The 72089-nt window shown below is 41.1% G+C and overlaps 1 protein-coding gene and 1 long non-coding RNA gene across 2 annotated transcripts; one reads left to right on the forward strand and one right to left on the reverse strand.

The window, feature by feature from the left end:
• Nucleotides 1–1652: 1652 nt before the first annotated feature.
• On the forward strand, nt 1653–2262 carry LOC106745196. Its single transcript, XM_014620556.1, has 3 exons — nt 1653–1792; nt 1895–2085; nt 2150–2262. Exons 1-3 carry the CDS (start codon nt 1653–1655, stop codon nt 2260–2262), a joined length of 444 nt encoding a protein of 147 aa, XP_014476042.1.
• A 23017-nt stretch (nt 2263–25279) lies between these two features.
• On the reverse strand, nt 25280–40650 carry LOC106745209. The gene is made up of 4 exons (XR_001374510.1): nt 40453–40650; nt 26106–26150; nt 25671–25828; nt 25280–25457 (listed from the first exon to the last, which is right to left on the reverse strand). It is a non-coding gene; the product is annotated as an uncharacterized LOC106745209 (long non-coding RNA).
• Between the last annotated feature and the right edge of the window lie 31439 nt (nt 40651–72089).

Genomic DNA, 72089 nt, shown 5'->3' on the forward strand with positions numbered 1-72089 from the left:
TTAAATTAACACTTATTAACTATTTAACTTTATAACTTAACTATTAACCGACTAATTATGTTACGAAACCCTAATGAAATTACATAACACACGGGACGAGGAAGATTACGACGAGATGGTTGAGAGGGAAAGGTTGACAGAATGCGACAAATCGTATTGAAGAGTTGCAGAAATTAATAATATAATCCGATTATTCACTCTTTACTCGAAAGACTAAAGAGATGAAATTTGCAAGGCCCCGATTTGCAATTCAGGTATTATCCATACAGTTTCGCTAAATTCGCGATGTTCCCGTGCGTATGGCATCCTATTTTATTTATATACATGCAAACTTAATATTTATACAGTGCATCGATCAAAATGTCACTACGTTTGTATGTTAAATCGCCAAACAGCAGCGCGGCATTAATATATACTTTATGAATTTCGGTATACAAGAAAGAGAGAGAGAGAGAGAGAGAGAGAGACGTGACGCGCGCGTTGGTTCGGTGCTTTAAACCGAGCACGGCAGTTTTACAGTCGATTGGAGTATCGACGCGCAACAAGTAACGCAAATGATCAGAGGAGACTCTCCTAAAAGAGATCATGGCTGACAAACTGTGGCTCGGATGCGAAGAGGAGGACAAGTCGATGCAAAATAGAGGCGATTATTTTATATACTGAATAATTTGTCTCTGCATTCTTCTGCTCTTTTTCATTGGATAATCGTGGCGCCAGCTTCTGACCTGTTTATACGCCTCGTCGCTCCCACACGAGTGTATTACACTACAACTTACACGCGTTGGCTGATTAAAGGTTCGCGGTTATTACGTAACTGGGATGAGACTTCGTGTTTATCGACATGGGATGTATGTATGCACGTCACGTTTCGGTTCACAACCAGTACTCTCTCTTTCTCTCTCTTCAATATACAGGGTGTCTCAGACCAACGAGGACAATCTTCGCGAAGGCGTGCAACGGATTGAGATGAACAAAAAATATAATTGCCGTGAAATCGCTGTGAAATCGAGAAGCCGATAGTAATGTCATAAAATTAAGATATGAGCTAAACTAAAAGTCTCTTCCTCCCGTTGCGCACAATCACATAAAATACAATTATATGAGAAATCGCGACGAGATCGAAGAGATGCCAAGGCGTTTCGAAGAGCCCTCGGTATCACCAGACTGACTGGAAAAATTGGCGTTCAGTGAACAACGTCGGGACAAGATAAAGGTATATCAGATATATGCGGACAGGGGTTTCTTCCGTATATAAAATACGAAACGCACCTGCGTGACAGCCCCGGATGGCGGACGAAAGACGACAACGACGACAACGTGACCGACACCCCCTCCCTCCTCAATTCTCTGACACTCTCACACACTCTCATAAGAGGACGGACGCTACGAAGGGAGAATAACAACGTCGAAATCCCGCGATTTGCTCAGGCACATAAGAAACTCTCTCGCATTATGTCACTCCACAAGGCACCTGCTCCGCGAAGAATTCGTCCTGGAGATGACGCACAGGGTGGCCATTAGGAAGTTGCTGAAAGTAAATATTTATAACTTTCTTCTATCTGTCTGACGAAGGTTAATACGGCTATAATCGTGTACTACAAACTCGTCAGTTTTATTTCAGCCGTTGTAGAAAGCAGTTTACGAAGAGAAACATGAGCGATCTTACCGTCGAAGAGAAGGTATATCTCATCGAGTGCTTTTATGGAAGAGGAAAGATTTACGCAAATGCATATCGCGGATTCTGTATCAAATGTGGATCGAAAAGAGTTGCAAGTGAGAACACAGTGAAAAGGTTAGATTTTTACTGTTTTATGTGGCGCGTGGATATTGCGCTTCTGTCATGCGTTGCGTTGATTGTCCAAGATGTTCTCGATTTCTTGATACCTTTGCGCAGAATTATCGATAATTTTGTCACATATGGTGCATTACATGACCGAAAGCACGATTTACCTGGACCCTCGTGTGCCGTAACGACAGAAGAAACTATTGAAGACATCGAGAAATATTTCGAAACGAATCCCAATTCTTCCATTCGGAAAGCTGCTCAAGTTCTCGGGGTTAAAAAGGGAAAATTAATGGAAAATCGTAAAAAATATTATAAAGCTAGACTCATACAAAATAATAACGTATCAATTGTTAAGCCCAACAGCTATGGAGAAGCGAATACAATTTTGCAACACAGTGACCGAAATGTTTGAAAACAGGGATCTTAACGAAAAGCAAATTATTTTTACAGACGATGTCAATGGAGGTCTCAAATGACCACCCTATTCATCTAAATCCTTGCGATTTTTTTGTGGGGATATGTGAAAGACAATTATCAGGCCGATCACCGCCAACATTAGATGATTTGAAAATATTTGTTAGAAAATGTATTCAGGCCATTTCTCCATCTATGTTAGAACATGTTTTCCATAGTTTGTGAAAACATAATGATTATTGTGCAAATTCAGGCGGTCATCATTTCGAAAACATATATCACCAAATCACACTTATAGCCGATTTTTCGCTCTTTTCTATTATGTTTATTTTTATAAATTTATAAAAATATATTTCGTTTTGCATTACGCGGCAATAAAAATGACGGGTGTTCTTTTCAAAATAGTGTTTAGTTCATTTCATTCTGTCCACTTGTTGTTAAATAGCTATTCAGTTTCAGCAACTTCTTAATGGTCATCCTGTATATACGATCGGCCGACCGATATGGAGAATCGGCCGACGCCCCCCTTTTTGGTATGCGTAATCGCACGTTTTATTTATTACTTGCGACAGTAGTCAGGTGGAAATGCTAATCGGTCTGTTTTTTCTGCCGGAAAGGATCCAGACGCGGAAGGGAAGGAGATAGGGGATGCAATTTCGATCCGTGCAAAAAAGTACTAAAGTGCGTTCAGTTTGCTGCTTAGTAACCGCGTGAACGTGTTAATATTTCATATATCGTGGCAAGAAGTTTGTCGGATACGTTGATTGGCCGTTCACGAGGCCGGGAGAACAGCTGGAAATCGCGAAATTTTCTGCGGAAGCGCTTAGTAATAAGCTTCCCCCTCCCTCCTCCTCATCCTTCTACCTTTAGCTGTCTACCATCGTATGAGATATCTTGTTCGTTATTATGATTCATTATCGTTGATCTACTCGTATTGTGTCTCATTTGCTAACATATCTCTTTATATTAAAATAAACACAAGAAATGTACAAAAGAAAATTTAAATAAATTTTAAGAAAAATATTGAGAAGAGATATGAAAGAGAAAAAAATAATATGATTAGATATATTTACAAATATGTAAAAAAGATACGTAAAAATATAAGTAGATAAGTGAAATATGTGAAAAATGCGAGACAGGTAGTTATTATAATTAACAATTTTTATAAAGTCTTCCATAAAAACAATATCATTGAAAAAATTATCTAGATAAATAAAAACAAAATTATTTTTATCTCATGTAAGACGATTTTTTTCGAATTTTTATCTTATCTTTATCTAGATAAATTTGAAATCATCTAGGGTAAACATTGGTTATAACGATTTCGCATAGACAACTCGGATAACTTATGCGGTATTCATTTTCCCTCCTTTTGGATCTTTCCCATATTTTTTAAATTATCGTACGTAGCGGTTTAACTAATATTCAATTATTCTGCAAGTTCTTCGAGTGTTTGATGTTGAATCTTCATCCAATAATGCATCTAACATCAATCCTCGAAACTAACCGAAACACCTGATTTAATAATACCATACAAAATTGAGTAGAAAAAAGAAATGACCAAAACTAAGAAAAAAAAAACGACAAAGGAAATACGAGAAACGATGTGAAGATAATTTGAATTAAAAAAAAATGTAGAAATAAAAATATAAAAAATAAAAGTATAAAAAATAAAAAGAGAGATAAAATCAGAGATAAAAATATAAAAAATAAAAACAGAGATAAAATCAAAAGAAAGAAAGGAGAGGAGACAGGAATAAATTTCACGTGTGCGTTCAACATTAATTAATTCATCATCATCGTTAAAATACTAATTTCGATCGTTTTAATGCAACTAATTGTCGACAACGTCATTTAATAGATTATTGCACGGAGCTGATAATTAAACCGTCGCGCCTTTCATTATTTCACTCGAGTTTGAAAGTCGTGCACGATCCAGATAAATTAAATCTGCGATTCGTATGATGTATGAAACCACGTTTTGTTAATTAATATTGACAGAATAAACTGAATTCACTGCGTATAATATGTATTAGCGAACATTTAACGTGTCGTTTTATCGCTTAAATCTTTATTTGAATGAAATAAATATTTCCATTCCCGGGAAAAAAAGATCATACATAAAATTTGCTCAAATATGACTACATATGATAATATATATGTCCACAACGAAAAAATATTGTTTACAAATTACACGCAAATATAATCGAAGTGAATGCTTTTGGCTATTTGTGCTTTCGATAGCACACGATGTCGATATTTAATTAAATGACATAATATCATTTTTTTCACATAGACATATATATGATCATATATGTAACCACATATACGGGCAAAATTCATATATGGTTTTATATAATTATATACAGTGATTATATTACAGAATGTCCCCAACTAATCTCGGTTCCCGTGGTGTGCAAGTAGGACGGGTGAAACTGAGCAAAAACATATACCATTTTGCAAATAACACGCAAATTTTTGAGTTATTAATTAAAGAAGCCTCTATGAGTGACCATTTTCAATCGTTAACTCGAAATTTTGCGTGTTATTTGCAAAATGGTATAGCACTTTTCTGAAGGGAACCGAGTTTAGTTTAGGACACCCTGTATAATCATGTTTTCCCGGGTCGGAGTGCGTGCGTGTATAAGTATATTGTGCGAGTGCCGGGCCACATGTCGCTAAAAGTCGGTAAAAGACAAGTTATCGGAACTCGGATGGGAAGTCTTACCCCATCCTGCGCATTCTCCAGACACTGAACCATCCGATTATTACTTGTTCCGATCGATGCGTAACGTGTGTGCGCGCACTGAATTTCCGGAGCCGATTATCGTACAGCGGCAGCAGCGGCAGAAGTCATCCGGTTGGCCGCAAGAACGCGGCGAGTAACGAGATAGGTCCTGCACGATTTTTACGTCGCTAATCGGAATTCTCTGGCCGATGTTCGCTTTTTGCTTTTTGCTTCGTTCCGCGAGCAATAAACATCGAGATTTGATTTTTGCGTCCTCCCAACACCGGGGAAATCGTTACGAGAATTTATCGTTGTGCTCGTGTGTGTCGGATGAAAGGCGATGCTCGGCGTGTTATATCGCGAGAAAGGAAGTTCATGCAGCACGCAATGCCGCCCGTGAATCGCGGGCGAGCAGATATCGAATATAATGAGCGTTATAACGCGCCGTGGCCTATTCGTTCACGTACAAACGAGGATAATATCGAACGGAACAAAAACCAATTCTACGGCGCTCTCCGCATGGCGTGAAATTGAAAAGGCCGATATAGAATTTCCACGCAAGCACCCGTTAACTAAACAAATTAAATATATTATAGTATTATTTATATTATTTTGTTATTCGCACGGCATACTTTTGTCGCTCGTTGCAAATACAGAATATTCTGCGCGTCATTAAAAGCCAGTGATACGCAAATGCGAGTAAATGATATTTTATATTTCAAAAAACAATGTACAAGAAAGAACTTCGGATACTATGGAATAATTGGGTATACACGGAACATCACGTTGTAAAATGACGCAGCCGGCCAAACAATAATGGATCCAATAATTGTTCGACATTTGACTTAATGTGGGAGGAAACAGTCCCACACGAATGTCCGTGCGGTTTGTTTACACACAAGGTTTTTCTTTTATCTTTGTAGCTTTTGTGTGAGATATGTTCTTTAATTTAACGCTCAATCTATTCAACACACTACCAATCGTCCTTTGTCACTCGTAGAACAAAAACTTCACTTCGATTTAATTTGTCTCTCAAGTGTTTTTTATATAGAACGGTTGTCCTAATTATACTAATTATATATATAATAAGAAACGATATTATTCTATATTACGCTTTATTTTTTATACATATCATGTATTTTATACGTATTATACTATATTCTTTATCACGCAAAAGTAGTACGGACATTCTGTATATAAAATATAGTAACAGACGGCGCTGTCCTTCTAAAATATACTTTCTATAATCTGGCTGCTATCTTGTCACTAATTTAAGTTGTTCAGCGCATTTAAATTAGGTTTATGTTGCTATAACAAAATTTGTCTAGTAACTATTTAGTAGCGACGTACAGAATATCCAGAATGGAAATTAAATGTTAGGATTATATCTACTAGCTAGATAGTAAATTTGTATATTATATTGCGTATTAATTAGCATGGTAGCTCGCATGCGAGTTAATACGAAGATAAGCATCGTGTGAGGAGGGCTTTAGTTCTACTAGTAGCTGTAACGATTATACAGACAACGGCTGGACAAGAAAGATTATACAGTAACGAGATAGGAAACATCAGTACATTCTGAATGGAAATTGAATGTCAGGACTGCCCACTTAATATACAGTGAATTTGTGTTGACTTTACGTCGCCATTTATTTAATTAATACTAGGAGAACCAAGTCTTAGAAGATTAGTTAAGCAATAGAAAGGAATAAGTAGACAATGAAAACATAATACATAAAAACTATTAACTAACTTTTCTAATATAGCCATTAGGAGAAATGAACGTTAGATTACTATCTAGCAGCCAGCTATGATTTTCTATCTCAAAATCTATCTTCGAAAACATTTCAATAACACTAACATAGCTAAAGACGAAGAGAGTCTCTGATATATATATTAAAAAGAGAAAAAATTCTTAATTTTACAATTTAACGAAGATTAATTCCTTTCTCTCTTGGATGATTTTCAATTAACCTTTTAAAAATAAAACGGTATTCGTGTCACCAAGAGTTTTTCAGTGTATATAATAACGTCGATAAGAATAAAATTAATAGGAAGGGTCTCGCGATTACTTCAACTGATTACAATTCAGCGAAATATTCGGTAACAAATTGTTCTCCCGCGAGCGTGTATCTTTCCTCGACATTATCGAACAACACGCTCCCGACAATTCTCGCTATTGTAATCACGCTGACGCGGTGATTAATTCCCCGGTGACTTTCCGAAAGGCAGAAATCGTTCGCCGGTTCACAGTTATTCCCGTCACGATGATAGATGCGCTTACTGATCCATCGGACCGTGGATAAATTAGATCTGCCTGCGGAGCCCGACAGAAGTCGGTCCATCCTTCGGCGAGACGACGGGGAATTCGGGCCGTTCGCCACCTGTCGATGTCGGAGCACGTGCCACCACCTGGAGACCCGCCTGTAGTAGCTGCAGAAGTGCGGCCGGTGCATCGGCCGCGTCTCACTCAGCCACCTTTCCAGGAACATACGTGCCGAAATGTTGCATGTGGTCGACTGGTACGGATATATATATATATATATATACACACTTGACGAACATGCAGACTAACCAAATTTGACATATTATTTTTTATCGAGACGTACTTGTCATTGATACTTCAAGGGCGCATGAAGAATGAAGGCGCGTGTTGCAAAAATTTATATAGTGATTTATCGACCTTTTATCAATTGAGATAACAATGAAGGATAATTTCTCGCTAGCTTCGAACAATGAACTCTGTCAAAGATTCTTCGCTGACTCCTCGAGTCCCTCTAATGTCTAATGTTCACAATATCACCGTTTTTCGCGTTTTAACATCTAACGATCGATCAGTGTTCCAATTTCCTCGCCATTTTGACAAATCTTACAAATCTGACCGATGTCGTCGGAGAAGTCGCGGAAAAAGGTCGACTTTTAGTAGCGCCTAGTTACCGCTTCATTCGCGGCGACTATATTTGTTCCGAGTCGGCCGGCCGTGACGATATCGCTGAGAACTCTGATTACCATAATTCTATTTTCTCGGAGCGGATGAGTCAGCTAAGAAGTAGGACGAGGTGGCGCGGGACGGGGGAGGAAGTTATCGTCGTAATCGAAGCGATCCGCAGAAGATTGGCCGAGATCACCGTGCTTGCATCCAACGACCCTGACGAGAAGGCGAAGTTTAACGCGTGGATAGTCAAGCGGTTTCGTCGAGCGTGAAGTTGCGACTCGGGCTCGTACATCTTGTACTTTGGTAGCTGCCGAACTCGAGTAACTTTGCACAATCATGCGGAACTTGCCTTACGATGCCTCTAACCAAACAACTCGCGCAGCGTTGCCGAAGAGGAGAAAAATTGATTCGGCGTTCTCCGCACGTCGAGCCCGTTTACAAATCGCAAAACCGTGCTAAACATTTCAGTCGGATAAAGAGTTGCGGAAACATCGGACGGTCCTCTAGAAAAAGGAGATCGAACCGTAGAGATCTCTAAATTTGTACAGGACGTTCCATAGTTGAACGATTAAATTTCGCCAAGAAGCATCGGCGTCGGCGCGTAATTCGACGCTATGCGCCGTTTAATGAGAATGCCCCGACCTCTTGACCGCCTCGCAATAATGAATTCGCGGTTTTCGGTTACAGAAGATACCGACCGGACGTCGAAACTTCGTCGGAGATAAAGACGCAGCAACACGGCGACGAGTTTCCAGGACGGGGCACAGGTCGACGATTTTTCATTTGCTCCTCCAGCTCGCCTTATCGTTCTTATCTACGATGAACTTCCGTCTGCGGACGTCGTTTAACGTTAAGTAAAAGAACCAAAAGCAGAGAAAGGGAGGGAGAGATCCTTTAACTGACTCTGATGTGAAATTTTTTGGAACAAGTCAAACTTAACAATAATGTTTTAATGAACTTAGTAAAGCTGCTTTAGGAATGCATTATTTTAATGTTAAATCTCTTTAGTTGATTTAATGAAGTATTACGGACATATATAAGAACCCGCATAGAAATTTTCCCAAACTTCCCCATTTACAACATAGATTCCGATTGGAATATTCAAAGTTGTCCCAGAATAGGCTATCCGACTGCGGTGTCAATTGGGAATTTCATTCTTATCTCAAACATGAGTTTTTGTTTCTTGCACAGAAAATATCTGGGGATTTAATTGAGATCCTGTCCGATTTCCCGAAATAATGATAGATTCTAGTTAGGTTAGGTTACATCTACAATATGAGATACGAAAAATATTAAACAGAAAAGGACGATATTATCAAACCAAGAATTACATTTTTGTAAGAAGTTAACATATTCTTGCTTATATTTGAAACAATGATTGCGTCTATTAGAATATATAAGTCTTGAATTGATACTTAATTTTTTTCCGTGTACGAAAACATTTTATTTCATATCTTTCATTTATGTTTACACGAAGAATAACTTTTTTTCATGACGAATTATGCCCTAAAGTGTCTATCTTTAAAAAATAAGTATGTATAAAACGACGATATTGGCGAAAAAGAGGGAGATAAATTGAGGAACGAAAGTAACATGGCGCACCGTCGTTCATTTATCGATAATAAATTATCTTTTCAATTTCCATCGGGCTGACAGATGGCGATAATTTCTCAATTCTGCGAAACCGCAGACGCATCGTCGCGTCTATTCGTTCATTCTCCCGCTGCAGGTACTGCGTTTTTGTGCGCCGCGTAGCAGTAAATTAGTCGGGAATCGTCCTGCCACAAAAATTGGGGTCCCCCCCCCCCCCCANTTTATACGAATGCGGTCGACAGACAGCACGTTCGCGGTTATATGGCCGCTGAAGAACGTGGATACGTGACGTCGTCGTGTCGTTCCGAAAACGCCGCTGATTTTTGTCTCTTCCCTTTTCCGGCAATCCTACGTCTCCGGATCTTTAATACCATTCACCGTCGTGAATAATGGGGAATTAATCGTGAGGGCGTTATCGATGAATAAATAAAGCTACTTCTCCTTTATCGTCCTAGGGATATCCTTATGCGAAAAATACACAAGATGGCATTGAGACTATCATATTGAGAGCGAGAACGAGATGAATCTCGTTTACTTCAAAACGTCGTCAATGTGGCCGTTTATCGCTTTACAAAAATGCGTCCATCCAATTGGTGATTATTTTCTTCGTAGTCCCAAAAGATTCACTCATATCCGATCGAAATTTTCACTGAAAACCGAACACTTCTACGTGCTGATATGTGATCCGATTAAATATTGCGATTTGTGAACGTCCGAGCTCATGCGACTTGCGAGTAAACATGTGCAATATCGGTGTCGGAGAGCAACAGAGTTTTGCGGAGTAGGATAGGTAATGAAAATACACTTCTAACGAGCATTCCGTTAATTTCTACGCGTCTAGAAATGACTTACGAACGTACTACGGAGTCGCATGGCGTTGTTCCCAACTTCGGAGAGGAATTTTGCGGCGTCATTCTCGGGCCATTTTCCTGTCGAAACCGGCGATGCTTTTACACCACCCTCGATGCCGTTGCCACGGTAGCTACTCGTAAAATCATCTTTTTTAGCGGGTTCGTAGAGGCAGAGAGAAAGAGAGAGAGAGAGAGAGAGAAAGCCGGGTAGTTGTAAAACCTGCTGCTCACCCTCGGAATCCCAGGCAACACAAGCGGCTTCTAGCCGCCGTTCGCGTTAGGCCAGCGTTAATTGCCAATTTGTAGCGCGACCGCAACACGCTAAACTGGACTTTGTTGTCACCACCTGCGTTACCGTAATGATACCGTACAATAAAGTTTCGGCGAGTAAACGAAGAGAACGATTCGAATTGGACGAGTATCGATAACGCAACCGACACGGCAATATAACACGAAAAGCCACTGCGAACGAATAAATTGATTCGACTCTTTTCACGGCCAAAAATTGGATTGGTTGATTCAGCAAATATGTAGTTGGACAAAATTATGGCTAGATACCGGTAAACATGTAACTTACATGTAACTTAGCGAGATACGGCACGGCTTTCAACGTGTTAACTTTGTTCTTTTCCGGGGAAATAGTGTTATTGTGACTAACTAATCCCTACTTTCGAGCCGTAATTTTGGTCTTCGATCGTTACCGGGCGACGTTTTTTCACTTTCCGCGAAACTTGCAATCTTCCCATCTGCTTTTAGAGGACGAACAGGCACGTACACTGTGTTGACGCATCACATACGCGACGCGTCGCGAGAAAACAACCACCGTACTCCGCCGAAGTGGCGGAATATTTTATCTCGAACGACGTCGCGAGAGGGTAGGAGGAAAAGGGAGAAGGGAAAGGTGCAAACACGTAGCGTTAGAGAGGGCGATGGGCAGAAAGCGTGAAACGAAAGGTAATTTCATTTCGAGAATGAAAGGAACAGTCGAGCGCGAGGCGTGACCTTCCGCGCGCAGCGAGAGTAATTCCTGCCGGCCTAAAAAGGATTCGTGACTAGAATCTTTCCGGCCCACAACGGGGAATATACCGACACATCGAAAGTCGATGACGATAGGACGGACGTCCGTCGGGGGCTGCTTTGGATGGTTATATGTCCACTATACGTATACCCATATACGGAAAAAGATTAAGTATCAATTCAAGACATAATATTCGGATTAATGGATGCAATCATTGCTTCATATACAAGCAAGAATATATTATCTTCTTATAAAAATTTAATATTCTTGAATGTTAACAATGTCATAAGGCTATTGCAGGATTACGATAGTCCCTGCAGATCACAATATGATATTGTTGAAATTCAAGAATATTAAATTTTTGTAAGAAGATAATATATACTTGTTTATATATGAAACAATGATTGTGTCCATTGGAATATATAAATCTGGAATTGATATTTAATTTTTTCCGTGAGAGAGAGAGAGAGAAAGAGAAAGAGAGAGAAAGAGAGAGAGGGAGTGAAGGAGAGGGAGAGAGAGTAATTTCGCGGGAACGAGATATCCTAGCAAATATTTGCGAATGTCGGGCGGCATAGAGCTGTCAAGCGGCCGGGTCGATTCTGGCTCACGTGTCGCGCACGATGGAACCGGCTGCGAGGGGGCAATCACGTCGGCATTATTATACGTAACACCGACCATTATCGCGGTCGGCAGGTCCCCGTGAGAAAGTTCGCGATCGCCATCAATACGAGCTGCGTGTGCCTCCGCGGTCAGGAGGTGCGCAGCAGGCGAGCAGCAAGCAAGCAAGCAAGCGGACCACGTAGGTATGAGGCTGGGGGGGTTGACTAGGTGCTCACACATATGCACGTGCTACTCATGTCAGTGCTACTCCTCCCTACCTATCTAACCTACGTACCTACCGGCCGAACAATAATAGCTATTGTAGGACGGCTTGTTAACGCGATACGTGAGCGAAAGAGGGACGACGGTCCCTTCATCGTCGACACGCAGACCGAGCCCGCCTCGATCGACACGGAGATTCAATCGCGGACTCGGAGATTCGCCGAAGCCGGAAATCAGCGGAACAGGCTGTTAATTCCGGCGGCGGGGAACGTTCGACGTGAGAGAGAGATTCGTCGCGAGCCGCAATATATTCGCTGAAAAGAATGGTTCCATAGCGAAAATTATCCAGATATGAGGAATTAGTTAAGATGGATGGATGATTAGCAAACACTTCAGTGTTACATGTTGTATACGGTGGAAAAAAATTCAGTTCGTGTAATTGAGTCTCGGTCATAACAACCGGAATTTTCTGTTATCTGGGGGATCAAACGAAAACTCAATTGTAGAAACAGAAAAATTTTTCAAGAATGCTTCCGTTGTTCGGACAATTATGCTCGGTTATCTTAACCGAGTTAATATTGCTACTCGACAAAAATGTTATTTCCTTCCTGGTGAGACTTGAACCTGAAAACTTCTTGGTTCCGAGACTATCGCCTTAGATTGCAGGAGTTCTAACACTGTTGGTATATCGTCTCCGACGGCAGCACATTTCACTTCGCATTCTCGGTTTAGGTAACCGAATAGTTTAACGCATTTGGAAGGGAAAATTTCGATTCCCCGAACCGAAAGCATTTGTTGATGTAAACAGCCCTTCAGCTAATGAAAAAAGGCTATATGTTATTGTTACCGAAGGAACTCAATTAACTGAATATTTCCGGTTGCCGTAATCGAGTGAGTTTTTTCCGTGCATCTAATCAATACAGGCGACAGAGACAGAATTTTTATCCGAACTATTTGTCTAATTTAGCAGGAAAATCTCTCTGTGGAGCCCATTCAGATTAAGACCAGTCAACATTTCTTATTAAAAATTAGTAACAGGACTTAAATTTTCTCGCATATATTGCTAGAATGTTGCTGCTGTAAATTATACGTACCACAGACAATTTTCTAGCAGATACAAAAAATAGCATTACATTTTACCTGTGACATTTAGCATTCTAGGTGGACCAGCAGAATATTTCCCTGAGTAAAACTGGTTAGGAGAAACGAGTTTGGCGGCGATTATTTGCTTATTTGCTAACGACTTTTTCCTAACGACGAATTCAAGCGACCGGAAATCAGAGGTGATTTGCGCGCGAAATATCGGAAAAATTTCTGCGAAGAGATGAATATCGAGTTGGATTTTTCTTTTTATTCTGAGATTGATGTTCCAAGGAAAAAATTCAAATCAATTTGAAGTTCTGAGAAACAATTTGAACTACTGATGTAGTCAAATCTTCGTTCGAGATGAAACATTTTTCGCACGAAATATTTGAAATATGATTCATCTTATACGGAAATGTGACGACATATAAGTATGTTGAACTAAATCTCTGAGGTACATAAATTTAGTTGAATATATTAAAAACATTTTTGAATTTGGTGTTAAATGTTGATATTTAAAATCCCTTTATGTTGGTGGAATACTTTTAATGTTTCATTCGTAAATATAAAGGAAAATTGATATAAAAGAACCGGGAGAAAAATTAACTAATGCTCAGGGTGGCGCAAACTGCAATTGAATAAAATTCAAAAGATAATTCAGGCAGATCGACAATTAAACGTAGGAAGTTGGATTGCAAAAGTTAGTTAATGGTAAAAATTAAATGAAACTAAAACATAATTATGTATAATATTCATATTATTTCGATTATTATGAGATTTATTTAACTGCACGATATGACTAGTTCTACCTCTGGTTAAAAAATTAATCTATACATGGTAAACACTTTTTTGGCATCTTAATTTGGTACAATGGGATTGTTTTTGTAAATTCCACAAAAGTGCTACCAAAAATCTAGGAAAAATTATAGATATACTTTTATGCCTGTAGTATGTAGAATAAAATTATGTAAAAAAATATCACGATCAATGATCACAGGTTTTCACTTAAGTAACTCATTTTAATGGAAATAAAAAAAAAATAGGCGATAAAAATATAATTTTAAATTAAAATTTGTAATTTTTCCGAAAATAAATTTATGATGTATTCATTTTGTTAATAATAACGGTTTTTAATTGGAGTCTAAATAACTCCGGGTGATCGTTTGCATAAAGAAATAAGATAACTATTCCCAGGTTAAAAATCCACATAAAATCAATGTTTTAAAGGATCGATTTAATGTTTCTTGCTTGATATAGGATCCTAACTTATACTAAAATGATCCCAAGTGATCGTTTATATAAAAAAAAAAATAAGATGACTATTCCCGTGTTAACTGATCCCTTCTATTTTTATAGTATAAGTATCGGAGATACTCCGCTGAATTTTGCGGTTATTCGAAACATGGTGTCATTCATGGTAATAATTTGTGTTATGTTGAGAATTTCGCGAGATCGTCGAAGAACGTTGTGCCGGAACGCGCACAAAACGCGTTCAGCATCATGTGAGAGTTTGATGATTCATTTGACGAACGGAGGAAATGCCTGACGGTGAGAGGAGCGTAGGTGAGAATGAAAGAATGAATAAACGTGAAGCGGAAGCGAGTGGACGCACGTCCGTCTGCTTCGTATACAGGGCGTTTCATGAATATCGTTCATCACACTTCCAACTGTTAAATATATAAATATATATAGCCAGGCGACTTTTATTTTACGTCCTTGAACTAAAGATCTATATTCGTGGGAATGCGATTTACTAAAAAAGGAAAGGAAGTAATCAATTGCTTCTCATAAGGCTATTCAGTACGATTTTATAATAATTCGATCGCGTTTTTATAGGAGATTCAAAATCGATGAGAAGGTAAATTCAAGCTATTAGACTTTATAAGATTAATTATTACGATTTTAATACAATCGCGTGTTTCTTCGAGAATGAAAATAGCAGGAGGGATAACTTCTCGAACCATTGTGCTTCGTAAGACAATTCACTGCAATTCTAATTTGATTGCATATTTATACGAAAAATGGAAAATAGCAGAAATGATAACTTTGAGTCGAGCTGTATGTAAAATGTATATGATAATTGTTGTAATCTCGAAACTTCTATCTCGTCACCTTGCATAATGCACTACTTCTTGGAGTCAATTATATATTCGCAGACTGCCCGTACATGCACACACTCTGTCACGTCACATAATCGTACTTACTTCTGAAACTAAAGCAATACGAAAAGTACATACTGCCTATTTTGATCGATCACTAAGTGGAAGCGGGTAGGACATTGACTCTCGGCAGGTAGGAGGTAGGTCAACTTGGCGAGCACTACAGTTAAGACACTGTGCAATTATATATATATATATATTTACTTGCGAACGAGAATTGGTCTCCGCGAACAGACTATGTAGTCGATGTTTTTTGTCGTTTGTTGTTGTCGTCGATTATGAAACATCTTGTATATAGCCGCTCATACCTACGTGCATAACCACATCGAACTGCCTTTCCCGATCGACGAGATGCGTTTTCCTGTACCGACACAGGACGTCCGGCGTGGTCGGCTGAATAGTAATACGCAACACGGAGGTGGGACTCGGATATAGGCATCCGTATCCCTACGTTTTTTATTCGGAAGATCTCTATCCGTACGAATTGATACGATCTAATATAATGGTACCGTGAGGACTACGACTAGCGTCGCTTCCGAGAAGACAAAACTTCTCACGTTGATTAGATTTAAATTGAAATTCCTACTTTAGACTGCTGATCCGAGAATTGATTTTTATTAAATTTGATTCGATCGCAGTTTATACGACGAAATTCACGTCTCTCTCTCTCTCTCTCTCTCTCCGATATCTATTTCTCCTTATCCAATTATCTTATCAATGTATAATTCGCTGGCTCATTTGTGTGTCGAATGTCAGTCGTGCTAATGCACGAACACTTACCGCCCAGAGAATTACCCTTTCGGACTAATTAAAGATTTAATTAATCGTAGACGGACGTCGGCTGGCAGGGGGACGAGCGATGGGAAGCGGAGAGATTCCCTAAACTTACGAGGTCCGAGGTTATACGACCCGCTTACGACCGTTCCGCGGATAGAGCGAGATATGGCTTTCACGAGCCGCTAGTCCGGGCCAGCCACAATGAAATTGTTTAATAACGGATGAAACTTCCGGGCCGGTCGTTTATAGCGAAACCGGATGATCCGCTGTCGCGTTTCCACACCGATGCGACGGCATGAACGAATGCGGGCGATCCGCTCAGCCGGCGACATTGTGTAAAATATCATTGTTTGATCTACTCGCGCGCCGCCACCGGGGGAGGAAAAAGGGTTACCGGTGACCTGTTCGTTTCCGGCACGGTACGACGGAATGTCGATAATTGAGCCGGCGAAAGGGAAACGATAAAAGTCGGGAAATAAAGCATCCGTGGCTGTTTCACTGGTGCGACGTCCACGCTTATTTTTTCAACGAAAAATCGCTCGCCGACAAAAATATGATACAATGTAAAACGAATAACCATAATAATAATAATGATGATAATAATAATAATAAGAAGAAGAAGAAGAATGACGATAATATTCAAGTATTATTTGAATTTTATCGCACACTTAATACAAAGTTGAAAGGAAAACGTATCTGAAAAATAGAATAAATTTACATTGTTTAGTCTCGTTTATAATGTTGCACATGAAATGTGAAATGATTTCGAAACATTTCTGAAAGCTTTCTGCAACGATCGGTGCTACATGGGACACGCACGCATGCACGCACGCGAGCACCCATGCAGTTATCTAAAAAAATGCGAGCAAAATTTTGAACGGCAAGCCAATAAGCTGCCGTTTCCTCTACTTCATTATTACGGTGATGTGCGTCGTGCACAATGTTTGTTCGCCTAACCAGGCGAACGATAAAGGAATACGACTGCAGAGAACTCGTGAATCAAACGTTCGCGTCTGTTGGAAGGTATGTCGGTAAAAATAATCCACATGGCATAAATTATTCGGGCGTGCGCTCACATAAAATGTAAAATAGCGCGGAAATATGGCGGCGCGATGTAGATTCGAGAAATAACTCGACGGGCAGGAGGGGAGAGGAGAGAGAGAGAGAGAGAGAGGAGAATGTGGTAAATCGCAAACGACGCGCGCGCGCCGGACCAGCGAATATTGATGACTAACGCTTGGCTTCCCATTAAAATGGCGATAAAACTGAGGGTCGAACGTGTACATGCCGTTAATTATCCGTCCTGTGTGTGATTCCGTTTCTCGTCATTCCCTCGCAGTCCCCTCGCGGTTTCTGTGTGAATATTTAATAATCACGCACAAGTAGTAATGGATGTTTATTTAATTGATTGCGCGCGCGCGCGCGCTGGTGTGCTCTTGCGCTCTCGTAGGTTAATTATTACTTCTAAGAATCTCCTTTCGTCGTCGAACACTGCCGACATCGATAACGGAATTGTCGATTCCAACATGTCGCGCCCTCCGCGATTTCTGCTCGTGCGTGGTAACCCATATAGCACCGATTGTTGCTGGAGGCTTTCAGAAATCTTTCAAAATCATTTCAACCTTTTACATTTCACGTACAACATTTCCGAAACAATTCTGCAATGTGCCATTTGAAATGTTTCAACACGAATATTTCTGGAACCTTTCACATGAAGATAATTTTCCAAAACTTTCAGTTGCACTATTTCTGAAACGTTTCACATAAAATGATTTTGCAAGTATTTTAACCGAGCTGTTTCTGAGATGTTTCACTTTTTCACATGAAACATTTCTGAAATATTCCTGAAAGATTTCGGCGCTATATGGGAATGTATCCGCGTGCATCCACTTTATTTTCGTGTTAAAACGATCGCTTAGTTTCGCATCTAAATACGAATTACGTTATTGTCGCAAGAATCTCTCCACTATGAAGGACCGTGGAAACTTCTTGGGAATACGATCGGCAATTCCTCTCCTCGAAAGAACGTTAAGAAAGGATTCTTTCACGGTAATCTTCCACGGTAATCAGAATGTACGGTCGCTTCCGGGGACGGACAGTTAAAGGCCGCTGACGGAAAGTACGTGAGCGGCGAACGTTCTAATTATTGTCTTTTTTTCGGAAGCTACGCGAGATTTCCCAGGAGTGATCGACGTCTTCCCTTTCTTCCCCCGCGCGGCAAACTCGCTTGCCGATAACTTTGAAACTCTCTCGGCCGAGCAGGCCGAGAGAAGAAACGAGAACGTCAGATGAGGGTGAGAAGAGGGTGTGACTCGACTGGTCTCGCTGGAACGAACAGCTTTAAGTAGAGAAGCTCTTAAGAAGTGAGCACGAACCGCATTGCGTATTTATGAGATTCCGCTTGTCGCTTTAGCGCGCCGGCTCACCCGTCGCTGTTGTCGCGTAAGTAATTGCGACAAGTGAGGATGCGAGAATGAATGAATCGTCAATCGGTGCGATTGTCGCGGTTTAACCTCGAGCGAGATCGAGAGAAATGGGAGAACATTGGATCTCCCTTGAAACGTGCCGATACTTTGTTAAAATTTTCCGCACGTCCGATATTTCGCCAGGGATATCATCGTTTGAAACATTTGTAGGCGATTTTTAGATTTTTTTTTTTAATACAACTGCAGTTCAATGTATTATGTGACTTTTTCATCGAACGAATAAAAATATTTCTTCATCATCGTCTGTTCGGTGCGACCTAATATTTCTGATAATATTTCGGTTAATAAATTTGCTTCGGAAGCATAAATGAATTTAAAATACCAAATTATTTGGCTCAGTAACTAAGATTACACGTACAGAATTGTTTGTTTTATGAGCGGGTGAACAATTGTTTCCACGCAATTCCTTTCATCCACAGCAAATGTGGACGAAAGATTAATTATAACACCTCATTTCGACTGGCAGACGTGCTGAATCAAACAATCCGTTTATCGTGATGTAGATTGTATCGTAATTAGGCTTTGGACTTTTCAGCCCTTGTTAAGCATCATGATAGTAGAGGCTTTGATATTCTCGTTGCACATTTGGCACGAAATGTGACCATCCGTTTATCCAGATGGAACAATATTGCGTATTACCTCCCATGTGGGACGAATAAAGCTTAGAATTAGACGGTTTCATTCATTATTGAATATTAAACACGCGGTTAAAACACAGCCCTTTGACTTTGTTCAACTTAATAATGCAGCTTTGAGCCGGGAATTGCCCATTCCAACCGGCCCCTCACCAGAAACTCACAATATGACGGTTTATCTCGTGGCAATTATGCCACCTGCCTATGAATCCAGTTATGGAAATTGATAGTAGCGCTTTATGGCGTATCCAGGGAAAATTCGCTGACACGTGGCATATACGTGTGGTTTAATAATAGCATAATATTAATAGAATGAGCGCTAATACTAGTCTCGAGAAGATACGCTCAGTTAAATGCTAATTGAATTTGTAATTGAACGGTAGCGTTATGTTCTCAAGTAACGCATAACTAGATCGGTGTCCATCATTAGCCGTTTCTACAAAACATATTACAAATTAGTCTCGATAGAATGGATGTATCAGCGACCGGGCGATGAATTCTGAATCAAGTGTATCTAATCTAAACCGAAAATACTACAGTGAAAAAATGATTTGGTAATAATCATCCAGCTTGGGTTACAGTTACCAAATGGTTTAGTGAAATAGTTTCAACTAAATATAAGGTGAATATTACCGAATAATTTAGTGAATATGAACGCGTTATCTGAGCAAGGCTTAGTATTTATTACTAAGGCTTGGTAACTATTACCAATTTATATGCTAGGTAACTATTACCAATTTATATGCTAGTATCACGAAACAATTAGTTAAATAAAACTAACGGTTATATCCGTATGTTATTTTTTCATTAGATTATCCGATCAGATATGATCGGACATTTTTCTCAGTGATCGTATCCTTTCAGTTCGCTCTCATATTTTACACAGCATTATTTTTGAAGTTACGTTCATCGTCTCAGCGTGCCATACGTCGTTTTTAATAAAACTATATCAGCGCTACTATGCCGCAAAATGGTGCGCAAATAGACTGAGTTTAAATTACTTTTTCGCAAGAATGGAAACATAGTGAATATTACTTGTTTGTAAATTTGTTACAATATTTTATTAGACTTGCTTGTTGTGCGCTTATCTCTCTCAATGTGAGCGGTCCAAGTTACATAAGTCTGACCGTCATATCTTGTTTTCTGTGTGCATCGTGGAAAAAAGATCCACTGAAATAAATCGCGTTAACACTTAGACCGTCACGTCACCTATACCTGGATGACAGGTGAGTTTTTGCAGGCACTCCGTTATGCATACATGAGTGACGGTTTTGATAAATGACATAGGAATGATTTGACGGATTACTTGTAGAAATATCGAATAAAATCTATTTCTGTGTGTGCGTGGAATTCTTTTTCTCGATGTGCATTTAATTCGAGAAATGTACGAGATATTAAGCTCGATATTTACGTCGGGGAATTGCGGGGTATTACAGCCGACTTGAAATTACATCAGCAATGTTACTTTTGTCTCCCCTACCTTGGACATAGGGAATAACTTTTTATCGAGATATTATAAGCGGCCCGTTTACGAGAGCCGTGTCATAAAGTGAATGCGCTTTATACATTTCTCGGTAGATGTCCCGGGGATTGCGAGCGCGCTGCTGTATATCAGCCTTCTCGCGCCTTTTAGCACTCCATATTCCACATAATAGCTATAAATATTTTTATTCCCACAATTTTTCGCCAACGAGCGACGAGCATGCTCCGCTTGGGAAAATAGCGGCGTCGACACTGCGCGCTATATAGATTATGATAAATTTCGAGTCGTCTTGCTCTCCCACCGTCATCGGCGTTATCGTCGTCATTCCGTTGTCTTTATCGTCGAGCGATCAGAGGCGCCAGCTTGATACATCGATATATTCCCGTCTCGATGAGGTAGCAAAAAACGGAAAGTGTCTCGGTGCTATTCGATGTACGGGAGCGAGTGAGTGAGATCGCGTTGGTGGAGGATCCTGCGGAAATTGTAATTGTGCACGAAAAAGAAGAATATTCTTGTTTTGAGAAGATTTCCGAATTCTCAACATGTTTGTTATTTCATGCCGAAGTAAGATTATATAGACTAAGAATCACAATTTCTTTAACTCGAAATTAAATTATTTTTATTTGAATATATCATCTTACTCTTGGAGAGAGAGAGAGAGAGAGAGAGCAGTTTGTAATATTAAATTGAATTATTGAAAGTTTTTATAATAACAATTTCTTTGTCTTATTTCAAAATTGAGGAAATAAGAAGATGGAAAAATGGAAAGAGCAGACACTCGGCAAGCAAAAGGTCCCGAATTCGAATCCTTCCAGCAACTCTGGCGTTTCCGGATTTTCTCCGATTCTTATAAGAGTCAGATTTTATATTCAAGATCATCTTAAGAGTATCTTCAAATATTATACTGGTGGTTTCATTGACAACAAAATATCTGAAGATGAACCCAACCTAAGACGGTCTTAAATATAAGACCTGATTTGTATTTTGAAATGAACGTTCATATTGTTGAAAGAAGATTACCATAGATTTGATTCAAATATAGAGTTATTCAAAATGACACATTTATCTTTTTGATATGATTTTTTTTTAATTTTACAAGATTTATTATTTTCAGAATAATCATATTGTGATCTGTAGTGGACTGTCGTAATCTTACAATAACATTATGATATCGTTGAAATTCACGAATATTATATTTTTGTAAGAAGATAACATATTCTTGCTTATATGTGAAACAATGATTGCGTCCATTAGAATAAATAAGTGATCTTAAATTGACACTTAATTTTTTTCCGTATACGAAGCGCGCCAAACGACGGTCGGACGGATGAAATAATCGGCCAGCCGGCCGCTAATTAACGCGCACCGCCACAATAATTAGAATTCGAGATTCGGATGCGTCGAATGTTTACGGGGGAGGCCCCGCTGCATCATCGCGCTTTACGCTTGCGGGAATGTTGAAGGGTGCGGATTTCTGTTGGGCGCGGCTTCGCTGGCTCGCCGGGAATTAGATTCGGGAAATGAAACGCCCGTGTGCACACCTTCGGACACATTCTCGTTCCGTTGCAATTTGCATAGCGCTTTTTACGCCTACCACCGCGATAAAGTTTACAATTCGCGTTTTAAGCGTGCTCGCGAACGTCGTACCGCGTATACTTTTAGGGTGAGGGGGAGTCGTGTCGTTCTAGCCAACTCATTCTCTTCCTCCCCCATGGCCTATTTTTCCATCCTGCCGCCCTTCCCTCCTCCTCTTTTTCACCATACTCATTCTTATTGTGTTTCATTAAGGGGAGGGCGAAAAGTTTGAACTCGTAAAAGATCGTTAAAATTTTGCTCGTTATTATAAATGAAGGAATTAATTAATTAATTAATTAATACGAAATATCTTTGCAAGTTTTTTATATTATACAGGGTGTCTCAAACTAATCTTGGTTACCATGGTGTGCAAGTAGAACGGGTGAAACTGAGCAGAAAAGTCCTATACCATTTTGTAAATAATACGCAAAATTTCGAGTTATCAATGATTGAAAATGGCCATGTATAGAGGTTTCTTTAATTAATAATGGTTATTTTGGGATATCCTGTATAGCATAGGAACACCTTGGTGAATATAATTAATATACAAGGAAATATATATAAATATGCATTATATAAGCATAAGTCATAAGGATATCGTCACAGCTGTTGGACTCGCTACTTGAAATCATTTTGTCTTACATTGTATACTTCGATCTAAATTTAATATCAGCATTCATTGCTGTAACTTTGCTCTATGTGTGCTTCTTTAACTGTAGAATATTTAATGATATATGCATTGATATTTTTGGTGCATGCGATAATGTATTTAAATTGTAAAATATAAAATATATATGTATAGCACTATATTTTAACGGTAATTGTGAATTTTCGGTCATTCTCGCGATTACTATCTTGCTGACGGTCAGCGCAAAAAATTTAATACCTCCGGCCTTCGAAAAATCATAACCCGCTTCGGATTTGCGCTATTTTCTTCGAGTTCTTTATTCTCGTGTGGAAGATTAACAATCTTGATGTACGGTACAGAGAAAAAGAGATGGAACGGAAAGGCGAGAAAGGGAAAAGGATGCCGAGGGGAGCGATCTCGCGAGCGCGGAATTCATAAATTCACAGGATTAAGCCTCTAAAGTATGAAAAATAGCGGGATAAGTGCGGGGTGCGAATATGGCCGCGGATGGTCTGCTTTATTGATTTGCGACGAAAAAGAAGATCATAAAAACATCTATACGCGGAATATCCACAGATCTTTGTTCCTTTTAATCGAACTAATTCGATTAATAACGCCACGTTTTTAATCTCATCTTTAAGGAGACGCTTGAGGGGATGTCGAAATGCCGGAATTCATTAGAGTTCACCGGGATTTCTCGAGCAAACTGTTTGTTAATTATTACCAAATTTTTTTTTAGTGTAGACGCAGAAAATTATAGTTAACTTTGGAGAACCGTTGGGATTACGCAGACTTTCCTCGTTGGCTTTCGGAAAACACTTGCCGCACCGAGACGTATACCATCCTGCCATGTGCTTTAAAACTTCGTCCATCTGGAAAATCGCCGTCCCTACGAGGATTTGCTCATTTTAGCCTCTATGACTGTTTCGTAACTTCGTAGTAACTGCTTTGCAAATATTTCCAGTTTAAAAACTTGTACTTACGGACCTGAGAAGTCGACTTCATGTCAGTGGAAATTACAAATGCACTAAAACGGTCTTGTTTTCTTTTTATTTTTGCGAAACGCTACTTTAGAGTTCTAATAAATTTGTGGGACAGTCGACAGTATTATCAGCATAACAAAACGATGTTAAAACGTTAACCCTTTAATTCACCTGGACGCAGAATTTTACTATTGCACGCACAGCTTTCTCGCCGAATATATATAACAGATAATAGCAGCGCGATCGAAATTTATTATTTCCAGAGTCGGGAAGTAACGTGTAACTTATAGAACCATCACCTATCATCGTTATTTTTTAAAATGATGATTTGATAACGACGTTATAGTCTAACGTTATAGTTAATCTAAGTATTAGTAAGACTCGTTATTGTTATTTAAAAATTGCGAACGAGTTACTGTTATCGTGATTAATGAAATAATAGCGTCATCACTAAGTCGTTACTGAAAAGAAGTAACAACTTGTAACAGTTACGTCGTTAATTTGTTACTTCTCGGTATTATCACATCACAGAGAAACCTCGGCGTGTCGAAACGATCTATATATCTCCGACGTAAATTTTCATAAAAAAAAAGTTTCCCAACCAACGTTATTCTTTAATCTCTGGAAAAAAACGAACATTTACGATCGAGCCGTAAAAATGCTGGAATAGAACGGCAACACAGCGGGACGAAGGAAGAACGATGAGGATGAAAATTCGCGCATAGTTGCATCACGTTCATAAGGCGCAATCCCCCGCGAATGCAAAATTCCGTTTAACGTTCGAGCGGCGGACTTACGACGACTAACGACCGGCGACATTTTCGACACGTTCGACGGTTAAAGTGGAGGAATCACGTTGTCGTGCCGATCGTCGGAGGATGACGCGATCACGGCCACGAAGGAAGTTTTGCCGCGACAATTTTGCACGTTGTTGAATTGAAAAGCCGACGTAAGCCCGGCGACTTTACCGCACGAGAGACCATTAAACTCGAAAACGCGGGGAAGCTACTGCCGTCCGGTGGGGGAGTTGGGATTTTCGAAAACACCTGTCGAACTGTCTTTTATCCCCTCTCTCCGCAGTGCACTTTAAAACTCCGTTCACCCGAAGAGATCTCGTTACCTCTTCCTCGACTTCTGACCGACACTTCGTCCTATTCTTGTAGCACGTGGAGGATGACATTGTTACACTATTCTATCAGATCTACGACATCAAGAGGTGACGGTATAATTAAGTAGAAACGCTAAAAAGAACTATATATTTGAAAACGCTACATGTTATAAAATATCATTGCAATGACGTTGTATTAACGATTTCTTGCTTAGTGAATATTCACGAGGAGCCGTTGTTTTCATCGGAATAAAGATGTAGAGTTTCGCCAGAAGCTTTCTTCGAAAGAAGAAAAGAAGCTCGTCGTTCACTTAATTGCGAGTGTATTCCGGCTGGAGTGGGTTTCCATTTTGCGATATAATTCCCGGGATAATTATTGTCGAGAGGTTTCTGTGAAAAGCGAGACGCCCGGTTTCACATGGAATTTTCGTTTCACCGCCGATGGATTGGATTCGCCGCATGCTTTCGCGTATTCGTCTTCCGGCCCGGAGTTCGCTATAGAGACTTTATGGGATCCGCGGGAGTTACTTCCGCTGTATATATCAAGGCTTCTTGCCGATGAAACGGCGGAACTTTTTCCCGCTAAGTGAATGATGCACATACCAGATGATGATAACGCCGGATGAAGTGGCTTCTCACAACGCGAAGCCTCTTGAAGAGATATTTGATCTTCCGCGACGGGAGAGCAATGGGAGAGAATGTTTTCTTCGAAGAATGTATCGAAAAGGCGTCTCGCTCCTTCTAACTGCGCGGGTACAACCCTATAAGTGAGTAATATTCTTAGAATATTATGTGAATATTTTATATATTAAATAATATTATTTTTAAATATTATTAGGAGTAAACAACTACCTATTAATATTCCGGAAATAATACTTAACATAAAATAATATTACTAGAACATTACTAGAATATTCCAATCTAATAATCTAATATTTAAGAATATGCTCGGAATATTACTTAATATTAAATAATATTACGTGCTTATAGGAGACATAAAGTATATTGTGAAGTATCGTAAGTTAAGTTGTCTCGTACCTTTGAACTTAGCGAGACTAGGGCAGCAATCACATAAGTTTTCCCCTAGAATGAAAAGTGAAAAGTGAAAACTCTCAGGTGAAATCGTGATCGTATAACTCGGCGAAACGTGGAAACGTGAAACTTTTCATGTGAACTTTTTCGCCAAATCAAACTTGCTGGCGAAAAAGTGAAAATCTAGTGACATGGTAAATATGGAATATAATATCATACTATTACTGTTGAGATGTAGGAAACTTTACGGCCCTAAGGTTGTAATGATGTTTTTAAAGTTAGATGTTCTACAAATGACAGCTTATTCGGCTGATATCACATTAAGAAAATACATTTGGTTATGTATAAAAATTTTATGAAAGATTTTAAATTTTGATTATGGCTGCAGCGTGGTGGGTACTTCAATTCGCTGAAGAAGAAGAAGAAAGGCATTTAACATAATATAAAGGAGAAATTTACGCAGCTAATGCATTTGAATTATGGGAGTCTCAATTTATCCTTTTGTATCGGTAAGTAAATACCTTGCGGCAAATAAAATTAAATTTAAATAAAATATTGATAAAGAATTATACATATTACTGTAAGTCATATTAGAAATATACGTATAAAAGTTTATAAAATATTGATTTTAAATTTAAGTTTTTATATACGAAAATGTGTGAAATTATTATAGCTTGCCTGTTGCATATATTGCTTATTAAATTAAAATTGTTCTTATATATAATTAAATATAAAATATATATATTAAATATTAAATAAATATATATTATACACAAGTATATTAAGTGCCAGTAATTTATTTTAATCTCTACATGAGCCGTGATTAGTGATTTGTGCTTTTCACGCAAAGAGAGTTACGTGATCGTGTGAATAGTGAAAAAGTTCACGTGAAGTCGATAAAGTCGAAAAGTGAAAAATGAAAAGTTTCCCGCAAAAGTTACGTGATCGCTACCCAAAGCTGATCGTCTTAACTTTTCAGCAACCGATCGTCTTAGCCGGGTCTCATCCTCGACGAGAACTGCGCCTCGTTCGCTGTGAAACGCTCGTGATGACGGGAATTTGAATGTTGGAAGTAATTTCACCTCCAGACGTTCTAATGGCCATTCGAGCGAAATCGCAGCAGTTAGATACTGTAATCGCGCATTGTTCCATGCTGAAAGAACGCGCTTAGTTGCGTATCGATGAATTCTTGTCGCACTCGCTAATGGCTTTGGACTGAGTAAACTAAAGTTTAGTGACAGTGCGCGCGCGTGTGTGTACGCGCGTGCAATTATAACTCTCGCTATTTATACCTTTGCCACGCCCCGCATAGAAAATTTCATGGGATCTAATCAAGGTCTAATTCGATTTCCCAAAATAGTTATGGATTTTGATCAGAAGCGTAATGTTTTAAACATGCGATTCTAAGTGGGAAATACAAACAGATTCTATTTGATCATCCCAATGTTTTCCCAAAGATTTTTTCTGTTTAAACCTTATTCATAAAAACATAAGGTAAAAAATAGTACACATAGTGATAATGGTCAGATATACATAAGTCGGCATAATACCATTATTTTAACCTAACTTAATTTTTAACACTTACTTAGATTTATCAGAATTTTCCCATCACGTGTGCAAAATGTCTATAGATTATCTCCAAATATCAGTACTTCGATTACTTCGGTGAGAAACATGCGATTGTGGGATTGAGAGGGCAGAAAAACTTGAGGGATGATTCAGGAGAGAGAGAGAGAGAGAGAGAGAGAGAAAACAAGCGACGTACAGCTCGCCGGTATCGCCGTTGCAATAATTTGTCGCGCGATAGCGGCGCGCCTTGCTGTGTGTGTGCGAGCTGGAGAGGACACAAAAGATATTTCACAAGCCCGATACATCCCTCTGCGGCCCCGATGCCATTATACGGCCTTGCGGTGATCTGTGTGTACCCGTAAGCCCTGTGTGATCAGTATCCGTGTCTCCGTGATATACGTCCAATAGCCGTCTTTCGAGAGAGATCATCCTTACCACCGTGTATATAAGTCGGTGTGCAGTCGGCCGGTATGAAATCGCGCTCGTAATATTTCTCCGGCGCCAGCGCTTTTACGGTTCTTGCGGGACACCGAAAGGAACGGAGGAATGGTAGTGCAAGAGTATAATAAAGCGGCGGCGGCCGCCGCCGGGGTGGTCCTCCCCTTTCTCGTGTCTCCCCGCTCTTTCTTACTTTCTTCCGTCCTCCGTGTCTCTCTGTAGGGCTCTTTCGACCTCGCTAAAATAGAGCGTGGCGTGCCCGATGGTACCAGCATAGCGGCCGCAATGAGACCGAGATAGAAATTGATGACGCTCATAATTTACGAGAAATCGCGATTTTTTTTCTGAAGAAACCGGCGAGTATCCGCCGCCGTCTACTTTCGTCCTCTCCTTCGCTCGCGTCGGCCGCGGGCGAGCGAACGTAAAGACGAAGAAAGGGAGAAGAGGAGGAGGCCGGAAGAGGAAGAGATAGCGGGATAGCAGAAGAGGTGAATAAAATCCCGATAAATTTGCATTACACCGTAAATCCGATGCGGCGGCCGCCACACGGAGTATCCGTTTTGGATATCCCCGGCGCTATTTCCCCGCAGGATCGTTCCCGCGGATCGTGCCACCGAACCGTGCCGGGGGAGCGAAGGTAAAGTGCCGCCGATGGAGGAGGCGCCACGTGCGCGGAGATCTCTTTATGCCCCCGAATACGCGCTCGAGAGAGGCGATCACGAGGCAATCGATCGCTTTTCCATGTCGTCCACCAGATATACTACGTGCGCGAACGCCATGTGTGTATGTGTATATATGTACAGGGTGTCCCAAAAAGATTGAGACCCTTAAAAATCTTGAGAAATATAAGTTTTACAGAGAAATGTTTCACATAAAAGTTGTACGGTTTCCAACCGGTCTATTTACCGATCTTATCAGTTTTGACCTTGGATGGCGTCGCCAAGGTCAAGACAAGGTCACCTTAAATTTTTTAAACGGAGTCTCCTATTCTTTTTCTTGCATATTCTTACTTTAGCTCATCTCGACAGCTTTTCAAAACAGTATAATTTTATACACTTTGCAATACCCGGGGGGGGGGGGGGAAGAATATCACGCAAAATCATCGTTGACAATTTAAATGAGCGGAAATTGGCGAAAAAAAGAGCGAGAGGAGTAGCGCGAGAGAGAGAGAGAGAGAGAGAGAGAGAAACAGCAAGAGGCACGTATATCGCACCGTTATTCTCGTCATCTTTCTCGCCTCGTAATCGTTCCCGCCGTTAATTGTCGTTAATTAAAGAAGAGTCTCCCAGAGATTGTGCTCCGCGCTGCTGTTTAATTACGAAAAGGATTCATTAGCGAAGAGACAGTCACCTAACGAGGACAAAACAGCGGCGACGCGGAATCTGACGAGGCAGTCTGGCACTTTCTGGCTGCAACCGTCGCGCGCTGGAACGTGCACGAGTGTGGCGTGGCGGTTGACGCAGAGGAAGGGAGAGCTCTGTGCCAGCCCTCCTCGCGGTAAACAACCAGAAACAAGAAAAGTATGTCTGCGTCCTTCTTCCTCCTACCTTCTCTTCCTTCCTTTCTTCGATATTCCGATGCTTGAATAGCGCCTCTGTGTAAGTTTTTAACTTCGAAACAGTACAATTGCAAAAATTGTATGAAGAGAGAGAGAGAGAGAGAGAGAGGGAGAAGCTATTCTATTATTGCGCGTATCAAGGCGAAACACGATCTGGCGAGTGCAAGATTTCGAGACATAGTCAACGTCGTCGGCACACGAATATCTAGATAAAATGTTCTACGAACAAAGGAATCCGTTTGTATTTCCCACTTAGAATCTCACGTTTAAAATGTAACACTTTTAATCAAAACCCATTACTTTGGGAGATTGAATAGATCCTGATTAAAGCCTAAGAAATGTTTTATGCGGGTAGTAGTACATTTGTCAATACATTGGCCGCTTCATCGGCCAATCTAGCGCCAATGAAGTGTACCGCTAGGGGAGTACTTGAATATTCGAATCATTTCAATTTATGCATCCGGGACGCTAGGCTCTCTACCACTGCGTCTTAGTTAAAAACCGTGTGACGACGACCTGTAACGCGTTAACCTTTTCGACGGGTACAGGCCATGGAAACATGCTCGCCAGCCGGAATGGGATCCACCCTAAATATGTCCGCGCACTCGCGAAAATTCTCCTCTCGCCGGCGCTCTTCAATATTCAACCCCGACCACGTTTGTCGACTTTCCTACTCTACACCCCCTTCCCTCTCCGTCACTCAATGTTCACCTCCTCTTTTCACATTTGTCTCTCTCTTCCTTTCACTTTTCCATCTTTCTCTCTGTCCTTTTCGCTCTGCTCTTTTTTGTACTTTCTCTTCTTCCATTACACACACACACACACACACACACACACACATACACACACACATATATATATTCACGTACGGGCGGCTTTCTGCCCGCGTATTCCCGCTCGAACGGTCGAAGGTTTATTGCCCGGTGCGGGCTAAAATCTCCGAGTGAAAATTCTACTCGGCCGCCGCTTCCGAATCCACCGCGAAATTGGACATAAATTTGCAGCGCTGCCCCGCAAAGACGCCGTGCCGCGTCCTTCGGTCGTCCGTCCTCTTACCCTTTTCGTCCTGTGCCTTTTCACTACACGCGAGAATCGTTCGCCGGTTTCAACCAGGAAATAAGCGATGGACCGTGGATGTGTTCGACGGCGTCAAGGGGATGACGCGGATCAGATCGAGATGAGTCCGGCAGCGTTTCGCTTCGCGAGAAACAAAAGTTTCCGGATTAATAATCCCAAGACGATTTATCGCGGCAAAAATTCGTGCCACAGCGTGATTCGAATAGGATATCCGTCGGATATAAATCGCTCGTAGCGCGCCGTGTCAGTTTTCTCAACAGTCAGGGAGATTTTTCAGAATTTCGACGCTTCTATTTAGGCAACTAATTGTAATTGCACAATTATGAAGCTCCGAAGGAAAAATTGTGGCGCCATCTCATGGAAATTTGCCGGACTTATCGGACGATCCTCGTGAAACAAGACCTCCTGCGTGGTACACGCGCGTGCAGCCTTGACCGTCTAAGCGTGCAACGCGTGGGGAGGCAGGGCGTTATCGCGCCTTCACGCTCTATCGGACCTCGCTCTCGTGGCCCTTCGTCTTCGTCAGCGGTTTTTCGGTGAAAAAGGACCGCGCACCAGTGAGATACCGGCACCCCACGACGGTGGTGGTGTCATGCGCACACGCGCGTGCCCGTCGGGGCGCGCGCGCCGGCAAGCGAGAGTGAAAAACGGCGGCGCGCGACGAGGCGAGGCGATTCCGAGCGTTTCCCGCGGTATTCGAGTCGAATCGCGGGGAAATCGACTTTGGGAAATTAACGACGCCGACGCGCGCGCACGTCGGTATCGCGCGATCCGCCCGCTACCGGCGAACGACAGCTGCGTAATTAATAGAACACCGTGCGAACTCCGGCCGGGGAAAAATATCCCATCCCTTATACGGCTCTCCCCTCCCCCCTTCTTTCTTTTTCTCTCTCTCTCTCTCTCTCTTATAGAAATCTTTATCAATTTTATATTCATTTTTATCTGTCTTCTTCCACACGGGTAAGAATTTATGGGACGATCTGAGTTTAACTTCGATTCGGACATGGACTTAGGATTTAGGTTTAGGATTTAGGTTTCGTTTAGATTTGAATGATTAAATTAACAAATTTATAGCTCACTTTGTTTCTTTTTTTTTTTGAGCATATATAACTTAATGTTCTTTTTTAACCCACGCTCTAAAGTAGGCCTTTTACTTATTTTTAGTTTTCTCTTGCTTTTGCATAATTATGTTTGTTTGTTATGTGTGTATAAACGCTGTTCTCTCTTTCTCTCTCTTTTTGTCTGTCTCTCTCACCGATATCCTCTAATAACCAAATGCGTTTTCTTTTCCCTTCTCCCTGCCTCCTCGTCGATGGGTTTTCAACGGTGACCCATGCGCGATCGTGAAGCGGCGCCCTCCGCGTAAATAAGACACGCCGATATTTTGTTAATTTTCGATGATGTTCTTCTTATTCATCTCTCACACGATAGAACCGTAATCTTCAAAATATATTTGTTTCACTCTAATTTATTGCACCAGTTCAGCAGTGCAACTAAAAAGAACAGAGTATTTGTTTCAATTGATCAATTTATCAAACTGTCGGCTGTGAAAGCCGACCGCCAATTACGACTGCCGATTACGACTGCCAATTCTTAATCGACAATTACAATAGACTAGTTACATGACACTTCACTATGATACGCCCTTTAAGAGTCGACCGAGTCGTAACCGCCAGTCAGATCGGCCTTCGCAGTCAGTAGTCTGATATGGACTTCATAGAAGAAGACTGAAATAATGATTGCGTTCAGAAAACACAGTTTAATGAGCAGTCAATGATTATTGGTTTTTTCGTTAGATCCTTAAATTTAGAGCGAAGACATTGATGAATTACTTAGCAGTTGTGCAATTTTATAATCTACGTAATTTTTATTATACATTTTTACAAAGTCTTTCATGAAAACAATATCATCTAAAAAATTATCTAAATAAGTAGCGCAAGTTATCTTTCATCTAGATAAATCAAAAGCAAAATCATCATCATCTCATCTAAGACGAGTCTTCCGGATTCTCATCTCATCTTCATCTAGATAAATCTGAAATCATCTAAGGCAAACACTGCTGTTCGCCTTTGTTTTTCTCACAATTTTTCAGCCGCCGTAATTCGTAACAGCCACGTACGCGAGATCGCATGAAAGATCCGTCGTGTTCGCATACGTTCTTCGAAGGACACAATTGTCAAATTATTCAATAAAGCATCTTTCTCGTCCAAGTCGCCGCCGTCTGCCGTTCCGGATCCTCTTCCACTCGATCGGCATCCGGTTCCTGCTCGGCGCACGAGCCCGTTCCGACAGGAGGGGGCTGTGGAAGTTTACGTTCCAATGGGAGGAACGCTTGTGCAATTTCCGTGCTGCGCCAGCATTACGTAGCACAAAGTCCCGTTCTCGTATTACGAGTCGCGTAAGGCTCGACGGGGGCCCCCTTTCTAACAGGGTACGCGTGTCCCGTTGGAGCATCCGTCGCATTGTGTCCCCCTCGTGGCTACCTTGGCCTCGCGACGAAAGCAGGGCGATTCCTCAAAGCTACTCAAAGTAACGGAACTGTCGTATAACACGTGGCCACCCTGCCGAGCTGCGACTCGATATCCTTAATAGAGGGCCTTCCATTAAGAAGTGTCATTTTAAATTTCGCGGCGTTTTCTACAAATGTGTACTTAATCGATAAATTTGTGAACGTCTCGGTCAGATTAGTGATGTTAAGAACCCAACCTGTGCCTGGCCAAGGAAATCAACTGAAAACGTTGCTGCTGTGGCTGAAAGTGTCGAGGAAAACCCAGGTATCTGTTGCAGGACGTTCGCAGTAATTGGGCATTTCACAAACCAGCCTGCACCGCATTTTGCACAAAGATGTACAAAGATTTCAGCAGGATGGGGCTACGTGCCACATAAGCCGTGAAACGATTGCGTTATTACGTGAGAAGTTTCCCGAACGTGTCATTTCGCGTAACGGAGGCTCAATGGCCGCCTAGATCGTGCGATTTGACGTCGCTGAACTTCTTCCTTTGGGATTATGTGAAGGATAAGATCTACACCAATGCTATTCTACGCAAACGATTCAAGCGCTCAAAGACAATATTCGAACCGTTATTGACGAAATTGAGCCGCAATTGTGTGAAAACACGATGGAAAATTTCCTCAAAAGAATGACCATTTGCGAGAAAAGACGAGACGGCCATTTGGCTGATATGGTGTTTCACGTTTAATCGCACAATCTATACTTTGGATTAGAATAAAAACCTTTTAATGGAAGACCCTGTATTAGGTCGTATTGCAGAATTAGGTTGTTATGCAGAAATGTTGTGGGTGAGGTCACTAACGTATTCTGCAAGTTACAGCCTCTATCTTTGCGTTAAAAAAAATGGCGGTATATAATAACTTTCTCATGTAGGGTGTCTCAAAGATCTGGAAACGGTCGAATATTTCATAAACAATGCATTTTAGAAAAAAAAATATTTCAGAGAAAAGTTGTTCTAATTAATTAGTAGAACAAGATAATGTAATAAAAAATAAAGGTTTCCGTTAAAAAAAATTAGATCGACCTTGCTTTTATTTTGGTAACGCAAGATATATATATATATATATCACTTTTCCTTTTCCCATTTGTTTAAGTTAAGAAATTTGTAAAAAAATCGAACTTGAATTTTTCAACAGTTGCAGTTTCGTTAAAAATGCTCATACTTTAATTTTTAGAGTTTACGGCGATAACTACACTTATATTGATTACAAAAGTGTAAAGTAATAATAATAGTGTTTATACGTTTATTTCGGATAATTAGGTCAACTGCAATCAATATGCCCGATTCACCACACATTTCGCGACGCGGCGTGTTGATCTCTAGTTTCTTCAATTTTTAATACGATAACTTATAAAAATTTAAATTGTTACTCCAAATATGGAATAATATTCATGCAATACCCTAGTTCTGTAGCTTTAATAGCATTTCCTATTTTAATTCCCAAAAATCAGCTTGGAAATGGGTAGCTAGACAAGAATATCAGACTTTTCATATCTCGTAGGAACTATCTTTTGTCATTCACGTAAACGACACTCCGTCGAGGGATTTCGAATGTGTGCCAGTAGGTTAAATCGATGATTCTCGTCGTAAATGTAGCGTTTTGTTTTATTTATATTTCTTATCAAATCAGTCTCTCTGCGTCTCCCTGTGCCCCTTCGCTCTCCTTGCCGCTGGATAGCGTCGTAAAACGAAAGTAAAGGGTTTCGAAAGTCGTGGGACGGGATGTATCGTGAGCATCGGCCGAAAGTTTATTGCGGATTCGAGGGAAATAGTATGAGGTCGTGTTTCGTAAAATCCGCGGTATATTGAAATTTATTTCATTCCCCCACCGGTCGAGAAAACGGAGCCACAAGAGCGGAGGAGGTCTCCTGTATTGCGATAATCCTCGAAGAAGAGGATACTGCGCGCAGGGACGAATACAAATTCTATCGTGCGTGAAAATGCCGTTTCTCCTCTTCGGTTTGGCAATTTCGCAATTGCATTGCGCCTTTCACACGCGCATTTGAAAAAAGATTGGTTATACTTATTATTATACACTGAAACCTACTACCATACACTGAAAGAAGGATTTGGTAATAGCAATAACAAAATTTCGTAACTGTCACTAAATAATTCGGTGAAATATTGCGGGCCAAACTTTCGGCAACAGTTACGAAATAATTTGATTGGATAAAGTTAATATATAGTTTTAAGAATCAAGATTTAGTTGCTTGAACTGTACATTTAGATCATTAAACTAAATTTTGGTAATTAATAACAAATCTTGATAGCAAGAAATGAGATATATTTGGTAACTATTACTAAACATACAGTCCTTAAGGAAAATTGTTTTAGGTAATTATCATCATTTAATTAAAAAAAATTTATCTATGTAAATTATTTTAAGATAACTTGACATTCATTTTGATGTATTTTTTTCATTTCATATGTGAAAAAATCCTCCGTAGTTTCGATCTCGTAATGATTATCCATCGGCTGACCGCGCTCCGTTTTACTTCAGTGATCAGACAGAAACCGACAAATCCTACAAGCTCCAATCATGTCTTTATATCTCGTGTTTATAATGTCCTTATGTGATCCTTATATGGAGAAAGAGAAAGAGAGTAAGAGTGAGTGGGTAAAAGGAAGAGAGAGAAAAGGAGAAAGAGAGAGAGAGAGAGGGAGAGAGGGACCATAAATATTTACTAACAGTTATATATAAATATTTTATAAGAATATAAATATTTTATAAGAATGAAAGTGAATGATTTCGTAATACTTATCAAATATCTAGTAATAATGATTAAACATTTAATAACAGATGTTAAATATTTGGCAGCAACTGCTATTTTATTTAGTTGATTCAACTCTGAATAAAAGTCGTTCGTACTGCAGGCCAATTAAATACTTGGTAATTATTTAATATCAAATTTCATAACAGTTACCGAATATTCTGTCGGAATCTCTAACTAAATGCATTTAATAAGTATAACCAATCTTTTTTCAAATGCACATACGCCGAGAATCGGCGCATTGAAATTGTGATTCGCATTTGATAACGATCGGAGCGCGATCGTTCGTCTCGTGCGAGACAAACGAGAGATACGGGTCGCCGGAAGTTCGATCGAGGTATCAACCGATAGCGGTGGCCGCGCTAAAAAGTCAAAGGTTAACAGTCAGTCGCCGTAAAATTGCCGAGTCGCGTTCGTACGTACACTGTCATTCACTCGGCATGATGCGAGGGAACAGAGAGATACGCGAGCCTTGCTCGTTTTGCTCGACGGCGGAAAGTGCGTCTATTTCGTGTCTCATATCGAAACTAACGTCTTGATTCCCATTAGTCACGTAGGTTGCGATTAAACGACGCTTACGAGACCGAGGCGTGGATGATACGTACCGTTTCCGTTCTATCTGCACATTGAGAGAAAAATACAGTAGATTCAAACAAATTTTATTTGAACTAAAAGAATGATTTTTTCAAATACGGTTAAAACAATTATTTATTCCAATCTATGAATAAATGTATTTAGAATAAAGGGAAAGTATAATAAATAAATATTTTCTTAATGTAAAATAATGTGTGCTTTATTTGAAGGAAATATTCCAGAAAAAAATGTTCTTAGATTGAAAATATGTTTATTTGACTTAAAGAAATGAATCTTCATAGTTTACTACTTACAAGACATTTATTTTGTTTTTAATTTTCAAGCAAAATACAAAAAAATTAGGTTGCCTACGTATATAATCGCCTACTCTAATAGCATAGGAAATATTAATTAAATTTTCTACATCAATGATAAACAAATTATCTCTTGTTATAGATATGTTGGGTTTGAGATTTAATTATCACTACTAAGTTATTTCTCTAAGTGTAGGTTTTTACTACACGCGAACTGAGTAAACGCAAACTGTCTTTGAAGAGCATGAAAGTGACGTTAAAATTTCAATTCGGCGTATGGACATTCACTTTGTACATCTAGCCAATCGCGCGTATTTATTCACGCGAGATGAAGGTAGAGGTGAGAAGAGTCGACGATACACAGTCGACCCCAAAATACCACCAACACAGGCAGGCGGACAGACGGATGCTGCGTAGCGAAGTTAAGTCGACGCGTTGTACAACAAACGCAGATAATTGATACATCACGAGGAAATTTCAGCAACACGCTGGCGGTCAGCCGAGTACATCGAGGGCAACCAGACACGCGGGTATTTAAAATGACGAACGCGGCCTGGCGAGTGATGACGGAACCGGCGCTTATCGCTCTTATCGCGTTAGCACAGCTGACGAAAAACGCGCCGTGAGCAGCGGGCCGCGTCGCTGAGGAAGCGTGAGAAATTCGTTTCCGATGAAATTCCTGCCGTTTGTGGCTGTGGTAATCGAGACGAGCGCTCGGACCGGAGGGATGCGTCGAGACAAGCGCGAGACCGGCCGTTTCAGGGACACGCACGCGTGGGTCGGACCGGAACTGGCATGATTCACGTCGAGGCTGAGCCGTGAGACCCGCGGAATACGATTCGCCTCGTCCCGCCCTGCCTCTCGCATCGCCTCGCGCGGTCCCGCGCTCCTCGAACCCGCGTGCGCATCGAGGTCGTGTGGGTGCCTCGTTATCGCAACATTGACACTGTTCACGTGCCGAAACTCCCCTTGATCTCTTCTTCTTAGGTTTTTCCCCGCATAGAAAATTTCCTAGAATCTAATTGGGATATATTATTGTGATTCATTTGGTGGAGATTTTAATATTGCTGTGATATCTTGGTGTGCAAATAAGTTCGGTGCCATTATGTTTAATCAATCGTAACTCCGGTTTAAATTCAAATATTTTCTCGCCGCTTGTATGCGGTGGCTTTTGAAGTGCCAATCTTTAAGTTTAAAATGAGCTCTATAGTTTGGTAATGCGAGCAACATAACCTCGAAGATAGTATCAAATACGACGTGCGACAAACAGCATATTTGACATTGCGTTCTTTTCGCTTTTTGATTAAAAGAAATGCCGCTGAATTTATAGAAATGGTGGGCACAGTTTTGGGGAGGGAAATGCTGTTACAATTGCTGTAAAATTTTGAAAATGGTTTGAAAAATTTTGGAACGGTGGTTTCGACCTTACCGACCAAAGAATGTATCGGCGTATCAACAAAGTTTGCCGACAAACATCTGGAGCAATTATTGAAAACTCGGTACAAACTCAATATAAACTTGCTGCTGCAACTTGGAGTAACCCGCCAGTCAATTTCCATTCGTTTACACAAGCTGAGGAAAATTTGCAAGGAAGGCCGATGAGTTCCACATGAGTTCAACTTGGAGAATAAACAGCGAAGATCTGATACGGCGATGTGTCCTTGTTAACAAGGACATTGCGTATAATGAAGGATTTTTTGTACAAAATTGTGACGAAAAGTCGGTCTTCTATGACAACCCTAATCAAAGAAAATCGTGGATTCCCACTTGGCATTTAACATATCAGCAATGTTTCCACAATGTTTGAACAGAAATATTATACTTTTCAGTAAAGTTGTTGCAATATTTCATGCCAGTTTCTGTAATATTTCTGCAATGTTTAAATGTCCGCGATAATAACAATACAAGATTTCTGTCTCAGCAATGTTTCAGTGACATTACAGACACATTTCAAATATATTACTGGCACGTTTCAGAAATGTTACGGAAATCTACTCTGTAACATTCACGAGTTATGCATTAATATTATTTACACATTTCAGTATCCTATATTATGGAAAATATAACAGTTAAATAAAATTATTAAAAAAAATTTGTATGATAAAACAATTAGTAATATTTGTTAACAATTATTAACAAATTTTGAAAACATCGTTGAATAAAGGGGATAAATAGTCCTGACAATTTTCCGACAATCGTAGAAATTGTTTTATACTTCGTTTCACATTTTTCGCATCTTTGCGTGGTGTCGATATCTCGAACAGCAGCCAGCCGGTCACACATCCACTCCTAGTACGCGGTCACCGTTATTTAACTTCGATAATCGGTGGACGAGTAATGAGTCCAACCGCTGTGACGACAATCCTCACACTTGACATGTTTATATAACTAAAACGTAACCTTCGATTATGGTACAAAAATATTTCAGCAACATATCAACTGCAATATTACATCAGGAATATTTTTCATATCTATCTGCAACATTATATGTACAATTATATATTGCAGTACTGCTAAAATGTTGGCGAAAGATTCGAAAGTTACGAAACCATTGAATTGCATTTACAATATTTTTGCAATATCGTAAATACAATGTTTCAAGTGCAACGTTTTAGACATGTTTCTACAATATAGTAAAAATACTTTGGTTTAAAAGGTACAAGGCTTCCTGTGTATACCTCGTATACATAGATACGAGGTAAGCGTAGGTAAGACGCTTGAAATGTGGAAACATTTATGAAATTAAAAGCGGACCTCTGCAGGGTACAAACGAACATCCCGGCGACCCTGATTTCCAACCTTATTTCCATTATTATTTCCATTATTTTGCAACACTGGAAATCGATCAACGTACCTCCGATTATCTCATCGTATCTTCTCCCATGAAGACCTCCTGAATTCGAGGCAGGGAGGGCCCTAATGTCCCTTATAATTACATAAGGTTTACATTCCAACTCGTGTGCCTCCAATTTCTGCCGATACACGATTAACAGTGTATGCGATCTCACACGATCCTACTATGATTATAATTCAACGACGTAAGACAGGATGACTCGGTTCGCAGGGACTAATATACGTGCCGACAAACACCGTATTCGCGGCACTAAAAGTCTCGCTGAGATTGAGGAGGCATCGGGGAGAGCCCGCGCGTTAACTCGTACAATGATCCCTGCCGTTCGCCGTGCCGTGCGGGATTTATGATCCACGATCAAGGTTACTACTACTACGATGGGCAGGCTCTCGCTACCACGAGACAGAGAGCGGCCACGTTTCGCCGCATCTCGAACGAACATTGTTTTACAATACCGTGATACCGCGATACCGGGGCCGCGCCTCGATTTATCATCGAGCGGCCGTTTTATTTTCTCACCGTCTTTCCCCGCTTTTCCCGCCCCGCTCGCTCGGAGTCGTTCGCGTCGTCCCGACGTTAGATCTTGATATACCTCCGCGATCGGCCGTCCTACGTGTATCCGCGTATATCTGCCTATAATTTCCAAGCAAATTCTTCCTCCCGATGAAATGTATCCGCTGGATACGTACCTTCGGCTCTCTCTCTCTCTCTCTCTCTCTTTCTCCCCCTCCGTCCTTCGTCCTTACGTCACGCGCCGTCTGTCTCCGAAAGGGAAGACAATGGGTGCGTGGGTTGGGGTCCGATGTGTCGAGGCGTAGCCATCGAAATACGTAGGTAGTCCTCGCTCGCTCGCTCGCTCGTTCATTTGCTCGCGCGCGCGCGCGCGCGCGTGCGATCGCCGACTGACGTAACGCCAGGCCCGCGGTACTTAACGATCGCTGCCATTGCGCGTTAAAACGATTACTTCCGCTCTCGGCTCTCGTCGGAGAGAGAGAGAGAGAGAGATACATCGCGTGCGTGAGTCTCGGCGCAAGCGGCGGCGAGCTGTGCTCGTCCAGCTCGCATCCCTCTCCCACCCCCCGCCGGTCCCGTGGTCGTTCCAACCGCCTTCTCGCGTTGCGCACGGACGGATAAGTCCCGCGGCCTGTGGCCGTTAACGCGAGACAAAGCGCGCCTCGCGCGATCTAATCGTCACGCGAATATTTCACGTCAGAGTGTCCCTCCCTTCTCTCTCTCTCTCTCTCGTGCGCTCTCGCTCTCGAGCGTTTTACCGGAACAACGTTGTAATAACGGTGTCTCCCGGTTGCGCGTTCAAATATCGACTTTTACGGAGAAGCGCGTAAACGATGACACTGGAAATTTTTGTATCGGAAATTTCGTAGGAATTGCGCTTTTTTTTGCAACGAGTCCCACGTGGAAACTGTTTAATGGTTGACCGTATTACGTTAAGGCGTATTAATTTAATTGACTTTGAGAGCTTTGATTCTATATATGCCAACTCTATATTGTCAATAAATAGGGTCTTTAGGTAAAGAATACTTCTTTGAGTTCCAATTGAGATCGAATCTGACTTTCCGAAAAAATTGTGGCCTTTAATTGGAAAATCTACGTAGATTCTATTTCTATATAGAAATGTTGTAACGTTACAGGCACGCGAATTCATACATGAGAAACCTAAACAGATTCCATTTGCTGTCTCCCGACTATTTTTTCCAAGATTTTTGCTAGGTTTTATTATAATTAAAAATGATTAAAATATATGAAAATTTAAATATTTACACTTTTCATATATAAATAAGAATGCACATAGCACAGAAATATCGCAGTAATATTGCTTTTCCATTGCCAATATTATAATGTAACATAGCAAGAATATTGCTGCAACACTTGAGATATCGAGAAAAGTTCGTTATAACGTAAAATTACTTTGATTAAATTAATGACGCTAAAAAATCCGTGCTTTGACTTTTATTGTCCCTATTCATTCTTTCATTAATTGGATAATTTTATCTAAACAACCGAAGATCTGTTCAAAACAAAGTTCCTTGCAATATGAATTTGCAACGTTGTGATCGCGCATAAACGTTAACGTAAAGTTTTATAACGTACTGTAGAGAAGCGACAATTATTATGGTGTAATGGAACAATATTGAACTGCGTGTCGTTTTTTTGTAATTCGCCGTGCATTGTACGCCGGTCACTTTGCATATTAAAGGACTATCAGTTGTATCTCCCTTATGCCAGTTATGCGCGTATTTCGTATTCTCCATGGATAATACCGCAAAGCGTGCTTTTGCGGTCGATCTAATCGTCTCTCGAATAATTCACGTGACCCTCTTTGACCGTGCCGTTTGAATCGGACATTTAGAGCTTAGCACGCGCGGCAGTCGATCGAATGTTTAATCCGCTATTTTTACGATCGACCATTTGATTGGTGTCCCGCTTTTGAATCGAATTGATCGATGGCAGATGGTAAATAATTCGTGCGTGAAATCGCTGGAAAGCGATGACGCTCGATAAAATACCCATCGGGGAAAAATTATCTTCTAATTGTTCTGCACGAAAAAAAAGACTACTCCGTCAGAATAACTGATTTTTCTATTGCCTGGGAACCAGACGGAAATTCAGTCGTGGGAACAAAAAGATTTATGTGTGTGTATGTGTGTGTGTGTGTGTGTGTGGGTGTGTGTGTAATATTAAAAATAAGAAAATATTATTATTTTCTATTTTTTTCAATGTTATATTTTTTATCGTTGCTATATTTATACATCAGTCAATTTAACAGAGAGAAAGATAAGTAGTGCTACTTAATCGCTGTGTTTTCTGAACGCAGTCATTATTTCAGTCTTCTTCTGTAAAGTCCATATCAGACTATTGACCGTGAACGTCGTTGACGCCATCTGACTGGTGGTTACGACTGTCGACTCTGGAAGGGTCTATCATAGTGAAGCGTCATGTAACTACTCTATTGTAATTGGTCCATTAAAAATTGGCAGTCGTAATCGACAGTTGGATCGGCTTTCACAGTAGACAGTTTGATACGGACTTAAAATGAATTGATCAATTGAAACAAATGGTCTGTTCTTTTTAGTTGCACCAATTCAGCAGTGCAGCTAAAAAGAACAGATCAAACGGGGCAAATCCGAAATGTGTTGATTCGTTGAAATCTAATCTCCAATTCCTAGTTTGATATAAGCTTAATACATAGGTCTATATTATTTTATTCATTTTATCGAAAAGTAAATTCAGAATATGGACCATAACATCGTGTTCGATAATTTTATATAAGATAACATGTTTTTTTATTTAAGATGAAGGTGAAGATATTTTGTATTTCTTCCATCTAGATAAAGATAAAAATGATCTATTTATTCAAGTGGATGATTATTTAGATAATTTTATCTAGATACCGGCAAACACTGCTCCCAGCAAACACATTTTATCTCTAACAACTAATTTTTAGCAATGATAATAAAATTCGAGTCGAATGAGATTCAGGTCATTTCAGATATTCGATCAAGTCATTTCTTTGCCTGTGGTTCCAAGGACTTGGTCTTCATTCAGTTGCAGAAACTGAGATTCCCTTTCCGTGTATAAATATAACATATAAAGTTTCAACTGTCTCTCGAACAATACCGCATATGCATCGTGAATGCTGTTGCGATACTCCAACATTTCTCGATAGTCCGATAATACAGTGGCATTATGTATTTCTGACGCACACAGTCTAATTATTACAACCATAATGCACGCGCGGAAACCAAAGGAATGATGATCGTGCCCCGGCGAGTAATCAGCGCGCGATGCGCCACACGATACGGCGCACCTTGTTGACGGGGAAGTAATTTGACCGTGCGAAAGCGGTAATAATTCCCCATCGCGGCGCATTACGCCGGTTACGTTACTAGCGACTCCATAAATTTGCGAACGCTCTCGAAAGCGAGGGTGCGCACTCCGGCCAACCTCTCGCGAGCTCGAAGAGCCATCGAGAGTTCCCCATGTGCGCGGAGATGCACGGGCAGAAATGCGTGGGATTAGTGAAGTGAAGCAGCGATATTCGGAAACTCTACGGTGCATAGTCAAAATATACTTCTCAATTTGTGAAAAAGCATAAAACGAAAGGAAGTATCCATTTATTACTTTAATATATTAGGTGTACAAATTAATTCGGTGCCCTTGCATTTTATGTCGTGTAACTTTGGTTCATTCAAGAATTAAAATTTGGTTCCTATTCTATGGTGATTTGAAAATGCCAATCTTAAGCTTCAAGAAGCACTATATCGGCCTTGCTGATGTAACTTCAGAAAACAGTAGTTATCATGACGTTCGAAAAGAAGCATCTGAGGCACTGCATCCTTTTGTATTTCAATTGAATAAAAATGCTGCTCAGTCTACCGAAGTGATTTCTTCCACTTTGGGTGAACGTAATGTGACTCATAGGACTTGTAAAAAGACTTGTAAACAGATTTGTAAATTCCATTACCAGTAAAAGACCTTTTACCGGTAATGGAACGAGATAGGTGATTCTACTGCACAATAACGCTCGTCCATATACTGCAAAAGGGACGAAGGACCTCATCAATACATTGGGTCGGGAAGTTCTCTCTCATACGGCTAATTCGCCAGATTTAGCGCCGTCGGATTACCACTTATTTTGGTCGCTTCAACATCATTTGGCGGATACGCATTTTAAAACAGTTAACGAGGTCTGAAAAAGCATCGATAACTTTATTTAATCAAAACCGCCAAGCTTTTCCACGAGGGCATTTATCAGCTGTCCCATAGACGAAGTAAAGTCACAGAAAATAACGGAAATTATTTTGAACTTAAACTTGTACTTGATGTTTTGTAGATAAACTTGAAATTTCATGAAAAAAGGGCACCGAATTAATTTGTACACCTAATATATTAGATGGTCCAAAAAGTTCGTATGAGTTTCAACAGATGTCTCTGTGAGTATTACGTAAGCTGTCAAAGTGATTGAAAATATATTATATCTACATATCGTTGGATAAATGACATTTCAACGTGTCACTCGGTAAATGTTTGATTAAGATCGTCTATGCGTTGTTACTGAATCTTGAATATGGAAGATAAAAAGGTGTATTTTCGACATGTGATATTTTCCTATTACGGTAAAGGAAGAAACGCTGTGCAAACAACGAGAAAAAGAACGCGGCCAATTATTATTACGGGCTTATAGTTTCCAAATCCATTCAGTGAAACAGATGGTTGAAATGGGTTTCAAATTAAAGATCTTGATGAGCTGAAAATAAATATATAGGTTAGAAGTTGATCTGGTTTCTCGTGCCTGAAATACAGGATTCCCGAAGATCCAAAGTCTAAATGATTCTTGATTTATCTCAATACGCATTTCCGTCAATTAAAATGCGTTTCATTTGACTAGGTAAATTCAACCAAACTTTCGTGCACATGTTCTTCCTATATAATTCAGCTCGTTCAATAATCAATAGAACGCACCATCAAGCAACAGCGACACACACGAGATATTTCGATAGAAACCATTTCAAACACTTTATCACTTTTTCACTTAAAGGACTTTACTTGTTTTCCGTAATGGAACGCGCGCTCGACCGATTTTAAACTCGTTTCGTGAGAAGCATGGTGCGCGTCCGAGCGGAATGTTTAGAGTAATAATTTCCCGGAGTTACGTCGCAGGCTGAGCTTGTATCGAGGGAGTTTTGCTACCGCTACGCGAGAACCGCCCGAGAACTGAAAATCCGGGCCTCGACGGTCTCGTGAATTTGTTTCGCTTTCGTTATCGGAGAGAACTCGATAGGCATTCTAAGCTCCGATCGCTTATCGATGAGTCCGCAACCCCTCTGTCCTATCCCCAACGGCGTATGGAATCAGCAAACGATCACACATTCGGTCATTTAACGCGCTCTGATTGCCAGAGTGTCACTTCACTCTCGGATAGAACCTGAACTTCTGGCTGGAAACCGTAAACTGAAATCGGACGGATCCGCATCGCGTTTCGAAATTGCAAAACGTTTAGATGCAAGGCGCATAACTCGCGCGCACAGTGCAACGAAGTGAATAGCACACAGGCGAGGGTGATAGCCGAGAGCGGCGTGTGATCGTTGATGGTGTACACGTGTAACAGCCATTACCGAATGATCGTTGAGTAGCGGCATTCCAGCCGCATCTCGTGGCCTCTCGTCGATCTCTCTCTCTCTCTCTCTCATCTTTATCTTCATGTTGCAGCATGAGAAAATACATACAAGGGGCAGTTATTGAGTACAGCTGAAAAGAAATAACGCAGCACTCGCGATGTCAATAGGACGATGTTATCATTCGGTTTTATGAAAAAATTGAATCGTGGAAATATAATATTATTATATATGGACGGAGTTTCTTGACATATAACGCTCTTTAACTTCTGTTCTTATAAAATTAAAAAATTTTTCTTGACTAACTTTGCTCGCCCCTTTTTTATCACTCCTTGATTTCTCGTGCCAGTGCGAATTGCGGCCTCGAGATCTTTATTAAAACGCACAAAGGGTCTGGCACTGATCGCTCGGCCCTTTATAGCTCTATTCACTCTACACAGTGGTGAATTTCGCTCTACGAAGTGGCTTTATACACTCGAGATGATATGTTGTTCGGTAAAGTAAAAAAATATTTAACTAACAAAGATGGTTCTGCAACCTCTAAATTCGGAAAAATCTGTAACTTCACAGTAAGAAAGTACAAAGTATGAATCTAACGACGCGGCAATTTTTTTATTTTGGTTAAAAAGCAATTCTAGAAGAAGCGAAGATATCTTTAAAACAAATTTTTCGTAGTTTTACTAATACTTCTGAAGTCAAATGAGATATTGAAAAAATATTTAATATAAAATTGAACGGCATTTTACATTCTGTAATACGATGAGAAATAATTTCTATAATTTAAGAGAAGTTATGAAATTATTTCTTAAATTTATTATGGAGCTGAAGAATATTGAATATTATTAAATGCTATATATTTAAAGTTTCTTATCAACGTATCTCATAATTCCAAAGATATTAGAGAATAATAAAACTTATATTCTCTTCGAAGGGATTTATATACTTCTAGACAGTTTTTCAATCAAATAGAAAGTGTTTATGTCATCATGGTTCATGCATATTTTTCTTCATCAAAATTTAATATTTGACAGAATTGGTTGAGTGCCAGAACTTCCCTTTGCAAGTATTTATAAAAATTACATGTTAGAACTAGATTTACTATCAATATTTTCTCATCCTTACAATACTCGATCATCACTGATTATTTTCTTAAACATTTGTAGGACACAGGATTACGTGAGCTTACGTAGGTGTGCCGAGCTTGCCGCAGGTAAATGCAGCTTAGTATGCAGTTTAAGGGATCATTTCACCCGGGACACCGTGTATCGTAGAACACGTCACAGCATTTTGATGACGTTTATTCCGCAATTTTTCTCGTTCGTTTCGTCATCGTATTGATCATTGGAAATCCCACACGTGTGTGATATCGTGTCTCCGTCTATTTCCGAATTCTGATTTCATTTACACACACACACACACACACACACACACATAGACGAGTTCCTGAGTCATCGAGAATATTATCTACAAGGTGTCCCAAACTAATCTCGGTTCCTGCGGAGTGCAAGTAGAACGGGTGAAACTACTAACTATTGCGAATTTTGCGAAATACTACATGACTTTTCTGTTCAGTTTTTACTTGTACACCACGGAAACCGAGATTAGTTTGGGACACCCTGTATATCGCTTCGCTAACATTTTTGTATGGAATTGTTGCGGATCCGCTTTCCGCTCTCGTTACGTTCATATCTATTTTTAAAGCCGGGAGAGGGACGGTGAGAGAGAGAGAGAGAGAGAGAGAGATATGAAAAGAAGAAGAAATCCGCCAACTTCCTACGTTCGCAAAGTTCTGCAATTATGTCGACAGTTTTCTTCCATTTCTCAAAATATCGGTGGCGTGCTTTTAACCCTTTGCATCACAGTAGGACATACGTTGTCCCATCAACACTTTCTTCATTTTTAATGATTTTAACTAACTTCTAGGCAATCAGTCGACTATATTATTACTATACTCGTACATTCCCAGAAGCAAAAGGAAGTAAAAATAAAGACGACATAGTTTAAACGTTTAATCGTTAACTTGCTAGAAACCAATGAAAACTAAAAATAGACAGCAAAAGTGGTTTTTTTCGATTCTTTCTTTCAATCGCAATGATATGTGTCCGCTACGACGAACGGAAAACGCGTGCGGAGACGCGTCCGTTGTCCGCAGAATTCCACGCGCCCGATTACTCGGGCGAGATACGCTTCCCCGACGTCGTGCGCACAATTTGTGCTTTCTTGTGTCGTCTCATTACCGGTGATTACGTGTCAGCCGCAGGCTCCTTTGCGTCGCCGTCGATGGTTTACGTCGGCCCGTGGGAATCCATCGCGGCATGACGCCGCACGTATCCCAATCGACGGGCGTTGCGTCGCTTTTTCCTGTGCGGGCTCTGCCGCGAGAACAAAGGTTTTGAGCGGCCGAAACCTCAAAAGCGAAAGTTATTGTTACGGCTTTTAATTGTTATAATATTATGTAGAAATATTCAAAGTTCATACGGCATTCAACGAATCATCGTTACAATGAAGAGAAAATCAGGCGTAAGTTGTGAGGCGACTTCGAAACGCTTGGTTTCCTGATCCCACGGAATGCTAGAAATAGATGAAATGTATTTCTTTTCTTAATTTCCCATTTTCTTTTAGAAATTTTATGGAATAATATTGAATAGATGTAAAGTGTAAAAATTTTATTCTGTATAACAGTGATTTAATAAAATGATAAGTTATTCGGAGGGCTACAAAAGAAGTTTCACTCGATTGTCTTCATGAAGTGCAAACTAATGCCGAAACTATTTACCAAGTGTATACAGGTGCACATATTTGCTTCATTTTGAGAAAAGTATTTTGTAAGTTGTATTTTTGTATTTTTCTAAACAATATTTTGTATTTTCCCAAACAGAAACGTTCGGCTCAAGTATGACCGCGCGTCAACCTACGTCAACGGCCGCCATATGCCCGTATACGGTCGCGCGTAATTGTAATTGTATGTAAGAGTTGCTAACAAGGTGGATAAACGCATATAGGTTTCATCTATTGACTGAAAACGATAAGAGGCCGTGCGTGGGGCTCGAGTGGCTTAGTGGTAGAGCAGTCGCCCGACAAACGGAAAGTCCCGGGTTTTTGATTCCTGGCTTTACACCGCCGTGCTCCCGTTATTTTTCCACTATTTACATTAAATGGTTGACCAGTCCGCGCGTCTTCGGAAGCACCAAAGATACAGATAGCATAAAGATATTTCACGGTACATTATATTTAACGTAAAATATTTCGTCGGCTTTTTCGACAAATTTTTCACCGCACATTTCTGTAGTTCAAAACCGCCGAGAAATGCGAAATTTATTGAAAATGTTGATTCTAAGCAGGTGTTCGAGAAAAAAAAAAATTCCGACTGCAAAATAATTCAACCTGTTTCATGCATTTGTATGTTAAAACACTTTGTCTTTTGCAGATTATAAGATCGTTGCAAGTGATGAGAAAGTTTTGAATTATGAGTTAATTGAAATCTTATTTGATGGTGCAAAATAGTATGTATGATGAGGAAAAAGGTTTCGCTGGCTCAAACGGGGCTTTGGGAGGGGTAAGGGGGGAGGGGAGGGCGATAATTGTGTCCGAGCAAAAATTTCGCCGAGAATTGATTCGTCGCGTGCTGATCGTGTGCAGTCGGGAAAAAGTGAGTTTAACGAGATTCGCGGGGGAAATGAGTAGGGGAGAAGAGAGGAGGGACCATCGTCGCCTTCCAATAATTTCTCGCTGTCGACCGTCGACAGCAACAGTCGCCGAACAATCGCCGAACGGGGAAGAATAGAGGTTGAACGGGCGGAGGGGGAGGGGGATAAAGAGATCGCCAACTTTATAATGCGATTTGATATCCCGGAAATCCCAGCTACGAATCGCTACGTGACACGATTTCGTTAGAGTCTGAGCGGGAGCGAGAGACTTCTTGCCGGGGCATTCCTGCCGTTTCGTACGACGATCGGGGCGAATCTTCGAGAACCACCCTCGGCGTCCCGCGGTGCACCGCGGATACAGACGTCTCGGGGGGATCGTGATACCTGAAGACGGATCTCTTGATTCCATTCCGTTCGCGACGAGCCAAGTCAACAACGTCGGTCGCGTCTCGCCGTTTTCGCGCGGGTCCTGGAAGGAATTAATATCCCCTCCCCCTCGCCCCGTACCAGCAGCTGCATTCCAGCAATATGCGCGAGAAAATTTCGATCCTATTACTAATTCTTAATGAGAAATGTGACCGGCCTTAACCCGACCGATTTTCTCGTTAAATTCGATTAATAGTTCCGAGTAAAAATCTTGTCTCGGTCGCCTATATTGATCAGAGACTACGCATACGTGACATCGAAGTGTTCGCCAGATATTTATCCACCTTAGCTAATCTCACGTATCTAGATGATTTTTGCCATGAGTGCAAAATCATTTTTTCGAGTGCACTTGTCGCCATCTCGCCAGGATATTTACGATACGTACGGGCCACTGAGTTTCGACGAAAAAATCACGCGCGTCAAATCTCAAAGCGCGGCGGGCAGGGGCGAAGCGTAGAGACGACGAGGAGAGAACGCGAAACAACGTACGTTTGTCTCGAAATGAAATTGCCGAGGTGTACTTTACCATGCGCGAAGCGAGAATTCGACGCTCTTCTTTTGTTTTATCGCCCCTCCCCCCCCTCCCCTTTCGTATTTTATTGGAATAGTATATTGTGTCCTTTACGATTGCGTGCGCTTCTGGCTGCGAGCGCAGCGCGCGTCCAGCGGTGCTTTCGCCCTCCCCCCCCCCTCCTCCCTTCCCCTCCGTCGCTGGGGGTGCGCTATTTTCGTTAGAGAAATATTTCCGATGCAGGAATCTCGAAGATAAACTCGCGTGCGCGCGAGCACGCGAGTCTCGATCAGCGTCTACCGCAGCACTTCGGTCTCGGGGCCTCGCCTCTCCCATTTCTCTTCCTTTTACGAAACGAACGGCAAGATAAAAAAAGCAAAGAGAGAATCTGCCTCGGTAAGCAAAGGCGGCGCCTCGATGGACAAGATAGCGGAGGCAAACGCCGCGATCGCGGTCGACGACGATCGTTCGTCGGCGAGGTTTTTTTTTTCTGTGCACGTGTGAAAATTGTGCCCGTAGAATCGCACCGTCGCGCGATCGGGGATTTCTCTCTCTCTCTCTTTCTTTCTCTTTTTTCTTCACGAGCGCGCCGCAATACCCGAGAGAGTATGCTTTCCCGCCACGCGGCTCGCTCATCTCCGCGACGACGTGCGACTCTCGTGTATAGAAAATTTCTTGGGATCTGATCAGGATCGAATTCGATTTCCCAAATTGCGGATCCCCGATTAGAAGTGTGCGTGCTTTAAACGTGGGATTCTAAGCGGGAAATAAAAACAGATTCTATTTGGTCGTGTCGAGGTTTTCTCAAAGATGCTTTCCGGTTTCTGTTTAAACCTTACTCATGAGGACATAAGGCAAAGAATATAGTATATATAGTGATAATGACCAGGTTTACACGAGTCAGTATAATACCTTTATTTTAACTTAACCTAATCTTTAACTTAGATTTATCAGAATTTCTCCATCACATGCATGGTGTCTATAGATGTTTGCATCGCGAATGTAAAAATTACTGTGCGAAAAAATAATGACAAGATTTCATACATTACTTTTCCTTTGTTACAATTACCTAATAATAATTATCAAATGTTTAATAACAGATGTTAAATGTTTGGTAACAATTACTATGTGATTTGCATTGATTCAACTCTGAATAAAAGTCGTTCGTACTGCGTTGCCAATTAAATACTTGGTAATTAATATCAAATTTCATGACAGTTACTAAATATTCCGTCGAAATTTCTAACTAAATACATTTAGTCAATATTACCAGTCTTTATTTTCTCAGTGTGATTACTCACAGCGTGGCTCAATTTCAAAGTCCGTTTCGCGCATCCTCATCGATGCCGAACGATACTTTTTCCGCGCTGAACAAGCGTTATCTCCGAAACCGGAACTGTCGCCGTAAAGACGGTAAACTGATTTTTTATGCAAATTGAATGCGCGGTCGAGCGTGTACGAAAAGTGTACATGACCGCGAAAGTATCCCGGAATACGTCCGATGGTGCGCGGCTCCTCCGGGAAATCGACGCGTATCGAGGCAAGTATACCCCAAGAGCATACCGAGAGAAGCTGACGCATTTCTAGGTGGAACGAACCGAGTTTAGTCTCGAGGGTGGCCGATATGTAAGTACTTTACGTCCCGGTCGAGTGCTCGTAACACGATGCTATCGGGGACAACGTCGATGAATCGCGCGCGCGAAACGGTTCATGCGGATGTGAACTCAACCTCACCTGCGAGGAGGTGTCGCATGATTTACCGAGCGAGATATGTTCGCGTATCCCGCGAATATTTCCCATCTTCCAATGATCTCCGAATGCGCCGATGGATGCTTTATGGACGGCCGTAAATACGAAATGACTCGGTCCTTTGAAATGCTGTCACAGGTTAGAAAGAGAGCCAAACGTCGGTTGCGTCATTGCATCTACACTGAAAAAAGGAATATTCTTATTTTGAGAAGACTCGTATTCTCAACATGTACATGTTGAAATCAGATTATACAATGTTGAATGGATGAAACTTGGTTACGCGAAAAAAATTCCATATGGTTCCACTGAAAATATAGTATTCTCGTTATTCGAGAATAATTTTCTTGAATTGAGAGTAAAAGATATTGGACCGAAAAGACCGATATCTTCGTACCAAGAATTACAATTTCTTTAACTTGAAATTAAATTATTTCTATTTGAATATATCTTATTCTTGAAGAGAAAGCAGTTTATAATATTAAATTGAATTACTGGAAGCTTTTGTAATAATAATTCCTTTGTCTCGTTTCTGAATCGAGACGATAAGAAGACGAAGAAGAGTATATCGAAATAAAAGCCTGGATAGTTCAGAGGTAAGAGAAGACACCCGGCGAGCAAAAGGTCCTCGAGTTCGAATCCTTCCAGCAGCTTTGGCTCCCGGATTTCCTCCGATTTTTACAAGAGCGTCGGCTTTTATATTCAAGATTGCGCATTTTTTGTGCCCAATAACTGCAGGCAAAGCGTTACATCTCGATCAGCATCCCAACAGTTTCATTCGTTAATTACCGGGCAGAAGTTAATATATAACTGTTCATTGACTGTTTGAAAACTGCGCGAAATCAGGGATCTGGCCATCTAAATATTTGCGGCGAGGTAAAGTCTCGCGAAGAACGCGCGTCAATGAGCTGAACGGAATATACCCGCTCGCCACGGGAAAAAAAAGTATCGGGTCGAGTTCAATCTCAAGCTCGACAAAATCTCTTGTTTTGCGTTGCATTTTGGCAAGCTTCGCAGTTAAAGGCGGTGTCATTCCAACGGGCGGTTTCACCAGTCGGATAGTTCTCTCGTTATCAAGGCGAGAGCGCGAAACTAGACAGCCGTGCGATTCCCATGCGGACAATCGTATCCTTATCGAGACAACCCTTCCTTCCTTCGCTCTTCCCTTTCCTTCCTTCCCCCTTTCTCTTTCGTCTTCTCATCCTCACTTCACGGTCTCTAAACATTGGCTAACAGTATTATCTCTTCCCCCCCCCCCCCCCCANTAACGAATGTTAAGGTGAATTTAACAAAAAAAGAAGACACCTGTAGAATTACTTGGAAATATCTGTCGATCGTCTAAAACGCTGATTACTGTGCTGATTTCCGTCGATTGCACAAAAGTAACACACGGAGAAAACTACCTCGATTATGGCGACCGACAATATTCAGTTAATTGAGTTTCGATTACAGTAAACATGTAGTCTTTTTGCACTAACTGAAGGGCTCTGCTTACATCGACAAATGCTTTCGGTTCGAGAAACCGAAATTTTCCCTTCCAAATGCGTTAAACTACTCGGTTCAACCTAAACCGAGAATGCGAAGTGACATGTGTTACCGTTGGATATGAGAAAATATCATTTTAGATAAACGGAAGAAATTAAAATACAAAGGAAAAAGAGAAAAAGAAATCTCAAAGAGGAATCTCAAAGTATACATATAAAAAGCATTAACTTTAGTTTCAAATATCTCTTTATTTTAATTTCAAATATCTCAGCTTTCGAACGGTTACGGGAACCGAGATCAGTTTGGGACACCCTGTACACTTGCAGTGCAAGTTTCATTGAATTCTTATCAAATTTATTTCACTTTATAACCTCCTTTAAAGCGGAGTAACTTTTGATCCCTCTGAATTACTGTCAAACTTTCGGTGTCACTTTTAAATGTAAATCAGTTTGTCATTTATTTCATAACTTATTACTTTGAATCACGGACAATACATCCTTGAATTAAAACCGAAACATTTGTCCTTATTACGCTATTACTTCCCCAATAAATTTGAATGTTTTAGATTCGAAGTAAAATTATTCGCAATATGTAACCTCCATTGACTCTTATCGGCTTAATTATACGTAAAAGTTTGTATAAATCTGTATAAAAAAGAAATAACGCTTCTCTTACGAAGAAATATCATGGCGCGGCTGATAACGTTATAAAATCTTAATCAGCGATTCTTGAATAGAAATCTTTTCATACGATCGCATGGGAAAAGCGAGCCAATAAGAACCTGCGAGATATGCGCGATAATTTCACACCAAAACTACAAAAGCGGCCCAACAATGACCGGCTTGTAATTTTTTCTTATAAAAGTTACCCCACTTCCTAATGATGCATTCCCTGAGGTTTCCCGTAATTTTTGCATAGCAACGTGTAAACGAATAAACATATTTCCCTTCGCGTTACGTAATTTTTTCTCAAAAATCTCACTTAAATAAACCGCTCCGGTAGAGGAAGGAAGGTACACGTTAACCGTCGGTGGTTTTAATTGTTAAACTACCAGCGGGGAGATGTTTTCATCTGATTCCACTCGACCGTCCTACGAGGATGATCCAAGTTGACCGAAAACACAGTGGCTTAATTGGACCGGCCTGATTACTCTTTCCCACTAACTCCCTCTCTCTCTTTCTCTCTATTATCTTTGATCCGTCTGTTTCTATTACCCTCACTCGAGAAGACGACGTTTCGTCACCGCAACGCCACGTGCTATACAGTTCTCACACGACGCTATCCGCACAGGCGCTTAAATATTTGTCCATCCGTTATTGCGTCTCTCTCTCTCTCTCTCCATCTATGTTGGATGCATCATCACCGGTAGGATTTCGTTTCCGTCGGCGCGCACGTAAGCGGTTTACACAGAAAGCGCAGTTCGAGCCACCGTCAAAACGAAAGCGGGCGTCGCAGCGCGCGACACTGCGCGACGCGATTTGCGACGCACGACGTCGGACAAAGTGCTTCCGAGTTTACCGCGTCGTGTTTATCCGCCTCTCGCTATCGCACCACGTTGCCGTATCACGCTGCCTTTCGGTGAATACGCAAACGACGCGCTGGAACCCTCTCTCGCGCCTGTAATTCGTCTCTTTTCGACAGAGCCGCGCGCGCTTTGCCACCTCTCTCTCAAATTCGCGTTCTATCGTTCCTCCCTTCTCCCACTCTACTGTGAAGATCGATTTGTTCGACTGCTGAACATCGCCCGATGAACTTCTCGGTTCGGAATGTGCGTGTTTGCTTTACTCTTCTCCCTCTCCGTTGCCCTCGCCTTGTGTCAAGCGATACGCCGCTGTTCGCTTATAGCGTAACACGCTGTCGATAGCGCGACTGTGCCGAGACACACAGTATGAGACAGAAAGAGAGAGAGAGAGAGAGACAGAGAGAGCAGAGTGCAATATATGAGGCAAACACCCACCGCACGTCAAACACGATACAATTGAGCTTACTTTCGCTCCAATTCCCCGCACGCGCGCACTGTGCAGTTCGGGCACTCGACGGATATCTAGGCAGTTTTTGCCGTTATCTAGATAAAATTATCTAAACAATCATCCAGGTGAATAAATAGATCATCTTTATCTTTAGCTAGATGGTAGAAATAGAAAATATATTCATCTTCATCTTAGATAAAGAAAAACATGTTATCTCATCTGAAAATGATCTGAAATGATGTTAAGAACCATATTCTGAACTCACTTTTCGATCAAATGAATGAAATAATGCGGACCTATGCGTTAAGTCTGGTATCAGACTAGGGATTTGAGATTAGATTTCAACGAATCAACAAATTTCGGTTCTGTTTCCTTTGGTCTGTTCTTTTCACTGCTAAACTGATGCAATAAGTTAGAGCGAGACAAAATATGCTTGTCTCGCTTGGCGGACTCTTTTCGGATTTTAATCAGATCAAACGAGCCAACTTTTTGCAAAGATCTGTCCCAATTCATTCTCATTAAAAATTCCATTTATCTCTCTCATTGTCATAAATACAAGTTGGGAAGGGCACTCATCTACGAGAGAAGACAACGATATCGAGGAACTTACTTCCGGTCGCGAGCGTCCGGGAATTTTGCAAAGCTAAGTCGGGGAATCAATGGCGAAATATTAATATTTTCAACCCACCCTCCGATTCCATCGGCCGAAATTTTGACACTACTCCGACGCTCTTAAGGATAGTTCGCGCCTACCAAGACGGCCTATAGATTAATAAAAACCTATTTTGACGATACTGATACCTTTTTAACTTCTCATTTGAACCTTCAATTCTACCGATCGAATTTTTCACGCCTACCTTCATCATCCTGTTTTAGCGCTAAAACAGCGGAAACGAAAATTTAAGGTATCATCAGGATCTCAAAGTAGGAGTTATATTATACTATTAGAATTGAAATCGAACTTACTTTACCATCTTAGCCGCTACTATTTGTAGAAATTGAAGGTTTAACGTAGGGCCGAAATTTCGACCCGGGTATACGCCCGCTGCTGGTAACCGTAAACGCGGCCGGCACGCATCGTCATGCGATCCCGCACGCGCCGGTAATATTCGACCGCCGTAAATATCGCGACGCCTGCGTTTCGTCGCGTTCTCCACGGGCCATAATAGCGCTCCCATTCCGCCTCTCCCTCCCCCTTTATCCTGCCGTCGCGCCGTACGTAAGTCGTCGATGAGAGCGGGCATTAGATAAATACCGATGCGCGAACATTCGCGGGGTGTGAGACGGGCGGGCGGGAGAAACGCGTTAGCCGGCTTTAAAAGGGAATAAAAATATTTATCGAGCAAACTCTTCGGCGGACCTCCGCCGTATCGCTGGCGGGAGAAGAAAGAGGACGATGGGAAATGGCCCCGAACAAGACCGGTAGAATGAGAGGAAAGGATATATATGTGTGTAGGGGAAAAAGAGGTGAAGAGGAAGAGAGACGGCGGAACGGACAACCGAATGAATTTTGAGTGGAGTATTACTCCGCGTATTAGGACCTCCTCCCCCTCCCCTTCTCTCTCTCTCTCTCTCTCTCTTTTCCTCTATCTTCTATCGAGGATCCGGACGGAGGTGGTGGAAGGTCGGTACGTATTATTGGAAAACGGTAAATATTTCTCTCGGCATATACGAGCGAACGGATATAAAAGGGAGATGCGAGAGAACGGGCCAGCTGCGGAGGGGAAGGGGGATGAAGTCGAGTGCCGGTGGAATCTTGTTCCACGCTGCGATTACCGCGCGCGCGCATCTCCGAGGAAATCGTCGGCGCGAACGGCGGGGAGGGGGGGATGAAGAAGACGATGGTGAAGAAGGAGGAATAGAAGAGAGGACTTCTTCGGAGGCCTCGTTTCTCCACGTTGAAATTAAAATCGAACGATCATGCGCCACGAGAATAGCGCGCCTTGCGCGCAATCTTATTAATTAATTTCTATCGTGTATGTTTTCTTTCTTCTCCCCTCCCTTCTTTTAGCTCTCTCTATCTCTCTCTCTTTCTATCACTTCGCCAACCCCTCTTTGCTTACATGCGCTTTCCTCCTCGCTGTATATATCCCTTGTCTCTCATACCTCGGGGAATATCACGAGTGTGCGCTGCAATCAACCCCCGATAATTTTCATACATTGTCCGCCGAACGGCTCGATTAGCGTTCGATTGTCGTTTTCTGGCCGCGACTGAGGGAGACGGAAGAAAAACCGAGTCGTAGTAAGTGAGGGAAAAAGACCGTATGGTTTCTGCGTAATGCGGCGGACTTATCGTTTCCGTGGGGTAAAAACGGCGGCAATTGTTCGGGAGAGAGCGAGCTCGAGTTCTGTATGCACAGTGACGTGCATCAACATTCTGCTCGTCCGTATTTGAGAGAGAAAACCTCGCATGACACGCGAATCATCGATTCCTCTTATCCTCCCGCGACATGAGGTAATAGAATCGTTCTATGTTGTAAAAAAACTGGCTAATGGGAAAATGAAAAGAAGAAACGTCCAAGTATACGCGCTCCCTCATTTAAATACATTTTGTTGGAAAAATTTACATTGAGCGTACGTCCTGTTTTAACTTAGACACCGAAATATCTCGAAAACAATGCATTTTGGAGAACAATGTTTCAGATAAAAGTTGTGGGGTTTGAAGGGGGCTGTCAGATGAGCTGTTTAAATTTTGGATTCGGGTTCTCAATTTGGACTCAATAAGGTCCAGGTTGATTTTTCGACAGAAACACCTATGTTTTATCGCAGATTTGTATTCTATGGGGAAAGTGAGGAAATCTTGCTTCTAGTACTTTTTCGCTAAACCTCTTCCAACAGGCACAAAATAGCACAAACGACGCAAAAACGTTCTAGACGGCCTGCTGAGGTTATAACTGCAGGAACTAAAAAGTCCAAATATGGTGATGGAGGACAGAAGATTGAAAGAGTGTAAGATTGCTAAGATACTAGGCATCTTAAATGACCGGGTTCACCATATTATCACCAGCGAACATTTACATATGAGAAAACTATCCGCAAAATGGATGCCGTGTTTGCTCACAATTGATCACCACCGTGAACGAGTAAACTTTTGCAAAGCACGGTTTGGGGCTGTTTCAACGTAATCCAAAGGAATTTTGCACCGTTTCATAACAGTTGGTGAAACTTGGATATATCGTTACTAATCTGAAGCCAAGGAACAATCGAAACAATGAGTTGCAGTAGGAGAATCCGCTCCAAAGAAGGCGAAAACCGTTCCATCAGCAGGAAAGTCCATTGTTTTCTGGGATGTTCGTGGCGTAATCTTTATTGACTTTTAGAAGAAGAGTAAAACGATAACTGGGCATATTATGCATCTTCGCTGAATCGTTTAAATAAGGAAGTAAAGAAGAAACGACCACATTTGGCAAAAAAGAACATTTTTTTTCACCAAGACAACGAACCAGTTGTTCTGCAAATGCAATGGCAAAATTGTTCGAATTACCCTAGGAAGTCCTTTCGCATCCTACCTACTCACCGGATTCAGCATTTTATTATCTGTTTCCTAATATGAAAAAAATGACTTGCGGGAAACAGATTTACATCAAATGACGAGATTATTGCCGAAATAACTGCCTATTTTGAAGACTTGGATAAATTATCCTGTATATATGGCATCACAAAACTTGAACATCGTTGGACTAAGTGTACAGACTTGAAAGAAGATTGTGTTGAAAAATAAAAAAAGATTTTTCTCGGAAAGTTGAGTTTTCCTTATTTTTGCACTTAGCGAACAGCCCTCGTATAATGCATATCACACACACACACACACACACACACACACACACACACACACACACACACACACACACCCATGTATATATATCTTAAAATATAGCTGCCTTCAATTTATATGCGAATTCCACGAGAAGGTCCTCTTTATGAAACAATTTTATGTAACATTCTCTTATAGTGATTTTAACCGTCCAGAAATTTACCTCGCTTCTTCCTTTTAATTTGTTCGCAACTCGAAATAAATGTTCCTTCACGTACGATCGTTATATTTCTCACTTTCCATAGCGATCGTAAAACTTCAATACCGATTTGATTCATTCTCCGAATCTATTCGCTTGACTGGACTTCGCTTACTGCTCCTGTTTTTACGGACTCCTCGTTTAACCATCGCTTTTCGTCGACAGAATTACAAAATCGCACAGTTTGCTATGCAAACATTTTCATAGTTCTTTTTTTCTTTTTTTTTCACGTCATTGAGTGTGTACTCTATCGACGATCGTTTGTACATATTTGTGTTGCGCACAATTTTGGCGCAAATAAATAAACGATCGAACAGTGGCCGTGAGGATATCGAGCGCTTTCCCGATGTGTCCGATACGTTATATGTTTCCGTAAGTATATCCGTTAATAAGTCAACAGAACCGATGCGTTGTTATGCCCCTTTTATGATTTGTGAAAGGATGAAAAAGATGGAAGTTGAATAATCAATATTATTCCCGCGAGAATGTTTCATGCGCAAATTTAACGGGAATTCGAAAATGTACCTTTTAATGGTATACTCGTGCTCAATAATCGCGACATATGACGTTTCAATTTCTCTCATATTATTTTATAACATCGTATGATATTAATAATTAACGACAAAAAGGTGATAGTTTATATAACATTGAAACAAAAACGAATCTCAATATAAGTTATGCATGGGGATATAGGCAGCGCATAGAAAATAAAAGTAAACTTCAGATTACATTGAGGAAAGGAATGTTTAATTATTTATAATTGTAATGGCGTAAGTGAAAGAATTATAGCTAGGAGAACCATTTTTATGGTAAATGTTACTATAGTGTCAATGATATAATAATTGTCTTTCATGTATATTCTTAAATCTTTAAAACACGACCAAAAAAAATGACAAATAAATTTCTTTAGCATCAAATTAGTATTTATTACATTTAGCACTGCAAATATGTCAATTTAATTAATATTACTTGCTACTATTACGAATAAAATTTTATTCGAAATAATTAATATCGTATATTGGCAGAAAATGTGTTAGTGCCAATTCAGTAACATTTTCAATTTGTGAAGAAATAAATGTAAAATGTATGTAAAAAGAAAAAAATATGTAAAAATTATTAGAATTAACATTTCATTTTTTACTATATAAGAATATAGGCAACATACAGAAAGTAAAAAACAGAACTTTAGCTTATATAAAAGAGTGTCCAGTCGAGTTCAATAGAAAAAGAACACACATATTTTCACGTGGGAAAAAGTGACAGTGCAATGAAAGTATTCGGTCAGCGGCGTATTCGTATCTCACATATGCACGCATGCACACACATACAAACACACACACGTACGATGATTTCTGACATTGTCCAGGTTATAAAATTTCTACAAAGTGAATTTCGACGAAAATATCGTCAAATTCGAGCCCGTACTGCTGCTAGGCAGACGTGCGACGAGAAATCGACGAACGGAGTTGCGACACATTTTTATTTGGCCAGCGGACCAGTTTTATGTGACTTAGCTTAAAGGCGGACTTTGAGAGCAGCAGCCTGATTGGCAGATGCTAGGAAAATACGAGTTTTCCACGAGCGTGAGCGCGCGTATGTCAGACCATCGTTGCGATTTGAAATATCTTCTCGCAGGTGCGACCGACATCGTACACTCCGCTATTCGGCTATTTTACTCGCAAATGATCGGAAAATCGTCGTGTGAATTTCAAAAGAGTTTACTTCGAGAATTCGTCTCTCTTTCTCTCTCTCTCTCTCTCTCTTCTCATCCCTTCTCTCTCTCTCCTTGCCCTTTTCTTTCCGTCTAATACGCGAATCCATCGGGAAGAATTTTCTTTCTGTGACGAGCGTGTATGTTTTCGAAAAATATTTAATCAAGTTGGTTGCGTTCGCCTGACATTTTTACATAGTAACGTAGCGCGTTACTTTATTTTGATTGAAAACTTCGAAAATTCTCGGGTTAAAAATTAAGTTACTTTAGAAGAAACCCGTATAGGAAATTTTTTGGGATCTGATTGGAATCCATTCCGATTCCCCAAACAAATGACGGATTCTGATTGGGAAATCTATGAAGATTCGGATCAGAGGTGTAACGTTTCAAAAGTGAGTTTCTAAGTGGGAACTCGAGGCAGACTCCATTTTCTTTATTTAACGTTTCTCAAAAGTGTGATTTTGAAAGGAAAATCCAGGCAGATTCCGTTTTCTCTGTACAATGTTTATCCAAAGTTTGCTTTCTTTAGGTTTCTAATTTATATTCATATTTAACAAAATATATAAAATTTTGCAAATATAAATACTAATAAAGCGTACATACTCGAGTTGTTTCAATTATTTTTATCAACTGCTTTTTGAAATAATTTACAAATGTCTCTAATATATATAACAATATGCATTATATTTTTATTTTGAACATGAGACTCTACGATTAAATTAAACGTTTAATTACATATTTTTTTCATCGGGCAGACAAAATGGGATCTATGTTTTCTAAATAGAGAATCTCAAATGGGATCTAATTGAGATTTATTCCGATTAATCAGCTAATTAAAGTTACGATATTAAATGGGAAATCCAGACAGATTTCATTTGTTTTGCCCAATGTTTTCCTAAAGTTTCCTTATAATTGGGGTAAGAATGGGATTTCTGATTGGTATCGCAATACCTTACACTTATTTGGGATAAGTTCGCATAATCTGATCAGAATCTATGCTATATTTGAGAACGTTTGGGAAACTACACGGGAGGTTCCGCGTGTCAAATTAATTTTGCAACTGCTTATCGATTGTTCGAACAAAAGAAAAGTGTTCGTCCAATTTTACAAGTGCGCCGAACCGGTCACACAAATGTCATTTCGTAGATACACCTTTTCATTTGAAAGCGTAACGCAAAAGATCTTGACACGTGTTTTCTCGCTTCCTCGACGTTATTAAACAAGGCCAGTCACAGCGACTACTCCGGAATCTTAAAACCAAAGGAAGATCAAATTGAGACCAACAACATCAGTGGAACTTTTCTCTCTCTCTCTCTCTCTCTGTACGTATAAAGACACATCATGATCGCCAGATTCGAGGTTGCGAGGCGCACCACCATGACACTTACCTCATTCGCGTCCACGTAACCTGACGTCGTGCCGCGCTTGTCGTCGAATACCGTCCAAATATTTATTCTCACTACAGGGAGCTATTTTCCCTTCTCTCTCCGCGCTCGATAATCAGCCGACGTAGCCGTACTATCGATTATCCCGATGGACGTTAACGAGCTCGATCGCTCTTTCGTTAGCGTACACGCTCGCATTCGTAGATATCCTTTTGCCGCCCCCCCCCCCTTCATCCTCACCCCATCGCAATCCTCCCTCCCACCCTATCTCTCCCTCACACATGCACACTCCCTTTCTCTTTCTTTCTCTCCCGCCGACGTTGCGTAAATCTTACGGCTCCCTGCCCCAAGGACCCCGGGAGTAACACCTCTTGCTCGTAGGTCGAAGCGCCGGCCATAAATTTTTGAGAGTTCGAAGCGATCCTGCCCACCCGGGACGCGCGATCGCGCCTCTCCGGAGCTAGAGAGACTCTCCTTCTCTCCAATGTCTCTCTTATCCTCTCTTTCCCTTCCCAACCCCTCTCTCCCTCTCTCTCTCTCTCGTCCCTTTCGTCCTGTTCCTCCTTTCTCGTTCCTGCGTCTCCAACTCCACACCGAAGGAACGTAGAGACACGCGCCCAGTCTGGACCCACGCCCACGCTCGCATACCTTTAACTCCCTCCCCCCCTCTCTCACTCTCTCTCCCTTTCTCTCTTTCCCTCTGGTCCTTCTCCTTCCACCCTGCATTCCGATTTCTCTTCCTCCGCGTCCTCCTCCTCCGCTTCGCGCGCTGCGTAGTCGATCCTTCCTTCCTCCGCCACCCCTCACGGCGGCGGCGTTCATCTTCCCTCGCTTCGCCTCTCTTCCATTATTTCTCAGTTTTGCTACGGTTCGTTCACCGTTCGAGGCACCGCTCTGAATATTCGTGACGACGACCGACGAATATCCCCAGTCGTATATTTCTTCCTTTCGCGCGCGTTGCGCCCAATTTCGCCGCCGCCGCCCTTCGCCGATCTCGTCGATCTCCCCGGGGAGCCCCGGCTATGATCTTTCGAATTCCAGCAGCCGACGGTATATCCTTGTGTCATAATGAAGTACGTCAGGGACCATCGCATCCTCATCGTCGCGGATATCGCCGGAGAGAGTCGAGAGAGCCCTCTCGCGTGTTTCCATCGCTCTCAGCTCCCGCTTTCCGCTTTCCTTCCACGTGTCCTTCTCGCGTCTACTCGAGACTCTCAGGGAGCCGACGCTAATTACAATCGGGACCAGAGATACCACACGTATCCTGCCGACAGGTACATTGTTAACTATCGCGTAGTACCTCCAAATTCGGGGTACTAATTTCTAAATGGAAACGACAGTTCGAGTTACTCGCTGGTGGCAGATACTTTTCCCGGTGCATCAGCACGAGCTGCGGGATACACAAGGTAAAGAAAGAAGAAAACGAAAGCAATTGGAAGTATCATCCTTACGAGCTCACAGTGCTTCTGTTCAGAAGGTACAAGGCTTCCGGTGTGTACATCGTATACATAGGTATGAGGTGCTTGCACGTTTAGCTAAGGTGCCTCAAATGTGAAAACGGAAGATGTCACAGAGTATAATTGCCTGACAAGAGCGGAAAACTCGAGCCCAGCTGAGTCCGCTTCGCTCCGAAGTTCTTCACCTCGTATGATATTAAAAGTGGACCTCTGCAGGGTACAAACGAACGTCCCGGCGAACGTTTCAACTTTCTTTCCAGTATTTCCGCAATACTGGAAATCGATGAATATACCTCCAATTATTCCGTACCGCGTCGTAATGTATCTTCTCCCATGAAGACCTGATTTCGAGGTATTAATGTTCCTCGTAATTACATAGGGTTTATATTTCAACGTGCACCTTCAACTTTTGGCGATACATGATTAACAGTGTAGCTTCGCTGCGTCGCACGATACGTCGTAGGTCACCGGCATATAATCGAAGCCGTAACGAGGCGGCGCGGGTATTATATTTACCCGCTTTTCCTTTGTTCCCCCTTCCCCTTCCCCCGCCCCGTCCTTCTCGGTCTGTCCCTCTTCGTTCTTTTCTGTCTGTGTGTCTTACCCCTCTGTTGCTCGTTTTATCTTTAACCCAGAGGGGAACATACCGTCGGAAAGCGTTGTCGGTGGGGAAGGGGTCGGGGAGAGAGAGAGAGAAGGAGAAGAAGAAGAAGAGAAAGAGAAAACGATGAAGGAGAGAGGAGAGGAAGGGAAGAGAAAAGGAGGAAGAAAGACATCTTTCGTGCGCGCCAGGCACGTAACACCTTCATCTGCCCGGAGTCCGACGCGACCAGTCCAAATATTTTACCTGGTAATGCGGGATCGAGGCGCCAGATCAGTAGGGGGGAATGATCGCGCGAGCCTGGGAAAAACGCCCACCCAAGATTCCCGACCCATACGATCATCGATTCGAGAATGTGATGTCAACGTCTTCGGTGCGGAACGTGATGCGCTGATGCCGGGTCTCACCTCTTCTGCGTTTCTCCCCAAGCAACGAAACGCAGACACCTTTATGTTAGCTGGCATTAGACGCATACACGGAAAAAAAGAAATATTCTTATTTCGAGAAGATCTGTATTCTCAGCATGTACACGTTGAAGATAAGATTGTATAGCGTTGGATAGATAATACTTGCTTACACGAAGAAATTCCATATAGTTTCGCGAAAGATATAATATTTCCGTTAATCAAAAATCATTTTGCTGAATTGAAAGTGAAGAATATTGGACAGAAAAGAACAACGAGGACAGAAGATATCTTTGCACCAAGAAGTATAATTTCTTTAACTTGACATTATATTATCTTTATTCGAATATATCTTATTTTCGAAAAGGAAACAATTTATAATATTAAATTGAATTATTAGAAATTCTTATAATAACAATTTCTTTGTCTTATTTCAAAATTGAGGCAATAGGAGGACGAAAAAGAGTTTATTGAAGCGGATGCCTGGATAGCTCAATAGTAAGAGCAGACACTCGCAAGTAAAAGGTCCTAAGTTCTCGAATCCTTCCAGCAAATCCGGCTTCCGAATTTTTCTCCGATCCTTATAAGAGCCAGATTTTCTATTTAAAATCATCTTCACAGTACTATACGGGTGGCTTCATTGGCTACAGTGTATCTGAAGATGACCTAGCCTAAGTCGGTTTTAAATGTAAGATTTGATTGGTATTTTGAAGTGAAAAAGTTCATATTGTTGGAAGAAGACTACATTTGATTCAAATACAGAGCTATTCAAAATAAAACATTCATCTTTTTGATAATTTTAAATGTTACAACGAGATTTATTATCTTCAGAATAATCATATTGTGATATGTAGTGGATCGTGGAGCGACACGCAAATCTGTTTTTGACATTTTTCATCAACGCGAAAAGTTTCGTGGAAGTCTACTTTCCCTATTTTGTGACTTCGATCATCCGGATATTGAAAATTTCATCGATGGAGCGATATGTTCCCGTTCCCGAGGAACTTATGCTTTATTAAGCGCGAATGAGCTGCGGAAGAAAGTTCTACAACGTCCCGAACTTTTAATAAAGAGACCTGATTATATAAAAATTTTTACAAACTTTCTCATTTATAGCATATTCCGATTAGAATACTCAAAGTTGTCATACTAGGAAAATATAGTTTGATTTTTCTTAAAATAAGTCGAGTCTGGTACTTAGGTAGCCCTAAAAGTGCACTATAAAACGACACAGGTGAATCAATTAAAATGATTTCATGCGTAAAATATTCAAGTATTTTGATTCAAGTATTTTTATGCGCACATTATACATGTTTGTTACGTTATGTTACATTATATATATCCTTTAGAATATACCGAGACTCGAGGGGTTACACGTTCGTGAATAAAGAAAGAGAAATGGAGGAAACTCAGAGAGCGATCACACGTGGAAAGAATCTCTGCGGACGTTCTCACAAATTTAACAGCGCGTTATACCACATGTCGCGCTTATGTTCCCGCGCTACAAATGCGCTATTTACTATCCGGATATTTACCGGAAATTTGCGGATAAGCTAAAACGCTCGCACGAGAATGCGCCTCTCCCCTTCCCTGTCGCCATCCTGCAATCCACGAATCATCAATTTCGCGTAAAGCGCGCATATCACGCGCGCGAGATTTACGAGCGCAAACGTGACACGGAAAGGGAAAGGGATGGGGGAGGGGGGAGAGCGGGTAACTACTGTTTCCAGAAGGAAATCGGTATTTCGACGCGAAACCAAAGATTTCATGCTTCGTTGCGCCGTCGAATACCGCGTCTGCCCGCGATTCCGGCAGATATACGGGCGATCGTGAGATCGTTCGCACTAAGGTGAACGAAGTCAAAAGCAATCGGTAAACGACGAAACTTTGCCGAGAACGCGTCTCTTCGAGAACTTTCGCCCGTTTAGTAATCTCGCCGTCGACGTCCCGCGGGAAAGCTTCTACTCCTTCTCTCACTTTCGCGCTCTCTTCCCACCGTGTCCCCGTATTTCTTTTCGGTTTGCCGGTCGGGAAGGACCAAATTTAATTTAGGAGTTCATTTGCATCACACGGACGGTAATCTCCGTCGCTATTCCGGACGACGGTCTGCCCTCCCGTTCCATCGTTCGACGTACCTCGTCAGCAAATCGCCGTCCGTGATTGCGATTGTGTGTATGCGCGACTTTTATGTTTCGGTGAACGATCCGGTTATTAATTCGTTCGCTTTTTAATGTGATACAATGATTTAGGATGAAAGAGACCCGAACGAGCATACGAAGCACCCGTGTAGAAAACTTTTTGGGATCTGATGGGAATTTGTTCCGATTCCCCAAACAAACGATTCATAGATTCCGATTGGGAAATCTATGAAGATTCGGATCAGAGGTGTGATATTTCGAAAGTGAGATTCTAAGTGGGAACTCCAGATAGATTCCACTTTCTTTGTCTGACGTTTGCGATTCTAAAAGGCAAACCCAGGCAGATTCCATTTTCTCCGTACAACGTTTACCCAAAGTTTTTCTTTTTTTTTTATTTATATTCATGCCGAACAAGAACAGGTTATAAGACCGTTGCGAGCGATGAGAAAGTGTTTAAATATATTACGAGTTAATTGGAATCTTATTTGACGGCGCAAAATGTATAGTGCATGTATGATGAGAAAGAGGTTTTGATCGGTCAAACGGGGCTTTGGTCTCACCGGTACGGCGGTGAACCCGCGACAAACGATGACGACGTCTTTCCGAAGTGACCCTGCGTCTTCGACCCCGGCGGGTGGGCGGCGAGCTTCCCGGCTCTCCCGGAAATAAGCGTCTTTCCTCGTGAGTCCCAGCCGGTCGTCTGTTGGACGCGAGGCGACCGGAATCGATTTTGTCGCGAGCGAGCGACACGGAACAAATGCACTTGTCCATGACACTTATATTACTTCGCGTCCTGTGTCCGCCGTCCGTTTAGCCGCGTCTCGCGACACCTGCCATGTACCTTCGGCAGACATTCGTTCTCGTTTCATTAACGTCACACCGAGGCGTAGCACGGAGACGATCGGGAGCGAGAGTCGCATTACGAGTCGAAGATCAGCAGTGTTTGCCGGTATCTAGATAAAATTATCTAAATAATCGTCCAGATGAATAAGTCGATCATCTTTATCTTTATCTAAATGGAAGAAATACAAAATATATTCATGTTCATTTTACATAAAAGAAACGTATTGTCTCGTCTAAAAATTATCTGAAATGATGTTATGGTCCATATTATGAACTGACTTTTCAATAAAATAAATGAAAAGATTTGAAAATTTTCTTTTATGACGCTTCACTATGATAGGCCATTCAAGAGTCGACAGTTGTAACCTCCGGTCAGATCGGCTTTCTTAGTCAGTAGTCTGATATGGGCTTTATAAAAGAAGACTGAAATAATGACTGCGTTGAGGAAACATAGCGATTAGTGAGCAGTTAATAATTATTGACCTTTTTCGTTAGATCCTTAAATTTAGAGATTACGTCGACGAATTACTTAACTTTCGTGCAATTTTATGATCTGTAATTTTTGTCATAAATTTTTCTGAAGTCTTTCATAAAAACAATATCATCTAAAAAATTATCTATTAACTAGCTAGATAAATAGCGCTACTTATCTTGCATCTATATAAATTAAAAGCAAAATCATCTTCATCTCATTTAGGATGAATTTTTCGGATTTTCATGGCATTTTCATTTAGATGAATCTGAAGTCATCTGAGGCAAACACTGTCAGCGCGACATAATCCCGTTTTGTAATTGAATCGCATGCCCGGTCGACGGGCGCCTCGCGTTATTGCATATCGCATATCGTAAATTGATGAACCTCTCGCTTTCATTCGCTGAAATGAAATTTGTCCCAATTTATTTTCACTCCGCTCCGAGCGAGAGAGAGAGAGAGAGAGAGAAAGAGAGCGGCGGGGGGGAGGGCGAGGGGGGAAGAGAGGAGCACTCTGCCGGCGGGCTTAAGTTAGCCGGTTAATTTAACGATGATCCGCGGTGTAATAAAAAATGTAAAAGCCCGTGTTGCGTATGCGCGGGACGAGAAGAATTATTTTCATCGAGCGAGTGTTCATTAAATGATAATAATTGCTGATTAATCAGTTATCGTAACAGCATGCGGGGCATATACGGTAATTTCCGAGTAAAAAATAAACTAGACTATTGCCGGTAACTGGTCGAGAGTTTTGATCACCATCCAATATTTTGTCCGGTATTATGCTGTACACTGAAAATAATATTTATTAAAACCAAACAATTTCCAAATTTCGTTTGTTTCGAGAAAATAATTAATTCGAATACTCCTAACTAAATAATTATTCAATTGAAATTAATATATTTTTTTAATTAAAGGAAATATCTTTTGGTTGCAGAAAATAGTAATAATATAACATTTTTGTTATAATTTCCCACTCAACAACGTAACTGTTACATAACATACGCGTTACATTGCATTTACATCGTTAAGTGGGAAATTATAATATTGGTATTATATTACTGTTAGTTTGAGTACACTGGATATATCACATTCTTACAGAACCAACTATAGAATATTAATAATCGATGTTACTTACCTATCTATCTAACTCGGAGCTCAGCAAAATCTGCACACTTCATCCAATTTTCAGCTCGCTATCATGTTCAAGCATATCGATATCACATTCAATGATGCTATTCCCAGCTGATTCCGACGATTCACAAAATTTGATAACGCCGAATGACAGGGTGCTTCAAGCGGAGTGCGAATGATAAAAGAAAGAAAGACGTTTTGACGATTTTTCACGTAATAGGAGTAAGTATAGACCGGACACATACGGGCTGCGCGCGCGTTACGACATATATATATACCTACACGTACACGTATGTGTGCGTATAAGCATGTATGGACACAATCTTCGGACTTCGAGAAAAGTTTTTCACTTTATACGGGCAGTCAGCCTTGAAATCGCGTCCGATCGAACGGTCCACCGGGACGGATTTTCCGCGGCCAGACACGTTTCCTTTTTTTCCAGGATACGTTTCGTACGTCGCTCACATGCACGCATGCGCACATTCATGCAAACACACACACACACGGCCACGTATATACAACCGCCGCGAAACGATAATAAAGAAAATAGAGGGCGAAGGTAGCCTCCTTATACGTCCGACTAACTGCGGTACCTCGCCTTCGAACCCGAACGCGATATTGGATCCCATCATTTTTCAGGGGGAAGCCGCGTCGTCCTCTCTCTCTCTCTCTCTCTTGCTCTTTCACTCTCCCTCTCACTCTCTCTCTTTCTCTCTATCTCATTTTCTCTCTCTCCGTCCGATTGCAGAATCTGCTTCTCTTTCTCCCTCTCGCGATCCTCTACCATTATTTCTGTTCGCTCAATGGAACACGGACATACGTGTCGTTATAGGTACGAACGACTGACGAGAGCGAGGGTCGCCGAGAGTTTCTACCGGCCGCAAAAGTGAAATACTTTCACTACAATGGCCTTTCGTTTTCCTTTTGTCGCTGGGAATCTGCGAGATAGATTCTGTGATATCGAAAATGCTCCCCTCCCCTCCCGCCCTGGCGTAGCCGGTCGGGCTGTATCGCGAACGATCGTGGTCAGTTCACAAGAGTGACCGAGAATATAGCAAAGAAGTTCTCTGACGTACGAGGAATATCTTCCGAAGCAGTTTTCGCGAAAGATAACAAAATAATGTTGATAAGTGAGTTATATATATATATATATATATATATGAGATTTAGAATATACGAGCATACGTAATTCGCAAACTTTCTTTTAGTAACATATAACTTTGATTTTTTCTTAATCCGTGGTATGTAAATACGCCTATATTATTGACAAGCAATGAACGTACAAATAGAAATCATCATTAAAATGTCACAAACTGGCACGGATTTATGAATATCAATTTATGAACTATTATTGACTTAAAAAGATCAATATATAGACTAAGAACTTAGATTGATACTATTTGTGCTAAATTTTGGAGGACTAAATGTTATAATATTAATATATGATTCTTTAACCTTATAATGTAGAACTCGGCAAAATCTGCATACTTCGCCCGATTTTCAGCTCGTTTCGCCTAGTAAACTATTTTTTAATCTTTCCTCGACTTTGACGAGCATGATTTTAATCACTTCAAATTAAAATCAATCAATTCAATCGCTTGAGATTTAAAAATAGCTACAAAAATATGTCAAATATACGCCTTATATTAATAGTTAATTTCTAAGATATCGGTAAGTATGTCTTCGAACTATCTTCGTTGGCAGCTTATAATTATGATATTTTGGCATGCTCTATGGCTCTTAATTTTATTTGAAACATTTCGCATAAATACGGAGCTGTGTTGGTTAACTTATTAAGGAATGGAATACAGGTGTTATTGTCACAAATTGGAACGCTCTCACTGAATGGAATATTCATCCTAAGCTATTCCTTTTTTCCTCATTCCCTTGAGAACTATCTTTCCGCGGCTTGTGCGATTTTGCGGAGAAGAATGATCTCGCCGGGGAAGAGAATTCCAAGAGAGAGAATCCGGGGTTTCGCTCGTGCGTTGGAAATATCGGCTCGAGAAGTATGCGACGGGGCCCTAATCCATCTAACTTGCTGCTTGGGAGGACGCATTCGCGGCGCGATTGCGCGCGAAATAAATCGCACGGATCCGAGAGGTCAGAGGAGTCATTCCGAGGGATCGATTCGCGCGCGCGCGCCCGTTTCGCCTTCCTCGAGTATGCGTATCTCTTCCTCGGTTAAACCTCTGATGGCCGAGCTGGCCTGCGAATGTAACGAAAGGCGCACGGAGGAGGTCGAGAGAGAG

Source organism: Dinoponera quadriceps, unplaced genomic scaffold (genome assembly GCF_001313825.1).
Source record: "Dinoponera quadriceps isolate SergipeBrazil2010 unplaced genomic scaffold, ASM131382v1 scaffold1270, whole genome shotgun sequence".
NCBI classification, from domain to species: Eukaryota; Metazoa; Arthropoda; class Insecta; order Hymenoptera; family Formicidae; genus Dinoponera; species Dinoponera quadriceps.

Excerpts from the sequence above, each read along its gene's own strand:
- LOC106745196 (XM_014620556.1), top strand. The coding sequence starts at position 1,653 with ATGAGCGATCTTACCGTCGAAGAGAAGGTATATCTCATCGAGTGCTTT. Across the intron at positions 1,793-1,894 it reads AGTGAGAACACAGTGAAAAG|AATTATCGATAATTTTGTCA; the intron begins GTTAGATTTTTA and ends ACCTTTGCGCAG. Across the intron at positions 2,086-2,149 it reads GGGAAAATTAATGGAAAATC|CTATGGAGAAGCGAATACAA; the intron begins GTAAAAAATATT and ends TAAGCCCAACAG.